Here is a 70895-nt window from a genome sequence, read left to right on the forward strand (position 1 = left end):
ATTTAAATTCACTCCTTTGAGGAGTCAGAATGGGGTTGGGGGTGAAAAGGTGAGGACTGAAATGGAGGAACAGGCAATCCCTGCCTCCAATCTCTCTCCTCTTCAGGAAAAACTCCATTATGCTGCATGAATCATTTTTATGGTATTTGTACTACATACCCAGGCCCTCTAAATGCTGGGGTATATATAATCTGATCGAGTTGGACACAGTCCACATCCTAGTTCGTAGTCTTAATTCCCAGGTGAGGAAACTGAGGCCCAGAGAAGTGACTTGCCCATGGTACTTGCCAAAAAATGATACTTGGCAAATTTATAATGTTGGTATTTGTTAAGCGCTTACTATGTGCCGAGCACTGTTCTAAGCGCTGGGGTAGACACAGGGGAATCAGGTTGTCCCACGTGGGGCTCACAGTCTTAATCCCCATTTTACAGATGAGGGAACTGAGGCACAGAGAAGTTAAGTGACTTGCCCACAGTCACACAGCTGACAAGTGGCAGAGTTGGGATTCGAACTCATGAGCCCTGACTCCAGGGCCCATGGTCTTTCCACTGAGCCACGCTGCTTCTCCAAAATTTCCAAGACCAGCATACCCTCTGGAAAGCTGTCTAACAGAATGAGGCGGCATCAGGCTCAATCAATCAATCAGGAGTATTTACAGAACGCTTACATGTGCAGAGCACTGTACTAAGCGCTCAAGAGTACAATATAACAGAGTAGCTAGGCACTTGCGGTGCTCTCCGACCTTCTCTACAGCTGGGACATTCAGTGCTCCCCACTGACTTCATGCTGAGCTCTTTGAAAAGCTGCATCAGCATCACTTACGGACTCTACTCAACAACAAATGGCAGCACAGGTTCACAAACGATAAAACCCTGGAACAGCGCAGTACTGAAGTTCGTTCACCCCAACACAGCTGTGCTAGCGGGCCCCGGACGGAGGAGGATGGATGGCAGCAGGATACCGAAACAGCTGCTGTAAGATGAGCTGAAACTGGAAAGCAAAGCAAGGGGGGCAGAGGAAACGATCCGGGGGTGCAAATGAAACCAAGCCTTAGAACAATGCTGCATTTCAGCTGAAAGCTGGGCGGCCAAATCCCAGAGAGATCAGCCTGGTGCCCTCCAATCGATAGAGCAGAGGCTCCTTTCAGGCAGAAATCTTTATAAGATCACGGGATAAAGAAGCAGAAGTATAAATAGCATCAGGTGCTGCACAAGATAAACATCATCAAAGGACTGTCTTTGTGTGTGGCTGGGGCCGTCTGGATTGTGGATCCAAACTGACTTTTTCAGTCCCGTATGTATTGTTAGGAGAATTTCAATGTCAGGGGCGTCTTCTTCAAGCATGAAAGACATTCGCTATTCACAGATGCATCGACAACTAGTGTTCTATCTGTGTTTCAGTCCACTCAGTTCTTGCAACGAATGCAGGGAGGGGCCGATTCTTCCGGAGCTTCTTCCAGGAAGCCTCTAAAGGAGCGGCAGGACGCAGCTCCTTCGAGCAGTCAATGGCATTTATTGAGCGCTACGTACAGATCGCTGAACTAAACCCTTGGGAGAGAACCCAACAATATAACAGACACATCCCCCGCCGACAACGAGCTTACCGTCCCTCCGTTTCCAACCATGACAGAGTCTCTCCTGCCCTAAGGAACCCTTCTCTCCACTCCACCGTACCACGCTGCTCTCAACCTATATCTTCCTCTTATTCCTGTCCAAACGTCTTAAATGAATGATTTACACCTACTTCCTCTCCACCAACTCCCTCTTTGACCCTCTTCAATCCAGCTTCTACTTTCTCCACTCCGCTAAAATGGCTCTTTCCATTGCTGCTGAAGTCGTACCTCCTCCTCACCAAATCTGATCCCCTTAACTCTATCCCATTCTTCTTCGACCTCTCGGCAATTGACACTCTCGACCACCCCCTTCTCTTAGAAGCAGATGGAACTTTGGTTTCACTGATCCGGTCCTTTCTTGGTTCTCCTCCTGTCCTTCTGGCCGCTCCTTCTTGGCTTTTTTGCTGGCCCTTCCTTTGCCGTGGGTGCTCCTCAAAGCGCAGTCCTGGATCTGCTTCTACTGGGCAGTTCATCCACTCTTCCAGCTTCGACTACCCTCCTCTGTGTGGATGACTCCCAAATCAACCTCGCTAACCCCAAACTCTCTCTTTTTCTGCCCGGAACTCCTTTCCCTGTCACATCTGAGAGAATCAATCAATGGGATTTATTGAATGCTTACGGTACGCAGAGAACTGTACTAAGCACTTAGAGATCGCCGCAACAGAGTTGGTAGACGCATCCCTTGCCCACAAGGAGCTTACGGTCTAGAGGACACTGTGCTCACCATCTGAAAACACATCTCCTACAGGAATTTTTCTCCAACTAATCAGCCATCTCCCCATTCTTTTTTCCCTCCATTCTGCATCAATTTGCACTTGAGTCCGTATCCTCTCAGCTTTCAGGAACTCACTCTTTGCTTCAGCACCTAAGTACAAATACTTATCAATCGATTAATTGGTCTATCAGTGGTGGGTATTGAGCATTTACTGTGGAGAACACTGTACTACGTGCTTGGGAGATGAGGGAACTGAGGCACAGAGAAGTTAAGTGACTTGCCCACAGTCACACAGCCGACAAGTGGCAGAGTTGGGATTCGAACTCATGAGCCCTGACTCCAAAGCCCACAGTCTTAATCCCCATTTTACAGATGAGGGAACTGAGGCACCGAGAAGTGAAGTGACTTGCCCAAAGTCACACAGCTGACAAGTGGCCGAGCGGGGATTCGAACCCATGACCTCTGACTCCAAAGCCCGTGCTCTTTCCACTGAGCCACGCTGCTTCTCTGTTCAGTACTCTATCCATAGTAATCACTTAAATTTCCCCACACTTCGACCTGTGACCTTTGGACATTTGATTTCATCCCTCCCACAATGCCCTCAGCACTTGCGTACATCCCTTTAAATTACCTATTAGAAATTATTTATTTATATTAATGTCCATCTCCCCCTCTAGACTCGTTACGGGCAGGGAACGTGTCTGCTAATTCTGTTATATTCTACTCTCCCACGTGCTTAGCCCAGTGGTCTGCACATAGTAAGTGCTCAATAAATACGACTGATTGATTAAAATATACTATCGATTGATTGATGACAGCTCCCAAATATGTCTCTTACTGAAACGAATGGAGGGTGAATGACCAATGGTCTCTATTAAAAATGGAGTTAAACCTGGGTTGAGGGAAGAGTATGGAAAGCTCTGAAATATCTGGGAATAGATTACAGTTCCTGGTCCAAAAATAGGGCCGAGTGTGAGCCTCACGTGGGACAACCTGATTACCCTGTTAAGCGCTTAATAAATACCAACATTATTATTATTATCCTTACTGTAGCTTTGTTTAGCATTTCTCACGCCTTCCTCGGGTTACAGCACAAGGTGGGGATGTCTCGACAATTCTGTTAGTCTGCTGAGTGATGACTTCTGGGCAGCCCCTCTGTACCGGCCAGGCTGGGCCTCTGGAACCTGGACCCCCTCTGGCCTTCAACAGATTCAGACTTTTGAGGAAACACTCTCTGACTGTCCTCGATTCCAAGGGTCTAGTTTATTTTCTGAAAAAAACTAGAGGAAGTTCAGGCATGCCACCTCTGATTTCCTCAATTCCGCTCTTTTCTGGGTTAGTCACACATTTTTCACCTTTTGAAAATGCACGATAGGATGTTGATACGAGATCAACACCGATTCTTTCTCAGTTTTCCCCGGATCTTGACAATTCCTTGACCCATCTAATGTCTGTGGCTGAATGAGACTCAGGCAATCTACGGATGCCATCTCACGGGAGCTGTAATGAGAAGCCTGGGAATCAGAGGACCTGGGTTCTGATCCTGGTTCCGCCATCTGTCTGCTGTGTGATCTTGGGAAAGTCACTTAACTTCTCTATGCCTCGGTTCCCTCAAGTACTGGGAATTCGATACTTATCTTACCCCCTACTCAGACTGTGAGCCCCATATGGGACCTGATTAGCTTGTATCTGCCTCAGTGCTTGACATATAGGAAGCGCTTAACAAATATCACAATTATTATTATGATGGAAAAGGGGGTACGAGATCAGCGGAGGGACAGGGGAGCGAGGGAGCAGAGTTGAGACTGTGGTTTTGGGCATCAAGGGAAGGTAGGTTGGGTATGGAAACCAAATAGGGCATGATGACTTTGGAAAATTGGAGCGGGTCCAGAGATTGTAGGTCTCTATGGAGGAACAAGACGGATCAGCGGGAGGGTCTATGTGGGAGAGAAGGCAAGTGAGGAGGTTATGGGAGGAGAATGGGATGTCAGAATCGGTGACGTTGGAGCTCGTACAGTGGCTAGAGATGACGAAATTAAGAGTGCGGCCAAGTTAGTGAGTGGGTGAAGCGGGGTGCAGCTGAAGGCCGACGGGATTGAGGAGTGAGATGAAGTGGGCAACTGGAAGATCATCTGGAACACAGAGAAGCAGCATGGCCTATTGGATAAGAACATGGGCCTGGGAGTCAGAAGGTCCTGGATTCTAATCCTGGCTCTTGCACCTGTCTGCTGTGTGACCTTGGGAAAGTTATTTAACTTCTCTGTGTCTGTTATCTCATCTGCAAAATGGGGAGTAAGACTGTGACCCCATGTGGGACATGGACCGTGTCCAACCTGATTAGCCTGCATCTCCCCTAGCACTTAATACAGTTCCTGTCACAAAGTAAGAGCTTAACAAATTCATTTATTAAAAATCATGTAATGATTATGATGGTATTTGTTAAGCGGTTCCCATGTGCCAAGCACTGTTCTAAGCGCTGGGGTAGATACAGGTTATCAGGTTGTCCCACGTGGGGCTTACAGTCTTAGTCCCCATTTTACCGAAGAGGCAACTGAGGCACAGAGAAGTGAAGTAACTTGCCCAAAGTCACACAGCTGACGAGAGACAGAGCCAGGATTTGAACCCATGACCTCTGACTCCCAAGCCCGGGTTCTTTCCACTAAGCCACGCTGTTTCTCAATATCTCAGTATGTAGATATTGAAGTCCCTGAGGATCAATATGGGGATGGACTGTGAGAAAGGGATCAAAATGGTTCAGGAAGTCGGAGGTGGGGCCTGGGTGAATAACAGTGATCAGTCACTGAAATGGGTGGTAGAATCGGATGGTGTGGGCTTCTGAGGAAAGGGAAGAGAGGGATGGGGGAGACAGAGATGGTATGCAAGTGGCACTGGGGCCAAGAATTAGGGAAGCAGTGTGGCTTAGTAGAAAGAACAAAGGCCTGGGAGTCAGAGGACCTGGGTTCTATTGTCATCTCTGCCACTCTTCTGTTGTGTGTCTCTGGGCAAGTCATTTAACTTCTCTGTGCCTCAGTTACCTCACCTGTAAAGTGGCGATTAAGACCTACTCCCTCTGACTTGGATTGGGAGCCCCACGTGGGACAGGGACTGCGTCCCACCTGTTTATCTTGAATCCACTCCAGCATTTAATACCGTGCCTGATATAGAGGAAGCCCTTAACAAAAGAAGGGAGCCAACCCATCTCCCTTTCTCGGTGAGATTGGGAAGTGGAGAGAAGATGAGCCACCCTTGGAAGAGAGCAACAGGGGAGACGGTGTCATCTGGGGAGGACCAGGTTTCAGTGACCGCCAGGTCAAAGAGGGGACTGCACAAGGGTTGAGGAGGGGATAGATGGGACAGGCCTCGGGGGAAGGGGATGTGGGGTGGCCACGGGAAAGGATGGGGTGATTAGAAGGAAGGGATTGATGGGACGTGTTGAGCAGTTTAAGAGAGAATGTTCTGAGCGGTAGCACCTTAATCTGGAATTTACAGCAATTGATTGCAGATTCTTGCGGGTGGTGGGAAAGGAGACAGCCAGCTGGTTCTCAACTCACCACCCCACGTCTCTGCTTTCATTCCTGTTTTTGGTTTGACAAAGATTTCAGCAACACCCCAAACTGGATTTTATCATACTCATAAAGGATCATTTGACCTACTCCGTGTTGGACGAATACCAGCCCGTTTTGCTCCAGGATATCTTTCTGGAGACAGTTTGTGGCTGCTGCATTCTAGCCTTTGCTCCACCCTGCATCTTCTAGTACCCCCCTACCCTCCCTCTTTAACCACCATTCACCTGGCCTGGGATTCAATGTATGCAAAATCCACTCCCTAGCAAGGAAATCACTTTCCAGAATGGGGGAGGGAGCGGTGACACTTCTTCTTTCAAGCTCTCCCCTGCAGAGTTCTTCAGGGAGGTTCTTTGTTTAGGGGTGAGTGAAAATTCTTTCCTGAGAAGTTCCTTGATGTGTTAATCTCATGATCCTGCGAGCTCACAGCCTTGGTGGGGAGGACTAGATATTTCCAGCAGTTTGGGGAGGGTGCCTGACTATCAAATATCCCTCCCAAGTCTGAAAGGTGGGGCTCCCGCAACAGTTCTCAGCAGGTTTTACCCGAGGACAGCTCTGCAAAGAGCAGGAGTAGGAGGAAGCTGAATCTGAAGAGTACATGAATCAGAAGCTGCCCAAATGGAGATCTGATGACTGGAAAACTTCTTATCCTCTCCACAGCAGAGGGGAAACTTTAGCGGTGAAAGAGGTAAGATCAGAGTCTCGCTAGCCTCTTTCTTTTGAAATGCGGTGTTAGAGAAGGTTTTGGAGAATACCCTGGACTGCCCCAAAGACAAACACGTGGATTTTAGAGCAAATTAAACTAAAGTGGTCTTTGGAAGTCTGCCTCGACTTAGATTAGCATATTTTGAACACATAATCAAGAGGACTAATTCTCTAGAGAAGACACTAATGCTAGGAAAAGTCCAGGGAAAACTTAGAAGAGGCAGACCGGCAGCTCGATGGATAGAGAACATAACGATAACGGAAGAACCATTAGAAAGGTTGCAGATTATGGCAGAGGACAGGACGTTCTGCAGAAAGTATACCCATGGAATCACTATGAATCGGAAACGACTCGACGACACCTAATAATAATAAGCCTCTTTCCAGTAGAGGAAATTTGATTTAGGGTGCCTACTGTTTGTACTGTGGCGAGAGACGGCATATAGAGAGAAAAAAAGAGAAGCAGCACGGCCTGGTGAATAGAGCACGGGCCTGGAAGTCAGAGGACCTGCGGTCTAATCCCAGCTCTGCCACTTGTCTGCTGTGTGACCTCGGGCAAGTCGCTTAACTTCTCTGTGTCTGTTACCTCACACGCAAAATGGGGATTCGGACTGTGAGCCTTATGAGGGACAGGGACCATGTCCAACACAGTCATGTATCTAGCACAGCGCTTAGTATAGTGTAAGGCACATAGTAAGTGCTTAACAAATACCATAAAATGTATATTACTTAAACAAATATACATATATATATATATATATATATATGAACCTTTTAAAGTTCCTAAACTTCCAGCAGCTTCTCTTCCTCCTGGATTCAGGAAGTTAAATACATGGGGTTAAGGAATAATAATAATACTAATCGTGGTATTAAAGTGCTTACTATATGCTATACACTACACTAAATGCTGGGATAGATACGAGTTAACCAAGCCAGCAAAGTCCCTGTCCCATGTGGCTCAGTGGAAAGAGCACAGGCTTGGGAGTCTGAGGTCATGGGTTCTAATCCTGGCTCAGCCGCTTCTCAGCTGTGTGACTTTGGGCAAGTCACAACTTCTCTGGGCCTCAGTTTCCTCATCTGTAAAATGGGGATGAAGACTGTGACCCCCATGTGGGACAACCTGATCACCTTGTATCCTCCCCAGCGCTTAGAACAGTGCTTTGCACATAGTAAGCATTTAAATACCAACATTATTATTATTAAAGAAGCAATCTTGCTCTGCTGTTGCTGCTTATGTAATTTATATATTATACATTATTTATTTTATTAATGTCTGGCTCACCCTCTAAACTGTAAACTCACTCTGGGTAGGGAACGTGTCTGCTAACTCTGTTGTACTGTAATCTCCCAAGTGCTTAGTACAACGCTCTGCACATAGTACGGATTCATTCATTCAATAGTATTTATTAAGCGCTTACTTTGTGCCGAGCACTGTACTAAGCACTTGGAATGGACAATTCGGCAACAGATTCAATAAATACCATTGACTGAGTCCTCCTCCCTCAGGTGGTGGACTGGGGTTTCTTAATGACTTGCCCCCAGAGCAACAGTAACTACTGAGACGGGACCACCTCAAAAGCCATCATAAGGGGCACCAGAGAAGGCCTCTCCTAGAGTAATAATAATAATAGTATTTTTAAAGTGCCTACTCTACGCCAATCAATGTTCCAACCACTGGAGTCCATGCAACATAATCAGGTTGGACACAGTACCTGTTTCACCGGGGGCCCCCAGGCTTAAGGCAGAGGGAAAACAGGTATTTAATCCCCATTTTTACAGCTAGAGAAATTGAGGCTTACAGAAGTGAAGTGACTAACGCAAGGTCACACCGCAGGCAATTGGTGGAGCTGGGATTAGAACCCGGGTTTAGGCTGTAAACTTCACGTGGGCAGGGAGATCAGCTCTGGGATATTTTCCTCCACCACGGGCTTAAGTATTCTGCACACGGTAAATGCTCATTAAGTTCCACTGATTGACCGATTTATCGGGTCTCCTGACTTCTAAGCCCTTTCCACTACGCCATGCTCTACATTTTGGGGAATGAGGGAGTGAGAGATGGAGGTTGGGAGGGAGGAGGCCAATGTTTGTCGCAGTGCCAGCTATCCCGGTTTATCCAGATCCCTCTCTGACAACGAGCTCAGCCCCGGGACCCAACTTCCTAGAATGTTTCTGTGATTTCTTCCCTTCTCCCGCTCCCCTCTTGGCCTCCCTAGAAGCCCTGGCGGGGGGAGAGGACACCAGGAATGTGCTGAAGCCATACAGGCTGGGATCCAGACAGAGTGGCCTGTCTCTCTCTCTCCCAGTTGGTTTACAAAGGATGAGCAGGTCCTCAATCTTGCCATCTGCCCTGGACTCCTGAATGCGGCAGATGCCTCAGATGGGTCGGTATTCGACACACAATAAGCACTTAACGAACACCACCACAGTGAATTAATTATTAGTACAATGCTCGGCAAACAGTATGTAGTCAATAAATAATACTGATTGGTTCTTTTTGAGGGAGGAGTGAAGATGTCATTTCAAGACAAATGCTCGTAACATCCAAGAGAATTTTTCTTTTATTTTTACCTAGTGGCAGATCCCTACAGATGTGCAGAATATGTTAACAAAGGGTAAGGGTTAGTGACCCGGTGTTTCTGGTTTCTGTTCAGCATTCCAGGGATAACTAAGCTTTCCTACTAGCCCAGCAGGCCTTTTGGATGAGTAGCAGATATGAAGCAAGTTTATTTGGTTGTTCTCACTTCTTGTCATTCTCCCCGTCGGAAGAGGATTAAAGCAGGCGAAGTCCTCTCCAGAGCAGAAGGGAAATTTAAACTCCACTGGGTTTTTCAAATAAAGTGAGAAGCAGCATGGACGAGCGGATAGAGCACAGGTCTGGGAGTCAGGTGGACCTGAGGTCTAATCTCGGCTCCAACACTTGTCTGCTGTGTATCACATGGGCAAATCGCTTTACTTCTCTGGATCTCAGATACCTCAACTGTAAAATGGGGATTAAGAATGAGAGGCATGTGGACATGGACTGTGTCCAACCTGATTTGCTTGTATCTACCCCAGTGTTTAGTACAGTGCCTGGAACACAAATACCATGAAAAGAAACGGAATCAACGATGGGCCTAAGACCAGGCTTCTAGATTTTAGGGGCTACCAGGAGTCGCACTAATGACCTAGCTTTACTTCCTCTTTCTTGAAGAATATTTGTTCCCCAAAGTTTGAAATGTTTGGTGGTCCCCTGCAGACTAAATGTTTCACACTCCTGACAAGCTTATTGATCAAGCTAGTGAGGAACAGTAACTGTAAGTAATATTTCTTAATACTGCTTGGAACCATAAGCTCTTTCTTGGAGACACTAAAACAACAGCATGAGCATCAAAAAGGGAACAAGTTCAAGGTAGTTCATTTAGGGGAAAAACCACCTCCCAATACAGGATGGGCGAAGACTGGCAGATGCCCAACCTAAGAAACCTAGGGGTCAATATCAAGGGCAAGGAGAATAAATGAGCAATGTATCATTAAAAAAAAACCAAAACCCAAACCAAACCAAAAAACCTCAATAGGATACTGGGATGAATGAACTCATATGAGCTACCAACCAATCGATCCATATTATTTATTGAATACCTACTGATTGCAGAGCACTGTACTAAATCAGTTCACTGTAATATGGTATTTATTAAGCACTTATTCTCTGTCACGCACTGTATAATAATGTTGGTATTTGTTAAGCGCTTACTATGTGCCGAGCACTGTTCTAAGCGCTGGGATAGACATAGGGGAATCAGGTTGTCCCACGTGGGGCTCACAGTCTTAATCCCCATTTTACAGATGAGGGAACTGAGGCACAGTGAAGTTAAGTGACTTGCCCACAGTCACACAGCCGACAAGTGGCAGAGCTGGGATTCGAACTCATGAGCCCTGACTCCAAAGCCCATGCTCTTTCCACTGTGCCACGCTGTATAGGACACTGGGTTAGAGTTAATAGAAAGGGATTGAACACAGTCCCTGTTTCTCACTGGGCTCACAGTCTGGAGGGGTAGGGGGGGAACAAGCATCATCACCATTTTTATAAATGAGGAAACTGAGGCAAGGAGAAATTAAGCAACTTGGCACAGGTCACAGAGCAGACCAAGTGGCAGAGCTGGGATCAGAACCCAGATCTGCTGACTCCCAAGATATAAGAGATGGAAAATACATTTCTTTCTGGAAGATTGAATTGGGAGGTCCAGAAGAGCTGATTGGTCAATTTCTTACTCTTACTTCTGGGCTTGGCTCCTCCACAGTTCTGTCTGTTCAGTTAAAACAGTGATAAGAAGGAGAGGCCCTCAACACTTTTCCAGAAAGAGAAAAGAAAGACTTTGTCCTGAGAGCCAACCAGAGCTCTAGCTGAAAGTTCTCTTATTTTCTCACTGGTCAAAATTGAGCTGCCAAGGAAGTGCTGAGCAATTCATGGGGGGAAAACTACAGTTCTTTCCTAATTAAAATAACCTCCAACCAAACCGTCACCACCCTGATCTTCCCGCCTTGACGAATGCATCAGCTTCCCTGCTGATTCCCCTGCCTCCGGTCTCTCCCTTCTGTTTCATACTTTGCTGCCCTGGGTCATTTTTTTAAAAAAACAAAAAACTACCATTCAGTTCACATCTCCCCACTCCTCAAAAACCTCCAATAGTTGTCCATCCACCTCCATCTCAAACAGAAATTCCTTACCATCGCCTTTACACACTCAATCAGCTATGCCCCTCTTATCTTTCTTCCCTGTTCTTCTACCACAACCCAGCCCCCTGACTTTGCTCCTCTAATGGCAACCTACTCACTGCACTTCGATCCCCTGTGTCTCACGCCAACCCTTTGCCCATATCCTCCCTCTGGGCTTGAACTCCCTCATCCTTTTTCATGTCAGTCTTCCTCTCCCCACCTTCAAAGCCCTCTTAATTTCTCTTCCAAGAAACTTTCTCTGACTAAAACTTCATCTCCCCCATCAGCCTTCCCCTCTGCACTCTGATCTTTACCATATAAGCATTCGATAGTCATCCCGCATGATTTATGTACATATCCTTACACTCTACCTTTCTGTAATTTATTTTAATGTCTGTCTCCCCCGAAGCCCGTAAACTCCTTGTAGGCAGGAAAGTTCCCTCCCAAGCACTCACTACAGTGCTCTCAGCACAGAAAGTGCTCAATAAATACCATCAATTGCTGAGCACTGTGCTATGAGCTAGGGGATAATAATGATAATTGTGGTATTATTAAGCAGTTATGTGCCAGGCACTGTACTAAGCCCTGGAGTAGATAGAAGGTAATCGGGTGGGACACAGTCCCTGTATCGCACCGGGCTCATGGTCTTAATCCCCATTTTACAGATGCGGTAACTGAGGCACAGAGAAGTTACGTGACTTGCCCAAGGTCACAAAGCAGACAAGTGGCAGAGCCGGGTTAGAAGATTCAAGGCAGTCAGGCGTAATCCCTGTCTCACATGGACCACAAGGTCTAAGGGCTGTGTTCTTTCCACTAGGCCATGCTGCTTCTCTGTTTAGAGGAGAAAGCGTCCCAGATCAGGATACTATTATTAATCCATCAAGCACTCTGTGCCAAGCATTGTTCTAAGCACTGGAGGTAGACGAAAGTTAATAGGGTCGGACACAGTCCCTGTCCCACGTGAGGCTCACAGTTTAAGTAGGACGAAGAAAATTGCCCAAAATTCTTTAGATTTAAGCCATCCCAGGGGAGGAAAGGATCGTGCGGGATTCACGGAGAGATCCGAAAGGATGTACTGGCTTGCTCTTCGTCAGCTGCCTTACAGAACTGGGAGGTTCCCCAGAAGCTGGGAAATGAGGAATGAGGTGGGAGTGGGGGAAACAGAAGCCCCGCTTTAGCGGAGCTCCATTCTCACCCTTCCTAGCTAGGGCTGGCTAGACACAATGGAGAATCGAGTCTTTCCAAGTCACACGCCGGGCTAGGAGCAAGCAACTTTCTTCCGTGTCCCCCGCAGCTGAGGTCTGAAGGCAAATGATGGCTAACAGTCATTAGGGAGTAAGGTCATGGAGACCAGATCCAAACAAGGGGAAATATTTGGCTTGAAGCCAGTAGCTGTTGGCAGGTGAGTCAGTGGATGCCGTGTTGGAGAGAATGGATTCCGAGTCCCGGACAGGGAAGTGGGATCAACGGTTCTGCTTTGTGGAACACCTGTGAGAGCTGCTGCTCCCCCCGGATAGAGGGAAGTCCGGCCGGGCCCTGGTCCTGACTCTTTCCCAAGCTCTGAGCCTGATAGGTTGACATCATTTTAAATTACAGTCAGTCAACGATTAACCACCACACCTTAGTCTTTTTCCCTCTTCCTCTTTCACCTTGTTTTTTCTGTCTTCCCCATCCTCACTTCCAATTTTACCCTGGTGAGAGGTTTTTAGTTCTTATTTTTCTTACTCCCAGGTGAGCTGTCTTCATCTCCTGCCCACTGACCCCTGGCAGCCCCAATCAGTCCACGGGGAAAACTCTGGTCCACTGTCAGTTGGGCTCAGATTCGGAAGAGTCGGCCCCTTCGACTTTACTGAACCTACTAGGATGGAACTCCAAATGGCTAGAAGGTGCCCTCCATCACTGGGTCGCACCTGGAGAGTTTCCAGTACTCTATCAGTCTTGACTACGGGAGGAAGAGTCAAGCTGAGGCACATTCGTTCCATTCCTAGCTTGGGAAGTGGCTACAGAGTGGAAGGCAATCTGGTGCTAACCTTCTCACTGTGCCTCGTTCTCGCCGCTGGCCGGGTCCTACCTCTAGCCTGGAACACCCTCCCTCCTCAAATCTGCCAATCACACCTCCCCCCCTTCAAAGTCTTACTGAAAGCTCACCTCCTCCAAGAGGCCTTCCCAGACTAAGCCCCCCTTTTCCTCAGCTCCCCTCCCCTCCGTGTCACCCCAACTCACTCCTTTTGCTCTATCTCTCCTCCCCGCCCCACAGCACTTGTGTATATGTCTAATTCCATTTATTTATATTGATGCCTGTTTACTTGTTTTGGTGTCTGTTCCCCCATTCTAGACTAAGCCCAGTGTGGGCAGGGATTGTCTCTATCTCTGAATTGTACTTTCCAAGTGCTTGGTACAGTGCTCTGCATTAAGCGCTCGATAAATACGATTGAATGAATGAATGCTACAAGTCAAAATTCACCTGTGCTGGGCAGCAGCGACCTGGGAGAGAATGGGGGCGGAGACTCGAGTTTTCCGTGCGGAAGGAGGCAATTCATTCATTCGATAGTATTGGTAAACCACTTTCGGATTGTCACTGAGAAAACTCTCTGGATCGACTACCAGAACGACTGCAGATGGAGGTGGGGCGTTCTGGGAGAGATGGGTACATGGCGTTGCTATGGGTTGGAGACAACTTGACAGCATAAGATAAGAAGGCCCAATAGTACCCTCACTACTCTCGTTATTCATGCTTGCTCCTCTACAAACCAGCCCGCACACTTCGCTCTAGTGCTAACCTTCTTACCGTGCCTCGTTCTCACCCGTCTCGCTGCCGACCCGTAGCCCACCTCCCGCCTCCGGCCTGGAAAGCCCTCCCTCCTCAAATCCGACAATTACTCCTCCCCACCCTACCTATCTTCAAAGCCTTATTAAAGGCAAATCTCTTCCAAGAGGGCTTCTGTTTATTGTTATATTGTACTCTCACAAATGCTTAGCACAGTGATCTGCACACAGTAAGCGCTCAATATGATTGAATGAATGACTGGGGATTCCCAGCCCCAGAGCATTTATGTACATATCTGTAATTTATTTATATTAATGTCCGTCTCCCCTTCTAGTCTGTAAGCTCCCTGCGGGCAGTGAATGTGTCTGCTATAGTGTTGTACTCTCCCAAGCCTTTAGTTCAGTGCTCCTCAACATGGTAAGTGCTCAACAAATAGGACTGACTGACTGGGGATGATGGAAGAAGAACAGGAGTGTGAAGAGGGGTGGGACAGGGCATGGGAGGGGGTGAAAAACAGGGACTATTTTGGGCGGGAGTGGGGAAGAGGGAGGAAGGGGCACGGAGGACTAGGAGTAGGCACTGGGGGGAAAAACCAGTGATGGGGGGGACATTGGGAACAGCCTCGATGTGGGTGCGATAACAGGGACAGCCTCAGTTTGCGGCAAGGGGGGCGGATATTGGGAACAGTTTGGGTATGTATGGGAGGGTGGGTACCAGGGACTGCCTTGGCACAGGGAAAGGGGGAGCCAGAGTTGGCCTTGATTAAGGCTTTGTGACATTTTAGCAGTTGTGAAAGTCGGGGGGAAGCAGAGAGACTTGATGGATCCTTATTGCTCTGAATGCCATCGTTTCTTGGTTCACAGCACAGAAGAGAGGGAGGCTTATCCAGGAGAGAGATATTATGGGGTGGAAGGGAAGGTTTACTCTCTGGAACAAGAGAAGTAACATGGCCTAGTGGATGGAGCATGGGCATGGGAGTCAGAAGGACCTCGGTTCTAATCCCAGCTCCGCCACATGCCTGCTGTGTGACCTTGGGCAAGTCACGTCACCTCCCTGTGCCACAGTTACCTCATCGTGCCGGTTACCTCATCTGTAAAATGGGGATTAAGATTGAGTCCTGGTGGGACAGGGACTGTGTCCAACCTGATTAGCTTGTATCTACCCCAGCGTTTAGTACAGTGCCTGATGTAGCCTCACTCTAGGCTTCAAGGCCCTACATCTCCTTGCCCCTTCCTACCTCTCCTCCCTTCTCTCTTTCTACTGCCCACCCCGCACGCTCCGCTCCTCCGCCGCCCACCTCCTCGCCGTCCCTCGGTCTCGCCCATCCCGCCGTCGACCCCTGGGCCACGTCCTCCCGCGGTCCTGGAACGCCCTCCCTCCTCACCTCCACCAAACTGATTCTCTTCCCCTCTTCAAAACCCTACTTAAAACTCACCTCCTCCAAGAGGCCTTCCCAGACTGAGCTCGTCTTCTCCCTCTACTCCCTCTACCACCCCCCCTTTACCTCTCCGCAGCTAAACTTCTATTCCCCTTTCCCTCTGCTCCTCCACCTCTCCCTTCCCATCCCCACAGCACTGTACTCGTCCGCTCAACTGTATATATTTCCATTACCCTATTTATTTTGTTAATGAATTGTACATCGCCTTGATTCTATTTAGTTGCCATTGTTTTTACGAGATGTTCTTCCCCTCGACTCTATTTATCGCCATCGTTCTCGTCTGTCCGTCTCCCCCGATTAGACCGTACGCCCGTCAAACGGCAGGGACTGTCTCTATCTGTTGCCGACTTGTTCATTCCAAGCGCTTAGTACAGTGCTCTGCACATAGTAAGCGCTCAATAAATACTATTGAAATACCATTTTTTTTTAAAGCCGCTAGCTGAGAATGTGCAGATGCAGAATCCTATCCTTCTAGTGAAGCAAGAGGAGAGTTGAGAGGGAGCTGTGGCAAATCAGAGACATAGTGGGATCTTCCCTGTCAATTCACGGCCTACGCCGTCATCGTCGTCGTCGTCAATAGAATCTACTGAGCTCTTACTAGGTGCAGAGCACTGTACTAAGCGCTTGGGAGAGTACAATATGAGAGAGTTGGCAGATACGCTCCCTGCCCACAACGAGCTTAACGTCTAGAGGGGGAGACAGACACTAGTATAAATCACAGAGTCAGAGCCTTCCTGATTACAATGGCTGTCTTGCAATAGGCCCCTTGAACCCCAGTGGGGATAGTCTCCTCGTCCTTGTCCTAGAGAGGGGAGCATCGAAAGGAGATTGGGGGAGGGGACAGTTGACCCCGGGTCCAACGGGCGGCCACAGAAATCTGTCGCCACCACATCCCCTTCTCGCTGAGGATGCTGCTGCAGTATGTAGGACAGCGGCTGGTAGAGGAAGCACTGGGGAGTGAAGGGGCACAATGCTGGAGGAAGGAGGAATGCTGCCAATCGGGGCTGGGCAATGGGTATAAAAATATATACCCATTATATACGGAGGGGCTTTGGTTGCCCGGGGCAAAAAAAGAGGGCGCTAATTCCGTAGTCCGACTCTCCTTGTGTCTCCTCTAGGTTCTCCACCCCAGCCCCGACCATGCTACCGAAGAGGATGGTGAAGATGCTGCTGGTCGTCGTGGCGTTCCAGTTCGCTGCCATCACCCTCTTCTTCCAGCTGCAGATCCAACGCCGAGGCCCCTGCTCCGGGGAGGAGACCGGGACCCGCGTGCACGTGCTGATCCTGTCCTCGTGGCGCTCGGGCTCCTCCTTCGTGGGGCAGCTCTTCAGCCAGCACCCGGACGTCTTCTACCTGATGGAGCCCGCCTGGCACGTGTGGGAAGCCCTGTCTCAGGGCAGGGCCACCGTGCTCCACATGGCCGTGCGGGACCTGGTGCGTTCCGTCTTCCTCTGCGACATGGACGTCTTCGATGCCTACATGGGCCCCGGCTCCAGGAAACAGTCCAGCCTCTTCCAGTGGCCGGTCAGCCGGGCCCTCTGCTCCCCGCCGGCCTGTGGCCTTTTCCAGCGGGATGACATCATCGGTCAGACCGACTGCAATACCGTGTGCGGACAAGAGCCCTTCACGGTGGTGGCGGAGGCCTGCCGCTCCTACAGCCACGTGGTGGTCAAGGAGGTGCGCTTCTTCAACTTGCAGGTTCTCTACCCGCTGCTGACCGACCCCTCCCTCGACCTGCACGTCGTCCATCTGGTGCGCGACCCCCGGGCCGTGTTCCACTCCCGAGAGGCCACCGGCAGTTACCTGACGCGGGACACACGGATCGTACTGGGGCAGCAGTGGGAGAGCAGCAAGGAGGAGGACCGACCCTACCGCTTCATGGAGGCCATCTGCCAGAGCCACAGGGAGATCTTCGAGGCCGCGCGGGCCCTGCCCGCCTCCCTGCGGAGCCGTTACCTGCTGCTGCGCTACGAGGACCTGGCCCGGGCCCCGCTGGCCCAGGTCTCCCGGCTGTACAACTTCACGGGGCTCCACTTCCTGCCTCGCCTTCAGCAGTGGGTGCACAACGTGACCCGCGGCCGGGGCCTGGGGCAGCACCCGTTCCACACGAACGCCCGGAGCGCCCTCAACGTCTCCCAGGCCTGGCGCTGGTCCCTGCCTTACGAGAAGGTGGCCCGCCTGCAGGACATCTGCAAGGAGGCCATGGCCCTGCTGGGCTACCGGCCCGTCCTTTCTGAGCGGGAGCAGGGGGACCGGTCACTGGACCTGCTGACCACCATGAGGCCCTTGCAGCCGAGCGGCCCGGGGCCCTGAGCTGAAGCTCCGTTCTGCCCGGCAATCCAACCTCGGCAAAGGGCACCGGGAACTTTCCGATCCTGGACCTAACCGCCCTCTCTGGGTTCAGAGATGCTGTGGATGTGTTTAGCTACACACGCCTATTCAGAGACGGTTTGAAGTGTTTCTCCTAGGTCCCTAAATATTTTGCCATTTTGCTTCGGTGGCAAACGAAACCAACACAGAAGATCGAAAAAGAAAGAGAGAGATACAGGAGAGCAGCGGAAAAAAGAAGGAACAAATAAAGTTGTTTTTGTTTTTTTTTTAAAGAAAGCCCTCGTAGGATCATAAAGACAGGGACAGGGGAAAACCAAAGCAGTGTGAATTCAAAGGTCTGAGGTCTGGCCTGTCCTCACCATCTTCCCCTTCTTCCCAACAACCATTCGACGAGGGATTAGCTGTTCCACAGAGCACAGAACTCAAGTTGCTATCCATCCTTCTCTTGGTAGCATACATAACACTTGAACCCTACTTGAAGCCAACAGAGAATTCAAATATCTCCCACTGAGGGATTAGCTGTACCACAGAGCACAAAACTCAAATCGTCACTCTCGGTAGGACAGATCACTTTAACCTTACTTGAAACCAACACCATCAGGGAGAGCTGGCTGCCACTCCACACCAGGACTCCCCTTTTTACAGGTCTGCATCCCCCTTCACAACCCTAAGTCTGAAAGTCTGAGACGCAGCCTGACCTAATGGATACAACCTGGGCCTGGCAGTCGGAAGGACCTGGGTTCTAATCCCTACTCCCCCATACATCTCTCTGTGTGACCTCGGGCAAGTCACTTCACTGTGCCTCAGTTCCCTCATCTGCAGAATGGGGATTCAATACTCGTTCTCTCTCCTACTTAGACTGTGAGCTCTATGTGGGACCTGATTATTACATACCAGTTGTTAGTTCAGTCCTTGGCACATAGTCATTCATTCATCCATCCAATAGTATTTACTGAGCACTTTGTGTACAGAGCACTGTACTAAGCGCTTGGGAAAGTACAATAAACAGTGACACTCCCTGCCCACAGTGAACTTCCAGTCTACAGCGGGGGAGACCGACATCAATACAAATAAAATTACAGATACGTACGTAAGTATAGTGGGGCTGGGAGGGGGAAAAGCAAAGGAAGCAAGTCAGGGCAACTCAGAAGTGAGTGGGAGATAAGGAAAAGTGGGGCCTAGTCTGGGAAGGCCTCTGGGAAGAGATGCACATTCAATAAGGCTTTGAATGGGTAGAGAGTAATTGTCTGGCAGATTTGAGGAGGGAGGGCATTCCAGGCCAGGGGCCTAGATGTGAGCCAGGGGTCGGCAGCGAGACAGGCAAGATAGAGGCACAGTGGAGTTAGCACTAGAGGAGCAAAGTGGGCGGGCTGGGTTGTAGAAGGAGAGAAGCGAGGTGAGGTAGGAGGGGGTAAGGTTTAAAGCCAATGGTGAGGAGTTTGTTTTTTTTTAAGGAGGTGGATGGGCAGCCACTGGAGTTTTCCGAGGCGGGGTGTGACATGTCCTGAACGTTTTTGTAGAAAAATGATCTGGGCAGCAGAGTGAAGTATGGGCTGGAGTGGGGAGAGAGAGGAGGCTGGGAGGTCAGCAAGAAGGCCGATGCAGTAATTCAGGTGGGATAGGATGAGTGATAGTTTGAATGGAGGAAAGGACAGATTTTAGTGATGTTGGGAAGGTGGGTCCAACAGGATCTGGTGACAAATTGAATATGTGGGTTGAATGACAGACAGGAGTCAGATAACGCCAAGGTTACGGGCTTGTGAGACAGGAAGGATGGGATGGGAAAGTCTACAGTGATGGAAAGTCAGGGGGAGGACAGGACCTAGGTGGGAAGATAAGGAGCTCTGTTTTGGATGCGAAGTTTGAGGTGACAGGAGGACATCCAAGTAGAGATATCTTGAAGGCAGGAGGAGTTCTGCAAGACAAAGATCAGGGCTGGAGATGTAGATTTGGGTATCATCTGCATAGAGGGGGTAGTTGAAGCCATGGGAGCGAATGAGTTCTCCAAGTAGAGGGTGCAGATGAAGAATAGAAGGGGACTCAGAACTGAACTTTGAGGGACCTCCCCAGTTAGGGGTTGGGAGGCAAAGGAGGAGCCCGTGAAAGAGCCTGAGAATGAACGGCCAGAGAGATGAGAGGAGAACCAGGAGAGGTCAGAGTCAATGAAGCCAAGGTTGGATAACCTTTCCAGGAGAAGGGGGTGGTCCACAGTATCAAAGGCAGCTGAGAGGTCGAGGAAGATTAGGATGGAGTAGAGGGAGCTCACTGGTGACCTTTGAGAGGATGGTTTCTGTGGAGTGAAGGGGAAGGAAACCAGATTGAGGTGATTAAGGAGGGAACTGGAGGAGAGGAATTGGAGGAGAGGAATTTGAGACAGCGGGGGTCGGCGACTCGCTCAAAGAGTTTGGAGAGGAATGCTAGGAGGGAGATGGGATGATAACTGGGAGCCGTGAGGTCGAGGGAAGGTTTTTTTTATGACAGGGGAGACATGGGCATGTTTGAAAGCATCGGGGGAGAAGCCACTGGAAACCGAATGGTTGAAGATGGCTGTTAGGGAGGGAAGAAGGGAGGGGGAACGAGAGTTTTGATAAGTTGCGAAGGAATAGGGTCCAAGACACATGTGGAGGGGGTGGCTTTTGAGAGGAGGCAGGAGATCTCCTCTAAAAATTCTGCTGGGAAGGATGGGAGAGTTGAAGAGGGGGCCGGAAGGAGGAGGGACTGAGGGGCAGGAGTGGTTTTAGGGAGCTCACACCTGATGATGTCAATTTTCTTAATAAAGCAGGTGGCCAGGTCACTGGGGGCAGGGGGACATGGGGCCTGCGAAGGGAGTTAAGCATCTGGAACTGGTGAGGGCGATGGACACTGGTGTCATTAAGGTTACAGAAATAGTTTAGCAGGTCGAGGAAAGGGCAGAGTTAAAGGATGCAGGGATAAACCTGAAGTGGACAAAATTGGCCTGATATTTAGATTTCTACCAGCAGGGCTCTGTGGCTCGGGTACAAGAGCGAAGGAGGCGAACTGAGCCGGTGATCCAGGGCTGTGAGTTAGTGGTATGGGATCGATAAAGGGATAGGGGAATGAGTGAGTTTAGTTCAGTAGAGAGGGTAGTGTTGAGAATGTCCATTGGGTCATCAGGGATGGGTAATCTGGGTACGGACGCTAAATGGAGCATGACGACTTGAGAAAATTGGATGGGGTCCAGGGATCGGAGGTCTCCGAGAAGGAACAGTACAGATTTACAGGGTGGTGGTGTATGGGAGAGGAGGCAAATGAGGAGGCTGTGGTCAGATGGAGGGATTTCAGATTTGGTGAGGGTAGAGATGTGCCATGGACAGAGATGATGAGATCGAGTGTGTGTCCAACTTGGTGAGTGGACAAGGTGGGGTGGAGCAGGTCGTCAGCGGAGTTGAAGAGTGATAGAAGGCGGGCAGCAGAAGGGTCATCGGGAACATCTATGTGGATATTGAAGTTCCCAAGATCAAAGTGGGCCCGGAGAGTGGGTGGTAGAGGTGGCTGATATGGGCTTCGAAGGAAGGGAAAGAAAGGGATGGGGGAGGTGGAATGCTTCAAAAATGACACTGGGGCATGAGAATGAAGCCAACACCTCCTTTCCCAGTGAGTCTGGGGGAGTGGGAGAAGATGAGTCCGCTTCTGGAGAGAGCAGCAGGGGAGACCGTGTCAGCCGGGGAGAGATTTCAGTGGTGGGGAGGAGGAGGAGTGACTGAGACAGGAATAGGTCAAGGATGAAGGGGAGCTTCCCCATGATGGAGCGGCGGGTTCCACAGGCCACACTTGGCAGCAGCTGTGGAGGGGGTGGCGGGGGAGGGGACAGCGCGAGGGCTGGGGAGGATTTGGATGGGAGTGAGTCGATAAGGGGGAGCTGATGTGGGGGAAGGGGATGAGGGATGGAGAGGTTGGGGTTGGGGAATGAGGGGTGGCGCTGGGACACAGCGATTCCAGGGATGGGGCAGGGAGGAGGGGTGGGGGCGGCGCAAGAGGAAGGGGAGGGGAGGTGGGAGAAGAGGACCGGGATGGGCAGAAAGAAGGGGGTTTGAAGGGTCACAGAGGTAAATAACAGCAATTACAATTTAATAAACGACAGCCATAACTTAATCCGGTAATACCCCGGCGTAAGTACTTATCAAAAACCATTATTACCGTTTGCAGCTCCCACGATTCAAACACCTGCCCTGCTTCCCCTCCGACCAAGTCAGATAGAAAAAGAAGCACTAAAGAGGCAGAAAGCCAGAAACATAAAGAGACAGTCAAAGTATTAGTAAAGGTAGTTGTTGAGAGCCTGCCGAGGGCAGTGCACGGTACTAAGAAGTCCAACAGAAGCCCACGACGTGATCTCTGCCCACGAGAGGCTTCCAGAAAGAAGCAGACCCACGTGAGCGGAGGGACAAAAGCAGAAAAAGAGAGACTGAGGCGGGCATCATCGTGGACACGGATAAACATGCCACCTATTGTCTGGATGGGAATTTTTGTAGACTTAGGCTTCAGGATGAGCAGAGTGGTAAGGGAGGAGTGGTAGGCAGGGTGACCAGATCACCAGTGAAGCTGACAGTGGTGACATGATAATTACCTTACCATTGGCTTTAAAGCACTCAATCAACTTGGCCCATCCTACCTCACCTCACTGACGTCCTACTACGGCCGGGCCCGCCCACTCCACTCTAGTGGCAGCTTACTCACTGTGTCCCGATCTCATTTATCTCACCGTCGACCCCTTTCCCATGTCCTCCCCCTAACCTGGACTCCCTCCTCCTCCATAAATGCCAGACCACCAGGCTCTCCACCTTCAAAACTCAGCTCACATCTACTCCAACAAGCCTTCCCCAATTAAGCCTTCTCTTCCTCCGCACGCTCTCCCTTCTGCATCGTCTATGCACTTCAATCTGTGCACTACAAATTGATGTATACGCCCACCCACAAGCCTTACAGCACTTATGCACATTTTTAAATTATATATTACAAATCACCTATTTATTCATATTAATGTCTGTCTGTCTCCTCAGACTGTAAGCATGTTATGGAGAGGGAATGTACCTAATTCTGTTGTACTCTCCCAAGCGCTTAAGAGAGTGTACACAGTTAGCACCAAATATGACTGATTGATAATAATAATTACGGTATTTAAGCGCTTACTTTGTGTCGAGCACCGTCCTAAGCGCTTGGGTAGATACAGAGGGGGAGAGGGACATTAATATAAAAAAAATTATGGATACGGACTTGAGTGTCGTGGGGCTGAGGGAGGAGTGAATAAGAGGTGCAAATCCAGGTGCAGGGGAGATGCACAAGGAAGTGGGAGAAGAGGAAATGAGGGCTCGGTCAGGGAAGGCCTCTTGGAGGTGATGAATAATTATCACCCTAGAGGAGAAATGAGCTGAGTGCTGGGTGAAGGGAAGGCTACTGGCAGGGCAGCCCAGGAGGCCGAATGAAGTCCTCTTCTTTGTTCTTGTTAAAAATATCTCCCCTTCCTCTGCCGCTCCTTGCCTACCCCCCGAAGATGGGAGGGCTGTTTAATTCTACGTTCGCTACAAGCGGGCCAAGGGTGAGAATTGGTCTCTTGAATTGAGTGCTCCTCCCCATGAGGGCTGGCCTTGGACACCGGATATACCCCGGTGGGAGCAGGCGTGGGGGGCAGAATTCATGTGGAAGGGCTTGGGGTGCCTAGTGGCTCAATCAATCAATGGAATTTATTGAGCACTGTACAGAATGCTTGGGAGAGTACAGCACAACAATAACAGACCCCTTCCCTCCCCACAAAGTGTTCACAGTCTGCACCGTGACACGAAAATTAAAATAAAATTACAGATACATACATCAGTGCTGTGGCAGTGAGGGTGGGGTAAGAAACAACCTGGCCTGGTGGAAAGAGCCCTGCCTGGAAGTCAGAGGATCTGGGTTCTAATCCCAGCTCCACCATTTGTCTGCCGTGTGTCCTTGGGCAAATCCCTTCACTTCTCTGTGCCTCTGTTACCTCATCTGTAAAATGGAGATTAAGATGGCGAGCTCCGACGTGGGACATGGATGGTGACCAACCTGATTCGCTTGAATCTACCCCAGTGCTTAGTACAGTGCCTGGCACACAGTAAGCACTTAAATGCCATTAAAAACAAAAAATGGAGTGTTTAAGGGGTTTAAACCAAGCAAATAGGTGACTCAGGAGGGAGAGAGAGTAGGGGAAACTAGGGCTGATGTTTCTTTGCTCAGCCACACTGCTCTAATAGGCGCCGAGTTGAGGAGTTGAATGGAGAAGAGGAGAGGCAGATCCTTGGAAAGGATCCAACTCGGGGAAGGGCTTGTACCCTGCTCCACCTGCAACTCCAATACTTTTTTTAAAACATAGTATTTGTTATATTTAACAAGTATATAGTTTATAAATATAGAAATATATTTATAAATACATAAATATAAATTTATAGTATTTGTTATAAGGTAATTAGGTTGGACACAGTCCCTGTCCCTCATGGGGCTCACAGTCTAGGTAGGTAGGTAGAACAGGTATTGAATCCTCATTTAAGGAAACTGAGGCACAGAGAATAATCGTAATAATCACGACGATGGTATGTGTTAAGCGCTTAACTATGTGCCAGGCACTGTACTAAGAGCTGAAGTTAAGTGGCTTCTCAAGGTAATACAGCAAGAGAGTGGCAAAGCCTGAGATTAGAAACCAAGTCCTCAGACGTCCCGGCCCCTGCTCTGCCCACCAAGGCCACGCTGCTTCACGGTTCATGGTAGGAGGGAGCCGTTAAGTCTAGGAAAGAAGTTGCTGCATCTTGCCCCCTCCGAACATGTCCAAGTTACCAACCAAGGACCTGTCCTAGAGAACCGAGAACTAAAAATAGCCCTGGGAGTGAGGGATGTGGTACTGGAGGTAGGGCGGTGGCATCCCAGAGGGCCAAGGACAGATTGCGCTAGCTACAAGCCCAACCAAACCTGACTCTAAGGCTCCCTGGGCTCCAGGTTTAGAAGCGGCCGGCACGCCCATGATTTATTGAGCGCTTCTGTGTGCAGAGCACTGTACTAAGCACTTGGGAGGAGCGGCAGTCAGTCTCAGCTATTCCCGGTAGAGGCTTTGGCCTCTCTGTAATTGCAGAGTTGAAAGAGTTTGGCTACTGGGGAGAAAGATTATATATTTGGAGAGGATGTGACTCTCGGTTAATGAATGTCCAAGGACAGTGGAACCAAACAGAGGAGTAGGTTAAAAGTCTTCAGTTGCTACTGTCAATAGGGAAACAGACTATAAGGGAGCAACCAGCATAAACTCTGAAAACCTCTGAGCTTCTTCTTTCAACGAAAAAAATCCTTACAATGTACAGGGGGAAGTTGAAGACCTCAATCCACTGTTCTTACTCCTCCGCAGCTGAATCAGAAAATCTCCCGCTCTTTTCATCACCCCTTCCCCCATTTCCCAAATCTCCCATATCTCCAGCCTCCAAAGACATACACACTTTGCTCTCATTTGCAAGGCTATCAATTAATGGTATTTATTCAGCGCTCACTATGTGCAGAGCACTATTCCAAGGGCTTGGAAGAGTAATAATAATAATAATAATGTTGGTATTTGTTAAGCACTTACTATGTGCAGAGCACTGTTCTAAGCGCTGGGGTAGACACAGGGGAATCAGGTTGACCCACGTGGGGCTCACAGTCTTAATCCCCATTTTACAGATGAGGGAACTGAGGCACTGAGAAGTTAAGTGACTTGCCCACAGTCACACAGCTGACAAGTGGCAGAGCTGGGATTCAAACTCATGACCTCTGACTCTAAAGCCCGTGCTCTTTCCACTGAGCCATGCTGCTTCTCTACAATACAAGAGAATTAGCAGACACGTTCCCGGCCCCGTAGCGAGCTTACAGTAAATTCTCCCTGCCTTCAACTCTTTGCCTGGCTCTAGGGAGCCATTAGTTTTAATAATAATAATGAATAATTGTGGTTATGCTAAGCACTTACTATGTGCCAAGTACTGGACTAAGCTCTGGGTAGATATGAGAAAATCAGAAGTACACAGATGGGGCTCATAGTCTAAGTAGGAGGGAGAACAGGGACTGAGCCCCCATTCTGCAGATGAGGGAAATGAGGCACAGAGTTGAGTGACTCGCCCGATGTACCCAGCAGGCAAGTGGCAGAGCCAAGATTAGAATCCAGGTCCTCCGACTCCCAGGCCGGTGCTCTTTCCACTAGGCCACCTAGGCTTCTCAACTACTTGTCTACTAGTAGTAGTGATAATACTTATTGAGTGCCCATTTATTGAATAGTATTTATTGGCCACAACACCTTACGTTCAGCAGATGGGGAAAAGCACCAGAAAGAGGCAAAAGACCTGTTCTCTGCTTATAAGGAGCTTATACTCTTCCTGGAGATTCTAGTTTGATTTTTCTCATTAACTCCTAATGGAATGTGGGAGTCCAGGGAAGAGCTCAGTTAGTTCTTTTTTTAACTTTTTACCATTCTCTAGATTCTGAGCTTGTGCATAATAATAATAACAATAATGGCATTTAAGCACTTACTATGTTCCAAGCACTGTTCTAAGTGCTGGGGGGGGGGGCATACAAGGTAATCAGGTTGTCCCACATGGGGCTCACAGTCTTCATCCCCATTTTACAGATGAGGTCACTGAGGCACAGAGAAGTGAAGTGACTTGCCCAAAGTCATGCAGCTGACAAGTGGCGGAGACAGGATTAGAACCCATGACCTCTGACTCCCAAGCCCAGGCTCTTTCCACTGAGCCATGCTACGTGTCTACCAACTCTGATGTACTGTTCTTTCCCAGGCACTTAATACAGTGCTCTGCACACAGTAAGTGCTCAATAATTCCAGTTGATTGATGGATTTTGCATCACTTATCTATATGTACACAGTAACACTTTCAAAAGCTTGCTTTTAGCTCATCTTGTAAAATGGAGATTAAGATTGTGAGCCTCATGTGGGACATGGACTGTGTCCAAACCGATCAGCTTGCGTCTACCTCAGTGCTTAGTACGGTGCAGGCCGGCCTAAATGTAAACCCCCTTTTGAACAGTCTTCAGTTCTTAAAACCTGGTCTCAGAGTCAATACTTCTAATGTCCCTTTGTTGTCTACCTTCCTTCTCTTTTCCCTTTCTCTTCTACACAATCCTTCTTTCTTTCACCTGTCACTCCTATTTCTTTTTTTCCTCCTTTGATTCTTTCTTCAAAGTGTTAGCCCCACATGGGACAGAGATTATTTCTAATCTGTTTCATTTACCTGGTATTTACCATAGTGCTCATAGCACAGTGTTTCTCACCTAAGAGTTTAATAAATGCCATTCTTGCCACTACTTTTTGTTCAATTTTTCATTAAAATAAACTTTCTTCTGTTTCCCTACTATAACCTACAATTTAGAACTAAAACTCTTGATTATTCATATAAACCTTTGTGGTTCTCTAGTCTATTCCCGACTGGCTACCCAATAACGCATTCTTCAAATGCTATTTCAAATGAATCTCTTAGTTCAACACAAAACTTTCCTCGGTGAACTAGCTTTTTCTGAAGTGCACATGCCTACCATATATCAAGATAGTGACATTAAATCTATAAAAAGCTAGTTTTTATTTTTTAAAGGCATTTGTTAAGTACTTACTATAAGCCAGGCACTGTACTAAGCACTGGGGTAGACAGAAGCCAATCAGGTTGGACACAGTGTACGTCCCACATGGGGCTCACGGTCTTCATTCGCATTTTACAGCTGAGGGAACTGAGGGACAGAGAATTTAAGTGACTTGTGCAAGGTCACATAGCAGACAAGTGCATAGCCAGGATCGGACCCAGGTCCTTCTGACTTCCAGGCCTGTGCTCTATCCCCTAGGCCACGCTACTTCCCCGACCTTAAGAGCAAGGAACTTCCATGAAGTTCCGAAAGCAACATAAAGCATGGCTATAACCCTAACTAGCATTACTGAGATCCCCTTATCCCTCTCCACTCTGTGCCTACTTGCTGGATAATAATAATACCTTCTTACAAAATAATAGCAATGACATTTGCTCAGTGCTTATTGTGTGCCAGGCACTGGACTAAACGCTGGGGAAGATACAAGATAATCGCATTGGACACAGTCCCTTTCCCACACAGAGCTCACAGTCTTAATCCCCATTTTACAGATGAGGGAACTGCCCAGGGTCACCAGCAGAGAAGTGGCAGAGCCAGGATTAGAACCCAAGTCATCTGATTCCCAGGCTTGTGCTGGGATGCTGCTTCCCTCGTGGAAACAGCCCGGTCTTGGGAGTCAGAGGTTGTGGGTTTTAATCCCAGCTCCACCACTTGTCTGCTGTGTGACCTTGGGCAAGTCACTTAACTTCTCTGTGCCTCAGTTACCTCATCTGTAAAAAAAAGGGGATTAAAAAAAAAATGTGAGCCCCATGAGGGGCAATCTGATTACCCTGTATCTACCCCAGCGCTTATAACAGTGCTCTGCACATAGGAAGCGCTTAACAAATACCATAATTATTATTTCCTAATCTCTTCCACTCCTCTCTTTACCCAAAGTGTTTTTTCCTTTGTTACTGCTATTCTCTTTCCAGGGCCGGATGGAGCTGGGGAGGAGGCTAGGGAGGGATCCATTCCCACCTCCCCCCATCTCTATCCCGGGTGGGTTAGTTGTGGTCTCCTCCCTGTGTCTTTCAATCCCACCCATGCTGTCACACTCAACTCCCTTCTTCCCAATCCCTCTATCAATCTCACGCCACCACACCCCAGTGCTAATTCACCCGCGCAATTCTCCGCTCCTCTGCTCGTGTCGAGGAACGGAGCTTGGTCGGTGGAAAACCAGGCACTAAGCCAAATTTGGGCCGCTTAAAATTCATCCTTTACTTGCAAAAACAGAAGAGAAAGAGCATCGATTCTTTTGAAATGTGGTATTGGAGAAGGCTTTTGCAAATACCGTGGACTGCCCAAAAAACATATAAATGAATTCTGGAACAAATTAAGCCAAAGTGGTCTTTGGAAGGCCAAATGACTCGACAGATTAACATATGTTGGACACATAATCAGGAGGACTAATTCTCTGAAGAAGACCCTAATGCTAGGAAAAGTCCAAGGAAAATGGGGAAGAGGTAGACTAGCATCTAGATGGATAGAGACCATACCAGCAGTAACGCAAGAATCGTTAGAACGCTTACGGATTATAGCAGAAGACAGGATGTTCTTGAGAAAATATATCCACAGATTCCCTATGAATCAGAAAGGATTTGATGGCACTTGATAATATTTGCAATTCAATAACTAAACCCTTTTTTCCCTTTTGATCAGCTCTCTCCCTTCTTATCCACTCTCATTCATTTAATCGTATTTACTGAGCGCTTTCAGTGTGCAGACCCCTGTACTAAGTGCTTGGAAAGTAGAATACAGCAAATAAAGGGAAACATTTCCTGCCTATAACGGGCTCACAGTCTAGGGGCGGTGGGAGATAGACATCAATCCAAGTAAACAGGCATCAATATAAGTAAATAGAATTCTAGATATATACATATGTACCTAAGTGCTGTGCTCTCTTTTCCCACTACACTCTTCTCTCAGGCTAGCCTACACACTGGGCCTCATTCTGGTCTCTTGATCACACCCTCCCCATTGCTTGGAACTCTCTACCCCTTCCTGACAGTTTACTGTTCTCCCCATCTTCAAAGCCTTTCAAATGCCCATCACTTCCAGGAGACCCTCTCCAATTAATTTTAATCTCCCTAACCTAGATCCTTTAACCTCTGCGTCACACTTTCACATCAGCACTTTTGCACCAACACTTTTGTACCACTAAAACACCTACGTATTCAAATTCCTCTGGCATTTATCCATCAATCAATGGTATTTATTGAGTACGTACTGCATGCAGACCACTGTACTAAGCACTTGGGAAAACACAACAAAACTGCCTTCTCTTGCCTTCTCTCAGAATCGACCCCTCCACCTCGGCATCCAACCCCATCATTTCGCACCTTGTCAAAGCCCTTGCTCCCTCTCTTCTTCCCTCCCTGACTGGGATCTTCAGCTTCACTCTCCAATGGCTTCTTCCCCATTGTTTTCAAACATGCCCAAGTCTCCCCTATCTTAAAATATCCTCTGACCCCACAGGTACCTCCTACCATTCCTCTCCAAACTCCTTAAGTTGTCTACACCTGCTCTCTCAAAATTGCTCTCCTCCAGTTCTGTCCTTGATCCTCTGATATGGCTTCCATCCCCTTCACTCCACAGAAACTGCCCTCTAAAAGATCACAAATGATCTCCATCTTGCCAAATCCAACGGCCTCTACTCCATTCTGCTCCTCCTCGACCTCTCAGCTGCCTTTGATACTGTCGACCACCCCCTTCTCCTGGAAGCATTACCCAGCCTTGGCTTCACTGACACTATCCTCTCCTGGTTCTTCTCCTATCTCTCCGGCCTCTCGCAATCCCTTTCCCGGACTCCTCCTCTGCCTTTCACCATCTAAGAGTGGGAGTCCCTCACGGTTCAGTTCTGGATCCTCTAACCCCTTTTATTCTCCATTTACACCCACTCCCTTTGCACCGCAGTGAAGACCTTGATCTTTCTCCCCCTTTACAGTATCGCATTTCCTCCTGCCTTCAAGACATGTCTACTTGGATGACCTTCTGTCACCTCAAACTTAATATACCCAAAACAGAACTCCTTATCAACCCACCCAAATCCTGTCTTCCCCTATCACCAATTTTCCCATCACTGTAGAGAGCTCCACCATCCTTCCTGTCTCACAAGCCCGTAACCTTGGTGTTATCCTTGACTCAACTCTCTCAGTCGACCCACATATACAATCTATCACTAAATCCTCAACCTTCACAGTATCACTGAAATCTACCCTTTTCTCTCCATCCACACTAATCCAAGCACTTATCCTATCCCACCTTGATTACTGCATCTGCCTTCCTGCTGATCACCCTGCCTCCTGTCTCTCCCCACTCCAGTCCAGGCTTCACTCCATTGCTGCTGCCATGTTTCCCCACTCCTCAAGGAACTCCAGTGGTTGCCCATCCACCTCCTCATTAAAAAGAAACTCCTTGCCATTGGCTTTAAAGCACTCAATCACCTCACCCCCTCCTACCTTGCCTCACTGCTCTCGGACTACAACCCAATTCGTACACTTGGCCCCTCTAATGCCAACCTACTCAATGTACCTTGATCTCTTCTATCTCCCCACCAACCTCTCGCACACGTCTTCCCTCTGGCCTGGAACACCTCCTCTCTTCATATCCGATAGACAAATCAAAGCTTTATTGTAGGCACATCTCCTCCAAGAAGCCTTCCCTGACTAAACCTTCATTTCCTTTTCTTCCACTTCCTTCTGCGTCGCTCCGATTTGCTTCCTTTATTCACCCCCACCTCAGCCCCAAAGTACTCATGTACTTATCTGGAATTTGTTTATATTGATTTCTGTCTAGCTCTCTAGAATGTCAGCTTGCTGTGGGCAGGGAATTTGTCTTTCAAGTCTGTTATTTTGTTCTCTCGCAAATGCTTAGTAAAATGTTCTCCACACTGTAAGTGCTCGGTAAATACGCTTGATTGACTGGCTATATTAAAAGCTATATGGACAACTACCATGAGCCTCTTGCCTCATTTTTAGCTCGAAACAGTCACCAGAGCCACTGACCTCTGTTGTGCCAGCTGGTAACACTTTATCTAATCCAGGAACCTGTTTTACAAGGCACCTTGATGTCTTCTCATTGTCAATGGGGCTCATCATTTCTTCCTCCAATCATGAGAGGTGGAGTCATCCTGTCTAGTGGAAATTGTCGTAATGAGCATATTATTGCAGACTTTGAGAAGGAAAGGGAAGGAGCACAGAGGCAAAAACAGGAGGATGAGAGCCCAGGTGATTCCAGCAAGAATGTGACTTCCAAGATCCCTGGGAAGGGTCCCTCTCTCAACCCTTCCGGAAGCAGAACTAGGGACCAAGGTAAGCACAGAAGCTCCACTCTCTTGGTGAGCCTATTTTGAATTTAAAAAATTTTAATACCAGAGCTGGCGTACTGTAGATTCCTGAATTAATATATTGCACGGGTACCAGAGCTGGGAGGGCTGAGAGCTTAAAACCTCTCAAGAAGATCCAGCTTCTTTATTTTCCTGCGGCACCCCTAACTCTCAGATGGAAGAGAGCTGGAAGGCTTTAAGCAAAGAAAATTGCTACTGTTTTTTCCTTTAGGTGGGACAAAGATTTCAGGTAGAATTCCTGTCATAAGGAGCTTTAACCTGGATGAGTCTTTGTCCTTAATCAGTGGTATTAATTATTGGTATTGAGGACTTGGGCAGTACAATGCAAAAGACCTGGTAGGTACATTCTCTATTTCCAGAAGGAATTTACAGTCCAGAGGAGGATGAAGAATCGCTAAGAACTCATATCCCTCAACAATCTCGCCAAGATTCTGTGAATTAGGTCAGCAAAGTATTAGATGCTTCCCAAGTTGGAATATTTAGGCGATGGGAGGAGATGACTTGCTCAAGGTTGCACAGTGAGTCAGCAGCAGAACTAGTAAGTGAACCCAGGTCATCTGACCTTGAACTCTGAGTTGGCCCCTGTTACATTTATTATTATCATTGTTACTAATAAGCATTACTGTATTTGTTAAGCTCTTACTCTGTGTCAAGCACTGTCCTAGGCACTGGGGTAGATAAAAGTTGGTCAGATTGGACTGTCTCCCTGCCCCACAGTGGGGCTCACAGTTTAAGTAGGAAGGAGAACAGGTGTTTAAGCCCCATTTTACTGTTGAGGAAATTAAGGCACAGAAAAGTTAAATATGTTGCCCAAGGTAACATAGCAGACAAGTGGCAGAGTCAGGATTAGAACCCAGCTCTTCCGACTCCCAGGTCCGTGCTCTTTCCACTGGGCAAGAGTGCTTCTTAAAGAGCCATGAATATGTCTGTTTGTTGTACTCTCCCAAGCGCTTAGTCAAGTACTTTGCATACATAAATGCTCAGTAAATACAACTGACTGAATGGTCACTCCTTTTCCAATATGTCCATGCTGTTGTGAAGGGGGGGAGATAGAAAAAGAAATCACATGTGCATTATGAAGGGTCCAGAGTAAGCAAAACACTATACTAAACCCCCATCTATACATCTGCAGCCTTTGCTCTCCACCTTCTCTCTTTTTGACCTCTCAATCAGGTTTTCAGTCCTTTCACTCTACTGAAAACTGCACTCTCCAAAGTTCGCAACGGCCTCCTCGTAACCAAGTCCAACGGATCCTATTCTGACCCAATGCCCTGTGACCCCTGCAGACCATTCCCTCCTCTTTGAGATGCTTTCAGACCTTAGTTTCATCATAATAATAATAATTATGGTATTTGTTAATGCTTACTATGTGCCAAGCCCTGTTCTAAGCACTGGGGTAGATACAAGGTACTCAGGTTGTCCCACGCGGGGCTCAAAGTCTTAATCCCCATTTTACAGACGAGGTGACTGAGGCACAGAGAAGTTAGGTGGCTGACCCAAGGTCCCACAGCAGACAATAATAATAATAATAATGTTGGTATTTGTTAAGCGCTTACTATGTGCCGAGCACTGTTCTAAGCGCTGGGGTAGACATAGGGGAATCAGGTTGTCCCACGTGGGGCTCACAGTCTTAATCCCCATTTTACAGATGAGGGAACTGAGGCACAGAGAAGTTAAGTGACTTGCCCAGAGTCACACAGCCGACAAGTGGCAGAGCTGGGATTCGAACTCATGAGCCCTGACTCCAAAGCCCGTGCTCTTTCCACTGAGCCACGCTGCTTCTCCTGTAACGAGTGGCGAGACGAGTGGCGGAGCCAGAATTAGAACTCATATCCTCTGACTTCCAAGCCTGTGCTCTTGCCGCTAAGCCACACTGCTTCTCTAGCAGTTTCATCAACATGAAATTCACCTGGTTCTCCTACTAAACCTCTAAACCCCTTCTCAGTTGCACTCGACTCCTCTCCCATCTCTCAATCACTCAATAAACGGTATTTGTTGAGCGCTTACGGGGTGCCAAGCACTGAACTAGGTGCTTGGAAGAGAACAACAGAGTAGAGTTGATAAACATGATGATTCCTGACCCACAAGGAGTTTAGAGTTTAAGAGGGGGAGATTGACACTATAATAATTTACAGACAGGAGAAGGAAGAAGGAAAACGGGATATGTACAAGTAATAAAATATGTAGTAATATATGGATGCAAGTTTTATGGGAAATTTTTTTTAGTACTTGTTAAACACTTACTATGTTTTAAGTGCTTGGGTAGATACAAACTAATCCAGTTTGACCCAGTCCACGTCTCATGGTCTTAATCCCCACTATACATATGAGGTAACTGAGGCACAGAGAAGTTAGATGACTCGCCCAAGATCACACAACAGACAAGTGGTGGACCTGGGATTAGAACCCAAGTCTTTCTGACTCCGAGGCCCAGGCTCTACCCACTAGGCCACGCTGCTTCCATTTAGAGATTGTGAGTTTATCTCTGGTTAGGTAGTGCAGAAGTGCTTCAGTGGTGATTGGGTGATGAGGAGAAGCAACTTGGCCTAGGGGAAAGAGTAAGGATGAGTGTAGAGCAGCGTGGCTCGGCGGAAAGATCCCGGTTTGGGGAGGCAGAGGTCATGGGTTCGAATCCCGGCTCTGCCACTTGTCAGCTGTTGTGACTGTGGGCAAGTCACAACTTCTCTGTGCCTCAGTTCCCTCATCTGTAAAATGGGGATGAAGACTATGAGCCTCAGGTGGGACAACCTGATTACCCTGGATCTACCCCAGCGCTTAGAACAGTGCTCTGCCCATAATAAGCACTTAAATACCAACCTTATTATTATTAAACTGAGAAAAGTAGGGAACGCAGCACTGAGCTTTGTTGGACACCCACAGTCTACAGGTGAGAAGAGTAAGAACCACCAAGAAAAGAAACTGAGAAGGAACAGTTGGAAAGAAATGTTGGAAAGTCACTCCGAGTCAAAGTGGGGAGGGAGAATAGGTACTGAGTCCTCATTTAACAGATGAGGAGACTCAGGCACACAGAAGTGCCCAAGATCACACAGCAGACAAGTGGGAGAGCCAGAATTAGAACCCAGGGCCTCAGACTACCCGCCATGTGAACCTTCCACTGGGCCACGCAGCTTTAATAGAATGAAAAGGATGAAATTCAGACTGCAGAAGAGTGGGTAAAGAAAAAGTAGAAGCAGTGGATATATATCAACCGGTGGCAGTTACTGAATATTTACTGTGTGCAGAGCATTCCTTCATTCAGTGGTATTTCCTGAGAGCTTACTGTGTGCAAAGCACTGTACTACACATTTGGGAGAGTACAATACAACAACAGATACACTGTACTAAGTGCTTGGGAAAATACAACAGAGTTGGTAGACACAGTCCCTGCCCACAGTGCTCATCTGGGGCATTTAGACAAGAACTGGAGAGAGGACATGGGTGGTAGTTCCCAAAAACTTATTTTTAAACTTCCAACATAGTTAAGATCTAGAGGCACCTCTCCTGGGGTCTCTCTCTCCTCTCTATTTCATTCAATATTATTTATTGAATGCTTACTATGTGCAGAGCACTGTACTAAGCGCTTGGAATGGACAATTCAGCAACAGAGACCATCCCTGCCCAGTGACGGGCTCACGGTCTAAATGGGGGAGACAGCAAAACAGAACAAAATAGAATCAAGAAGATATTCACCTTATTAACAAAATAAATAGGGTAATAAATAATATATACAAATGAGCAGCACAGTGTTGCGGGGAGGGGAAGGGGGAAGAGCAGAGGGTGGGGGGAAGGGGGGCAGAGGGAAAGGGGGACTCAGTCTGGGAAGGCTGATGTTTGTTAAATGTTTACTAAGAGAAGCAACGTGGCTCAGTGGAAAGATCCCGGGCTTGGGAGTCAGAGGTCATGGGTTCGAATTCCAGCTCTGCCACATATCAGCTGTGAGACTTTGGGTAAGTCACTTCACTTCTCTTTGTCTCAGTTACCTCACCTGTCAAATGGAGATTAAGACTGTGAGTCCCACGTAGGACCTGATCACCTTGTAGCCCCCCCCCCCCCAGCACTTAGAACAGTGCTTTGCACATAGTAAGCACTTAACAAATACTAAAGTATAATAAGCACTTATTATTATTATTATGTGCCAGGCACGGTTTTAAGCACAGGGGTAGATCCAAGCTAATCAGGTTGGGCACATCCGTGTCCCATGTGGGGCTTACAGTTTTAATCTTCATTCATTCAGTCAATAGTATTTATTGAGCACTTAGTACGTGCAGAGCACTGTACTAAGCGCTTGGAATGGACAATTCGGCAACAGATAGAGACGACCTCCATTTCACAGATGAGGTGATGGGCACAGAGAAGTGAGGTGACTTGAACAAGGTCACCCCGCAGACAAGTGGCAGAGCCGGAATTAGAACCCATATCTTTTGACTTCCCAAGCCCGTGCTCTTTCCACTGGACCACAGTGCTTCTCGAGAAGCCCTTTGGGGTCAGAAACTTTCTTCCATGAGTAATAATGGAAATAAAAGGAAGCACGGTCTCACTAGAGCACGGGCCTGGGAGTCAGAGGACCTGGAGCCAGTTGTCTGTTTTGTGACCTCGGGCAAATCACTTAACTGCTCTGTGACTCACTTCCTTACTCTATAGAATGGGGATTATATCCTGACTCAGTTTCTTACCCGTAGAATGGGGGTTATATCCTCCTCCCAGGAAACTGAGCCCCATGTGGGACATGGATTGCATCCGACCTGATTATCTTATATAATAATAATAATGTTGGTATTTGTTAAGCGCTTACTATGTGCAGAGCACTGTTCTAAGCGCTGGGGTAGATACAGGGTCATCAGGTTGTCCCATGTGAGGCTCACAGTCTTCATCCCCATTTTGCAGATGAGGTCACTGAGGCCCGGATAAGTGAAGTGACTTGCCCACAGTCACACTGCTGACAAGTGGCAGAGGTGAGATCCGAACGCATGACCTCTGACTCCCAAGCTCGGGCTCTTTCCACTGAGCCATGCTGCTTCTCTGTATCTACCCCGGGAGCTCAGGTCAGTGGAAAGAGCCCGGGTTTAGGAGCCAGAGGTCATGGGTTCAAATCCCTGCTCTGCCACTTGTCAGCTGTGTGACTTTGGGCAAGTCAAGTGACTTTTAGCATGATAAAATGTGCAATCTGACCTAGGATAGAAGAGAACAGAGAGAAATCTTTACAATAGGCCGATAGCCAGGAGGTGATAAGAGGAAAGATGGAGAGGTGTGGCGGATCCAAGAGACACTACAGAGGAAGAACCAGCCGAATATAGGAGATAAATATAGAAGTCAAGTGACTTCTCGGTGCCTCAGTGACCCCGTTTGTAAAACGGGGATGAAGCCTGTGAACCTCACACGGGACAACCTGATTGCCCTGTATCTCCCCCAGCGCTCAGAACAGTGCTTGGCACATAGTAAGCGCTTAAATACCAACATTATTATTATTCCTGGCACAGAGAAAGTGCTTAATCCTGTATCTCCCCCAGCGCTTAGAACAGTGTTCTGCATATAGTAAGCGCTTAACAAATACCAACATTATTATTAACAAATATAAGATGCATTGTGGCTCAATGGAAAGAGCCCAGGCTTGGGAGTCAGAGGTCACGGGGTTGAATCCCGGCTCTGCCCCTTGTCAGCTGCATGACTGTGGACAAGTCACTTAACTTCTCTGTGCCTGAGTAACCTCATCTGTAAAATAGGGATGAAGACTGTGAGCCCCACAGGGGACAACCTGATTACCCTGTATCTCCTCCAGTGCTTAGAACAGTGCTCTGCACATAGTAAGCGCTTAACAAATACCAACATTATTATTATCCTGTATCTCCCCCAGTAATCAGAACAGTGCTTGGCACATAGTAAGCGCTTAACAAATATCAACATTATTATTATTCTTCCTGGCACAGAGAAAGTGCTTAACCCTGTATCCCCCCAGCGCTTAGAACAGTGCTCTGCATATAGTAAGCACTTAATACCAACATTATTATTATTAACAAATATAACAACGATGGACCCCAGCGCTTGGAACAGTGTTTGGCACATAGGAAGCACTTAAATATCAACATTATTATTACTGGCACAGAGAAAGTCCTTAACCCTGTATCTCCCCTAGCATTTAAAACTGTGCTCTGCATATAGTAAGCACTTAAATACCAACATTATTAACAAATATAACAACGATGGACCCCAGTGCTTGGAACAGTGTTTGGCACATAAGCAGCACTTAATAAACACCATCATTATTAGTATTCTCATAGCTGTTAAGTGCTTTCTCCCTGGCAAACACAGTGGTGTTTCCCTCCTAAGCTCCAGTGCCCACATGACAAGGTCCAAGATGGCGCCTGGGCCCTGACAGGGCCTGGAAAGAAAACAGCGATGGCGTGGGAGGGCTGAGGAGGGGCAGCCCCTCGGGGACCCCACACAAAAGGGGAAGGCTCCCCGATCCTCCCCAAACCTGCAGGGGTGAGGAGGGCAGCGCCATTAGGACGGTACCCCGAGCCCTCCCGCCCTTCCCCTCAGGCCAGGCCACACGAGGCCCAAGATGGCAGCCTGGTCCCATGCCAAGAGCCCAGGCTTGGGAGTCAGAGGAAGGGGGTTCTAATCCCCACTCTCCCTCCCTTGTCTGCTCTGTGACCTTGGGCGAGTCCCATCACTGGGCCTCAGTGACTTCATCTGTAGAAGGGGCATTCAGACTGTGAGCCCCAGATTACCTTGTATCCCAGTGCCTAGAACAGTTAACAAATGCCATTATTATTATTATCCACCCCAGCGCTTAGAACAGTGCTGGGCACATAGTAAGCGCTTAACAAATACCATCACCATTATTATTATTATTATCCACCCCAGAGCTTAGAACAGTGCTAGGCACATAGTAGGCACTTAACAAGTGCCCTCATTATTATTATTACCATTATTACTATAATCATTATTATCCACCCAGCGCTTAGAACAGTGCTAGGCACATAGTAGGTGCTCAACAGTGCCCTCATTATTATTACATTACTATCATTATTATCCACCCCAGCGCTTAGAACAGTGCTAGGCACATAGTAAGCGCTTAACAAGTGCCCTCATTATTATTACCATTATTACTATTATCATTATTATCCACCCAGCACTTAGAACAGTGCTAGGCACATAGCAAGTGCTTAACAAGTGCATTATTATTGTTATTATTACCATTATTACTATTATTATTATCCACCCCAGCGCTTGGAACAGTGCTAGGCACATAGTAAGCGTTTAACAAATGCCCTCATTATTATCATTATCATTATTACTATCATTATTATCCACTCCAGCGCTTAGAAGAGTGCTAGGCACATAGTAAGCGCTTAACAAATGCCCTCATTATCATTATTATCCACCCCAGCGCTTAGAAGAGTGCTAGGCACATAGTAAGCGTTTAACAAATGCCCTCATTATTATCATTATTACTGTCATTATCCACTCCAGCGCTTAGAAGAGTGCTAGGCACATAGTAAGCGTTCAACAAATGCCCTCATTATTATCATTATTACTATCGTTATCCACTCCAGCGCTTAGAAGAGTGCTAGGCACATAGTAAGCACTTAACAAGTGCCCTCATTATCATCATTATCCACCCCAGCGCTTAGAACAGTGCTAGGCACATAGTAAGCGCTTAACAAACGCCCTCATTATTATTATCATTATTATCCACCCCAGCGCTTAGAACAGTGCTAGGCACATAGTAAGCGCTTAACAAATGCCCTCATTATTACTATTATCATTATTATTATTCACCCCAGCGCTCAGAACAATGCTAGGCATATAGTAAGCGCTTAATAAATACCATTATTATTATTATGGCTCCAGAGAGAAGGCCTCCCCGCCACCACTCGGCAAATCGGGGGGCCAAAAACTGAATGGAGGGGAAGGAGTCCAGCCCCGCGGGGGCCCTGGATCATTCCGGAGGAAAGGGACGCCGAGCCCTCCTCCTCCTCTTCCTCCTCCTTTTCTTCCTCCTCCTAATCCCGGCTCTGCCACTTGTCTGCTGTGTGACCTTTGGGCAAGCCGCTGAACTTCTCTGGGCCTCAGTTCCCTCCTCTGTAAAGTGGGCATTAAAAGTGTGAGCCCCACGTGGGACAACCTGATTACCTGGATCTGCCCCAGCGCTTAGAACAGTGCTCGGCACATAGTAAGCGCTTAACAAATGCCTTGATGATGATTATTACAATTCAGCAATGCTGGGTGGCCTTGGAGCAGTCACTTCACTTCTCTGGGCCTCCCTTCCCTCAACCGTAAAATGGGGATGGAGACCGTGAGCCCCACGTGGGACGGGGCCTGTGTCCCACCCGATTTCCTTGGATCCACCCCAGCGCTTAGTACAGTGTCCGGCCCATAGTAAGCACTTAACATATGCCTTGATGATTTACAATTCAGCAATGCTGGGTGGCCTTGGAGCAGTCACTTCACTTCTCTGGGCCTCCCTTCCCTCAACCGTAAAATGGGGATGGAGACCGTGAGCCCCACGTGGGACGGGGCCTGTGTCCCACCCGATTTCCTTGGATCCACCCCAGCGCTTAGTACAGTGTCCGGCCCATAGTAAGCGCTTAACAAATGCCTTGATGATTATGATTACAATTCAGCAATTTGCCCACTGGGAAAACCGCGGGTTAAAAACAAAAAAACCCCACTGAGACGAGGGGAGAAGGGACTCCCAACCCCATCGCGCCCACAGGGGTGCCAGGGGCGTCTCCCCCACTCCACCCCCATTCCCAGCCCCGTCCACCGGAGCTGCCCACAGGGTAGAGACCCCTGCCCCCTTCCCCCCTTGCACCGCGTCCCCCTCCCTCCATCCGTCAGTCACCTGTATTGAGCGCCTACGCTGTACCAGCACTGTACTAAGCGCTTGAGAGAGTATAATATGGCGTAGTGACCACAGCACGGGCCCAGGAGTCACAAGGTCATGAGTTCTAATCCCGACTCCCCCGCTGGTCTGCTGGGTGGCCTTGGGCAAGTCACTTCATTCATTTAATCGTATTGATTGAGCGCTTACTCTGTGCAGAGCACTGTACTAAAGGCTTGGAAATAGACCAACAAACAGGGACAATCCCTGCCCGCGATGCGCTCGCAGTCTAGAAGGGGGGAGACGGACATCAAAACACGTAAACGGGAATCCATAGCATCAACATAAAGAGAATTATAGATACATACACAATAATAAAACGGAATAATAAATACGTACCTGTATACACGAGTGCTGTGGGGCGGGGAGGCGGGAAGAGCAAAGGGAGCGAGGGGGGGCGGAGGAGGGGTAGAGGGGGGCTTCACTTCTCTGGGCCTCAGTTACCCCATCTGCAAAATGAGGATTAAGACTGTAAGCCTCAAGAGGTACAGGGACTGTGTCCAACTACTCTGTCTGTACCCACTATACTGTGTCCAAGTACTACAATTATTATTATAGCTATATAATAGACACAATCCACCCGTCCACCGAGGATTTAATCTGCTCTAGGAAGGCATCACTCAAGTGCCAACCCCTCCACACGGCAGGCCTCAACCCCCCGCCAAAAAAAAAAGGAGGACGGCGACTCATTACGGAGATAACGTGTCAACAATCACCCCTCAACCACTAACGACTTGATAGCCCTCGCCCATTCACTCCGGACAGTTGCTTTAATGACTCACTAATCGCAGCTCAGAATTTGTGGATTTCTCCCAGCTGGGAGCCGCTAAATCGCCCTCTGCTAGAGGGATTTGCCACTGGGCCTAGCCCCGCCGTGTGCCTTCAATCTCTTCCCTCCTCAGTGCACTCCTCTCCAACCCCTCCCCACCCCTGTCATCCTGACCCAAGGTCGCCCCTCATCCCCCTCCCCCCACCAGCTCACCCCCCATTCAACCCCTTCCTAATAATAATAATGTTGGTATCTGTTAAGCGCTTACTATGTGCAGAGCACCGTTCTAAGCGCTGGGGTAGATACAGGGTCATCAGGTTGTCCCACATGAGGCTCCCAGTCTTCATCTCCATTTTGCAGATGAGGTCACTGAGGCCCGGAGAAGTGAAGTGACTTGCCCACAGTCACACAGCTGCCAAGTGGAAGATGCGGGATTGGAACCCACCACCTCTGACTCCCAAGCCCGGGCTCTTTCCACTGAGCCACGCTGCTTCTCTACTCCTCGCATCCTTCCCACAGCCTCAGTCATACGTGGCTCCATCATGGGGAAGCTTCCCTTTACTACTGATCCAGTCAGCTCCTCCTTGCCATCCCCGAAATCTGGAAATCTGTGTAATAGGGAGTCAATACTTCTTCTTCTTCTTCCTACTTAGACTGTGAGCCCCATGAGAGACAAGGCCTCTGTTCCTCCTGGTTATCTATCCAATGCTTAGTACCGTGATTAAGACATAGTAAACCATAGTAAGACATAGAGAAGCAGCGTGGCTCAGTGGAAAGAGCATGGATTTAGGAGTCAGAGGTCAGGGGTTCTAATCCTTGCTCCGCCACTTGTCAGCTGTGTGACTGTGGGCAAGTCACTCCCCTAGAAGCAGCGTGGCTCAGTGGAAAGAGCACGGGCTTTGGAGTCAGGGCTCATGAGTTCGAATCCCAGCTCTGCCACTTGTCAGCTGTGTGACTGTGGGCGAGTCACTTAACTTCTCTGTGCCTCAGTTCCCTCATCTGTAAAATGGGGATTAAGATTGTGAGCCCCACGTGGGACAACCTCATTCCCCTGTGTCTACCCCAGCGCTTAGAACAGTGCTTGGCACATAGTAAGCGCTTAACAAATACCAAAACAAATACCAATACCAAGTCACTTAACTTCTCTGTGCCCCATCTGTAAAATGGGGATAAAGACTGTGAGCCTCACGTGGGACAACCTGATTACCCTGTATCTCCCCCAGCGCTTAGAACAGTGCTCAGCACATAGTAAACGCTTAACAAATACCGACATTATTATTATTGTTATTAAGCGCTTAACAAATGTCACCATTATTAGAAGAGTGATCGCAGTGTCTTCTATCAGTCATTGGTATTTACTGAGCGTTTACTGTGTGCCGAGCATTGTATTAAGCACTTGGGAGAGCGCAGTACAAACGAGTTGGTAGCCGGTTCCCTGCCCACCATGAGGTTACAGTCTAGGGAGACCCTCTGCGGCAGAAGTCGGGTGTATTCTCCACACGAAAGCCAGAACGCATAAACCTCTGTGGTTTCCTCCACATATCCCCTAGAGTCTGGCTGGGAGAAGGATGGGAAAAGAATATCACATTCCTCCCTGGGTGGGAATAAGGCACGTGGTTGTGATATCTCTTAGAGCCTGGAGTGAGATTGAGTGAGTCACTTATCTCCAAAGCGCTTCAGGTTCCTCCTCTGTAAAGGGGGGAAGCAGCGTGGCTCAGTGGAAGGAGTCCGGGCTTGGAAGTCAGAGGTCATGGGTTCCAATTCCGCATCTTCCACTTGGCAGCTGTGTGACTGTGGCCAAGTCACTTCACTTCTCTGGGCCTCAGTGACCTCATCTGCAAAATGAGGATTAACTGCGAGGCTCACGTAGGACAACCTGATGACCCTGTATCTACCCCAGCATTTAGAACAGTGCTCTGCACATAGTAAGTGCTTAACAAATACCAACATTATTATTATTATTACTATTAATACCTATTCTTCCTTCTACTTAGGCTGGGAGTCCCATGCAGGGCAGGGATTGTGTCTAACTCGATTGTCCCATATCTACCCCAGTGCTTAGTACAATGCTGGGCATATAGTAACAATACCATATCTTTAGAATTATTATCATTATTACAGCAGGACACCTGCCACACATTTTGTGTCCCGGGGCCATTGTGAGATCTGCCCTTCTAGAGTAGTTGAATTTGCATCCACCTGAACATATTTCTCTATGTGGCCTCAGTGCAGAACTTCTACAGGGAGATCAGAGTGCCTGGGGCAGAGAGAGGAATGCAGGCAAGTGCCAACTGGTAAAGAGAGAAGAATAATATAATAATAATAATGATGATGATGGCATTTGTTAAGCGCTTACTCTGTGCCCAGCTCTGTTCTAAGCGCTGGGGGAGATACAAGCTCATCAGGTTGTCCCACATGGGGCTCACAGTCTTCATCCCCATTTGACAGATGAGGTAACTGAGGCACAGAGAAGTGAAGTGACTTGCCCAAAGTCACACAGCAGACAAGTGGGGGAGGGGGATTAAAACTCATGACCTCTGACTCCCAAGCCCGGGGTCTTTCCAACTGAGCCACGCTGCTTCTGTCAGTTGTCTCTTCCATCCATGATCCTTGTGCAATATATCAATCTGTATGGGGCATGACAACTTCCTCCTTCACTGAGACAGAGTTTTACCATACAGAGAAATAATGTTGGTATTTGTTAAGCGCTGACTATGTGCAGAGCACTGTTCTAAGCGCTGGGGAAGATACGGGGTAATGAGGTTGTCCTACGTGAGGCTCACAGTTAATCCCTATTTTACAGATTAGGTCACTGAGGCCCAGAGAAGTAAAGTGACTTGCCCAAGGTCACACAGCTGACAAGTGGCAGAGCTGGGATTTGAACCCATGACCTCTGACTCCCCAGCCCGGGATCTTTCCACTGAGCCACGCTGCTTCTCTGTCTTACCATCCCTTGCTCTGTAGCGGTCCCTTAATTGTGATATTTGTTAAGTGCTTACTATGTGCCAGGCACTATACTCAGCGCTGGGGTGGATACAGACAAATCGGGTTGGACACAATCCCCGCCCCAAAGGGGGCTCAGAGTCTCAATCCCCATTTTACAGATGAGGTAACTGAGGCCCAGAGAAATCAAGTGACTTGCCCAAGGTCACACAGCAGACCAGTGGCCGCACCAGGATTAGAACCTTCTGACTCCCAAGCCCCTGCTCTAGTCGCTCCACCATGCTACTCCCTCCATGATTCATGCGCGCAGACAAAAGGAAGAGGGAATAGCTCTCTGATGGTCTTATAAATAAGGAAGCAGAGGGAAGAAACCCGGACTATTGTGCCCTGGAAGAAGGGAGAGGAACAGATTCCATCGAACCAGAGCGTTCAGGGAACAAGGAGATACTTTCCCAGGTCTCAGGCGGGGCCTTGCCGAGAAGTCACAGGGAGAGAGAACCGTGAGACGAAAACTGCAGATGGGTCGAGCAATCCCCGGGGTCTGCTATGGAGAGAAGAAGGATCTGGATGTCACGGGGCATAATCGATCAATCTGTGGTATTTATTGAGCACTAACAGTGTGCAGAGCACTGTACTAAGCGCTTAGGGGGATGTGGGCAGGGAATGTGTTTGTTTATTGTTGTATTGTACTCCATTGTACTTATTACTGTATTGTACAGTAAGTGCTCAATAAAAACGATCGAATGTAGGAATATGACAATATAACATTCACTCGATTCATTCAGTCGTATTTCTTGAATGCTTACCGTGTGAAAAGCACTCTCATTCACCCCACACATCCAATCCGTCACCAAGGCCTGCCGGTCTCACCTTTACAATATCACCAAGTTCAGCCCTTTCCTCTCTACCCAAACGGCTATTTTACTGGTACAGGCTCTCATAATATCCTGGCTGGATTATTGTGTCAGCCTTCTCTCTGATCTCCCTTCCTCCTCTCTCTCCCCGCTCCAGTCTATTCTTCACTCCGCTGCCCGGCTCATCTTCCTGCAGAAACGCTCTGGGCCTGTCACTCCCCTCCTCAAAAACCTCCAGTGGTTGCCTATCAACCTCCACATGAAACAAAAACTTCTCACTCTAGGCTTCGAGGCTCTCCATCACCTTGCCCCATCCTACCTCTCCTCCCTTCTCACTTTCTACTACCCACCCCGCATGCTCCTCTCCTCTGCTGCCCACCTCCTCACCGTCCCCTCTTCTCGCCTCTCCCGCCGTCGATCCCCGGGCCACGTCCTCCCGCTGTCCTGGTATGCCCTCCCTCCTCACCTGCGCCAAACTACCTCTCTTCCCTTCTTCAAAGCCCTACTGAGAGCTCACCTCCTCCAAGAGGCCTTCCCAGACTGAGCTTCCCCTTTTCCCTCTGCTCCCCCTGCCCCTCCTTCACCTCCCCTCAGCTAAGTCCCCTTTCCCCCCTTTCCCTCTGCTCCTCCTCCTCTCCCTTCCCCTCCCCTCAGCACTGTGCTCATTTGTTTATATTTTTATTACCCTATTAATTCTGTTAATGAGGTGTACATCCCCTTCATTCTATTTATTGCTATTAAGTTGTCTGGTTTCTGTCCGTCTGTCTCCCCCGATTAGACTGTGAGCCCGTCAATGGGCAGGGATTGTCTCTATCTGTTACCGAACTGTACATTCCAAGCACTTTGTACAGTGCTCTGCACATAGTAAGTGCTCAATAAATACGAATGACTGAATGAATGAATGAATGAATACTAAGTACTTGGGAGAGTACAGTGTAAAAATAAATGGACACGTTCCCTGTCCACAGTGAGCTTACAGTCTAGAGAACATACAGTCTAGAGGACAGTCTAATATCAGAGCTGGTAGATGCGTCCCCTGCTCACGAGGAGCCGTAAAGAGGAAAATGAATTCATCAGCCTGACCCGGAGATCCCCACTCTGTTCCCTCCAGGCTCCCCACCCCCGCCCCCACCATGCTACAGAAGAGCAAGGTGAAAGTGCTGCTGGTCGTCGTGGCGGTCCAGTTCGCTGTCATCGTCCTCTTCTTCCAGCTGCAGAGCCACCGCCAAAGCCCCTCCGCGGAAGAGGAGCCGGAGGCCCGCCTGCACGTGCTGGTCCTGTCCTCGTGGCGCTCGGGCTCCTCCTTCGTGGGGCAGCTCTTCAGCCAGCACCCGGACGTCTTCTACCTGATGGAGCCCGCCTGGCACGTGTGGGAAGCCCTGTCTCAGGGCAGCGCCGCCGTGCTCCACATGGCCGTGCGGGACCTGGTGCGTTCCGTCTTCCTCTGCGACATGGACGTCTTCGACGCCTACATGGGCCCCGGCTCCAGGAAACAGTCCATCCTCTTCCAGTGGCCGGTCAGCCGGGCCCTCTGCTCCCCGCCGGCCTGCGGGGCCTTCCAGCGGGACGACATCATCGACGAGGACGCCTGCAGGTCCTCGTGCAACCAAGAGCCCTTCGCGGAGGTGGCGGAGGCCTGCCGCTCCTACAGCCACGTGGCGGTCAAGGAGGTGCGCTTCTTCAACCTGCGGGTCCTCTACCCGCTGCTGACCGACCCCTCCCTCGACCTGCGCGTCGTCCACCTGGTGCGCGACCCCCGGGCCGTGTTCCGCTCCCGAGAGGGCACCATCGGTGATTTGATGAGGGACACCCGGATCGTGCTGGGGCAGCAGTGGGAGAGCAGCAAGGAGCAGGACCGACACTACCGGCTCATGGAGGCCGTCTGCCAGAGCCACAGGGAGATCTTCGAGGCCGCGCAGGCCCTGCCCGCCTCCCTGCGGAGCCGTTACCTGCTGCTGCGCTACGAGGACCTGGCCCGGGCCCCGCTGGCCCAGGTCTCCCGGCTGTACAACTTCACGGGGCTCCACTTCCTGCCTCGCCTTCAGCAGTGGGTGCACAACGTGACCCGCGGCCGGGGCCTGGGGCAGCACCCGTTCCACACGAACGCCCGGAGCGCCCTCAACGTCTCCCAGGCCTGGCGCTGGTCCCTGCCTTACGAGAAGGTGGCCCGCCTGCAGGACATCTGCAAGGAGGCCATGGCCCTGCTGGGCTACCGGCCCGTCCTGTCTGAGCGGGAGCAGGGGAACCGGTCACTGGACCTGCTGACCACCATGAGGCCCTTGCAGCCGAGCGGCCCGGGGCCCTGAATTGGGCCCCACTCTGCCCAGCCACCTCATCTCAGCGTAGAGCACCGGGAACTTTCCGATCCTGGACATAAACACCCTCTCTGGGCACAAAAAGACTGTTTTCGTGGGACTACACATGCCTATGCAAAAAGGTTTCCTTACCTAGGCTGAAAAGACCTGCGTTCCAATCCCCGCTCTGCCTCTCGTTCGATGTTTGACCTTGGGCAAGTCAATTCACTTCTTTGTGCCTTAATTACTTCACCTGTAAAGTGGGGATTAAGACCGTGAGCCCCAGGTGGCACATGGACCGTGTCCAACCTGATTAGCGTGTATCTTTCAGGGTACTTAGGTCATGCTTGGCACATTGTAAGCACTTAAAAATGCCATAAAAAAATTATAAAACCATATTGTGTTTTGTGGTGAGCCTGGCCATCTAGAACAACTGGCCACGTCGTCACTGATGGTCGCGACAAGTTCCAGCAGAGGAGTGGGTAAAGGAATGGAGTTGGGAGAGGGAGGAACCGGAACAGCAGTACTTTCCCAAACACTCGGTACCGTGTTCTGCACACAGTAAGCACTCAAAAAAATGCTACTGATTGATTAAGGAGAGGCGGGGAATAGAAGAACGACAGCAGGTGGTGCAAGGTCAAGGGAGGGAGGAAGAGTCACAGCAAGGAGAAACCCCATTTAGCTTCACAAATATTCTGTCACCTCATTTTTGAATGATGCTCATCATACTCCATATAACACCCCATCATCATATTCGCCATCATGAACGAAAATGGAATCTACTGAGAGCTTACTATGTGCAGAGCACCGTACTAAGCTCTGGGGAGAGTAAGATACTACAAATTCGACGGAAACGTTCCCTGCCCACCACAACTTTACAGCGTAGATGGGGAAACCGATATTAATGTAAGTAAATAACTTACGTAATTTGAAGATATGTACTTATGATCCCCTATCTGACCTAATCCGCCTGTTCCCATCCCGTACTCACAAGGCTAATTTAGTCGCCTGGACTTACCCGCACACAACATGGCTGTTCGTGACTGAAGAGAGATGGGTAAACTGAGGTGCCCAGGTCTCTACAGGAGGACAGATGCCTATGAACCATCTCCTTAATTCCTTTTCCCAGCAGGAAATCAGCCCCCTCTTTCCCTGCCACCCTCCCCCTTAAGGTGGAGTGATGCAGGTCTGAACCAAGATAGGAGGGGCCAGCTGGTTTCGGGACAGAAGCGCTGAGTACAGTGCTCTGTACGCAGTAAGTGCTCAATAAATATAATTGAATGAAAGCAGGAGGAAGGAGGAGGAAAAAATGGGGGAAGGGCAGAAAGGGGTGCAGCACAGATCAGGGCCAAAGCTCCGCCAATCAGGCATTCGGACGGCAGTGGTAGTGGGACGGGTACTCTCGTTCGTCCATTCCAAGAAGCAGAACGTACCTGCAATTTTCCAGTGTGGACCACCAGGATGAAGTGGTAAGGTTATATGGATTTGTAAGTGTCTACCTCAAACCAAATGATCTGAGCCACTACTGGCCCTAAAGAGAAGCAGCATGGTCTAGCGGATAGAGCGACCGGCCAGGGAGCCCGAAGAACCTGGGTTCTAATTCCGGCTCTGCTGCTTGTTGGCTGTGTGACCTTGGGGAAGTAATTTCGCTTCTCTGTGCCTCCGTTACCTCATCTGTACAATAGGGATTAAGACTATGAACCCCATGTGGGGCACAGACTACATCCAACCTGATTACTTTGTATCTACCCTGGTGCTTAGAACAGTGTCTGGCACATAGTGAGTAACAAATACCATTAAAAAAAAGGCTAATAAACAGGGATTCAGAGTTGGAGGTTCGAACAGATAGAGAGGATACAATGTTTAAAACCAAAAACTGCGGTTAAAACGTGCACTTGGAATCCCCATTTTATGGGAAAGTCAGAATGTGGAGTTGGATACGGGTAGATCTGAGGGTGAGTGTGAGGATTCGAAGAGGGCAGTGGGGGGAAATAGAAGATAGGGAAATGAGTGAAGGCTGTACTGGGCTATTTTCAGGTAACTTTCTAATGGGATGTATCAAAGAGAGAAAAACCTCATGTTGTTACATAGGAGAGGTGACTAAAGGGATTGTTGCTGCTGATTCAGAGCAGAATCCTTTCCCTTTGAGACAGTACCCCTTTGCTGTTTCAGATTCCCACTGGGTCAAGCCTTCTTTCCCAGATCAATTTGACTCCATTCCCATGATTGATTTGGTGGGCGCATTCAAGAGAAGGCACCTAAAAGGTGAAGAATGTAGTAGGGAACTGGAGGGAGGACCTGAAAAGTCCCGAGAAGGAAATAGCGTGTAAGGAGGGGTGGGGTATTGTGGGCTCCTCCCTTAAGGGGCACATGGCGGGGGTTGTAGGGAAAGGAGCAGCCTAAGAGAGGATCTCAAATGATGCGGGGAGGAAGATGAACCCATCCATAGGTCACCCCTCAAACTCACTCTTAGAGTTGGTGGAAATTTAGGGAGCACCAGTAGGGCCAAGTCGAAAGCGTATGGACTTGGGAATCAGAGGATCTGGCTTCCAATCCCAGCTCTGCCAATTGCTTGCTGTGTTACCTTGGGCAAGTCACTTAATTTCTCCGACTCAGTTGTTGTTGTGTCGAGTCGTGTCCCACCCAAACCGAGGCCACAGACACATCTCTCTCAGAAGGCCCCACCTCAATCTGCAATCGTTCCGGTAGTGTATCCATAGAGTTTTCTTGGTAAAAATTCGGAAGTGGTTTACCGCTGCCTCCTTCTGCTCAGAAAATGAGTCTTTGCCCTCGACTCTCTGCCCAGCACAGGGGAGTTTTGACTTGTAGCCGATTGCCTCCCACTCGCTAGCCACTGCCCAAGCTAGGAATGGAATGGGCAGGCCTCTGCTTGACTCTCCCTCTTGTAGCCGTGACTGGTAGAGGACTGGAAGCCCTCCAGGTGCGACCCTGAGAGGGGGACTCAGTTGCCTCCCTGTAAAGTGGGGATTCAATGCCTGTTCTCTCACCTACTTAGACTGTGAGCCCACGTGGGACAGGGAGTGTGTTCAACCTGATAAATTTTAATCTATCCCGGCACTTAGAACAATGATCAACACATAGTAAGCGCTCTACAAATACCAGAAAAAAATTGCATTTGTTCTTATGTAAGACACCGAGAAATCCTGGGGCTCCAAAATGAGCTACTAGTAAACTGTCAGCTCAGACCCCTGGGGAGTGGGTGGGTGGGGAAGGGGAGGGGGCTTGGAGGCTAAGGCGGGCTGAGCAGAGCTTCTGCATATTTCTCTTGCCTCCTTGCTGGCTTGAACTCCTGGGATAGAATAATTTGCCTTCCCCAAAGAGGATGTTCCCCTGGAGATCCCTTACTCTTAGACCCAGCCTGAGTGGAATCAATCAGTGGTATTTATTGAACGTTTACTGTGTGCAGTGTACCGTACTAAACGCTTAGGAGAGTACATACAACAGAGTTGGTAGACATGTTCCCTGCCCACATGAATGCACAGTTTAGAGGAGTGGAATCTCTCTATCTCCCCCAACAGAGGAGGCAAACACCACACGGAGCAGGTTCTTTGTAACATTTATTTAAAAAAAAAACAAAAGAAAACCCCATACAATAATTTATGCCCTTTGCCGCACGAAGGGTCCGGTCAGTATAAATGCTTTTTAGATAACATATGAAAAGGTGATAATATAATATACATATAATATATAATATATAATATAATATATAATAAATCAAGATTCGAGTTACAACAAGAGTGATTGTGAAATACAGGTCAGGGTATCCTTCGCCACTTCACCAGAGTGGTCCCACAGGCCTCTGAGGCTCCTTAAAGCCCGTTTTGGCAGTTGTGAGGCAGGGCCGGAGCTGAGCTTTAAATGTGACCATGGTGAGAAACTTCTTGAAGAGCTAGGGGGGAGCTAATCGTCTTAACCGATTGTTTTCTCTCCCCGAGACTCTCCTTATGCCCTTTCCCCTCTTATTTGCTTCCTGAGAAATCAGAAACCGCCTCAGAACTGGTCAGCATTTTGACTCGTGAGGTGCCTGAGAATGGAGAGAGGCGAGGAACTGGGGGAGTGAGTCAGGTTCGCTCAACACGAGGAGACTCTGTAATGGCCGAAAGAGTGTGTGTAGGGTTGAGGAACAGAGGAGGAGTTTCTAAAAGGGTGAGGGTACGGTGGCCACTCCCCACTGGGGCTCAGTTTCATTGAGGAGCTGGGGGGCACTGCCCAGCCCAGCCAAAGAGGGACCCCCAAACAGGGCGAGGGGCCTGTCTGGTCCCGTCTGCCTATTTGTCACATTCGAGGTCCTGGGTCCCTTCGCCGCCCTGGTAGTGCCTCTCACAGAATTCCTGAATCCGACTGCACGCTTCCAGCATCATCACCTCAGGGACTGTGATTACCACTCGAAAGAAGTTGGGGTACTCGAAGCACTGCAAAAGGGAGAGACCCATTAGCTTTGTGAGTAGGTGAGCTGAGACAGGACCATCCCAAGGCAGTTGGGGAGCCTGTTGGTCTTACTCGGGGGCAGGGTGAACCGTTGAATTACTGCTCAATCAATCGACCAGGGGTATTTATTGAGCTCTCACTGTGTGCAGACCGGTGTACTGAGTTTTTAGGAGAGTACCACTCAACAGAGTTCATAGAGACGATCCCTGCCTTCAGGAGCTTACAACAGCAACAACAGGCAGAAATGCTGTAACCAGGGGTGTCGTTACCACCACCTCCTGAGCAAAGACTCCTGGGAAATAGCGAGGCCTGTAGATCCGGGTCAGAAGGGTTTTTTAGGATGGGGTGTACCTGATGGGCGTGGAGTACAAGGAGAGAACTGAATCTCATCCAGGACTATCTAAAAGCACTTGAGCGAGGAGAGTGGTTTAGGAGTGAATCTAGCTAGGGGATGGGACTGGCCCCAAGACTTTCCGGACAGAGATACTCACTGTGGCTGGAAGGCAGAAGACAGACTGCTCGGCAATTAACCGCTCGGTGAACTCCACGTCATTCTCAAACTCTGGAAAATGCTCCATCTCAATCCCAACCTGTCTCGGAGGAGGAAAGAGGAGAAACATGAGAGAGGCCTTGCTCAGTTAGGCTGAGCCTCATTGGAGGGGTTGGATTCATCCACGGCGTTAACAGATTGTGGGGTTTGGGGGCACGTTGGGGCAGGCCTATTCAGATGGGAGGGGTGAAGTCACTAACCATTAGGCCTGGTAGTCCCAGGGGAGCCCAGTAAATTGGGGCTGGCTGATAAGTTACAGTGTAGAAGAGAGGGGCTCTTCCTGAACAATCCAACCCTGGGTACTGTGGCCTCTCCCCAGTGGGTATCGCTTTCAGCGAGGAACTGGGGGGCACTGCCCAGCTCAGCCCCAAAGACAACCCTACCCCGAGAATGCAAGAACTAGAACCCCTTCGTTTCTTTCCTGTCTCAGAGCAGCTAAGGCTTCTCCTTTGGAGCTTCACAGAGGAGAAGCAAGCTAATGGAGAAATAACAGTCACCAAAGAGCCTTTTGAACACTGAAGTGGAGTCAAAGCAAGGGGGAAATATCTGGGCAGCCTCCTCCCTGAACCAAGAGTAACCGTGGCCCGGACTCGCAGCTGGTGTAGGCAAGCTTACCATGAGATACATGGCTCCGGAGGGCCGGACTGGCCGAAGTCCAGGAACGGCAGCCAAGGCCCCATAGCAAAGGTCAGCGTTGGACTGAGAGAAGTAGAGAGGATGGAGATGGGGTCAAAATTCAAGGAAAAGGAAAAGCGAACCATTCCCGGCGCCACCAGGGCAGCTCTCTATGTACAGAGGAGTTGCAAGGACAAAAATGATGTAACTTGCGGCCTTGAACAGCGAGAACCGAATGGACACGTGAGGGCCGCTGCTCATGCGCTGCCCCTGCCCAGCCAGGGAGAAATTGTAATGCTGTCCCTTCTGACTTGTGGAGATGCTTCCGAATTCTCCCACAATGCTCTCCAGAACCACCCAAAACTGGGGTACGTTTGCGGGGCTGAGGGAGAGAGCCTCAGAATTTTCCCAGGGCCCCTTGGGAGCTTGGAGATGGGAACACCTCTGGGAGGCCCTTACCTTGAGGAAGCTGAGGGTGTTGTGATAGAACTCTTGAGGAGTTCGACGCATGATGCTTTTGAGAGCCCCCTGGACAATGGTACAGGGTCCCAGGATCCTCTGGGTCAGTTTCACCAGCCCATCCCGGATCTATAACATGATCAGAAACAACAGCCGGCTTGTCAGAAACCTTCCCCGCCTGGAGGTCGTGCTCGAAAAAAAGCTTTCCGCCAGATTTGTTTGCTCTCCCCCTCACTCCTGACCCCCCCCCCCATTCCCTCTCTCTCTAGTTTGGTTAAGAGGGGCGGCGGGCGGCTCTTCTGGCACTCCAGATTCCCATCCTGAGCAGTAGCAAGAAAAAGGTTCTATTTCCTCAGCTGCGCAAGTCAGGGAGACGGGGCGGCTGTGACTGTGGGTGTTGGCCCTTGTGCCGGATAAAAGCGGGTGGTTTCGACTGTTGCTAAGGACCGGGAGACGCCGCTCCAGTGAACTGCTCTCACCTCGTTGCCGAAGATGTCTCGACGGTCGTGAATGAGGATCCAGCCAAGCCTCCAGCCGGGGACCAACCAGCGCTTGGCCAGCCCCCCGCAGGACAGGATGGGGACGTTGGTGCTGAGGGTGGCGAGCGGCTCGTATTTGCAGTCAGCGAACTCCTGGGGAAGAAAAGAGGCTCATCGGACCGGAACCCTCGCTCCCAGCCCCGCTCCTTCCAAGACCTGGGGCCGCCGACAGGTCGCAGATTAGCTAACTCATCTCCAACGCCCCTCTCTCAACCCGCAGTGGAATGCAGAACGGCGGCTGAAAATAACAGAAGAGCCGTTGGGATTCCAGGGGTTGGGAAAAGGACGACGGATCTGGCCAGAGGCGGCCAGCTGCTTATCTGATCTTGATAACCGGAGGCCCGAGAAGAAACTCACGGTGAGTCTGGCTGCTGCTCAGAAACCCTACCGGGCTCCCGTTTTTGTATATGGGATCTACCTGGGACAGAGGGCTGTTGCCGGCAGGAAAGATCCTGCTGAAGATTAGGCGTAAAGGAAGTCTTGGAGGGTAGCCCCCCCATCAGGCTTGGGCTCATGGAGAGCCTGCTCAAGGCTAGCCGCTTTCCCGGTCATCACCTCAGAGCCAACTAGACCGTGAGCAGGGAATGGGTCTACAACTCTTCTACCAACTCTGTTACATTGTACTCTCCCAAGAGCTTAGTACAGTGCTCTGCACCCAGTAAGTGATCAATAAATACCACTGATTGATCGATTAACTAGAGTTGAAATGGCTGTTAAGAACATCTTCTATTCAGGACTCACCATGTCTCCATAGATCTCATCAGCCAGAATGGGAACGCACTGTCTTGCGGCCACTGAGGAGGAAAAGAAAGATGCGCGAATGAAAAGAGGATGTGGAAATGAGGTCAGCGAAGTGAAAAGGCTCTGGAAAAATGAGAACTTTCAACTTTCAAAAGTCTCTTGTTATTATTATTATTAACCGATTGACAATAATAACGATGATGGTGACAAAAAAGAAGAATAACAGAGGGATTTGATTCCCCTCTGGTTCCTTCCCCTTGGCAGTTCATTCATTTGTATAAGTCTCAGGTTTCCTCAGTCCAGAACCTGGAGGTCACTCTTCCCCTCCCGGCTTCTGAAGCCAGGCTGGAAACCTTAACCTCCCATGGAGAAAGGAGCTCATCTGCACCTAATCCAAGGTGTGGAGTTCCCCAACTCACCAGCCAAGATCTTCTGGAGGTGGCTCCTGCTGAACACTGAACCACAGGGGTTTGATGGGTTGTTCACAATGAAACAGGCTGTCTTGTCATCGATTAGGGACTCCAAATGCTTCAGGTCAATTTCCCAAGACCTTTCCGGCTAGGGAGATGGAAGAGGTAGCAGTGAGGTGGAGTTGGCTGTGGGCTTCAGAGAACTAACACCGTTCTCTGAGCTTCGAAAATGGGCTGATCGCATTAGTAGTCCCTCCTCTTGAAGCCTGGGGTCAGGTGTGCCATCAATAGACCGTGACAGCAACTTGAGGGCCGGGATCATGTCTACCAACTGTAAGGAACTCTCACAAGTGCTCAGTACAGTGCTCTGCACAGAGTAAGTGTTCAGTAAATACCACTGATTGATTGATTGATCTGGATGGCTGGTGGGCTGATGATCCTGAGACATACACATGCAAATGTTTTATGGCTAGACTCTGGGGAAACAGACTGTGGAAGTTCAGCAGAGGAAGAGACCTGGGGATTGGACATAAGAAGGGGATGAGGAAGCTTCAGGCAGTCCCGGGGAGTAAGAACTGGGCTGGGAAGGTCAGAAGGAGACGAGAAACTGGTGGGACGGAAGGAGGGAAGTCTCCAAAACGGCATGACCGAGCGGCAAGAACCCGGGCCCGGGAGTCAGAGGACCTGGGTTCTAATCCCAGCTCTGTCAATTGCTTGCTGTGTGACCTTAGGCAAGTCCTTTAACTTTTCTGTGTCTCATTCCTCCTGTTCTCCCTCCTACTTAGATTGTGAGCCCCATCCGGGGCAGGGTCTGTGTCTAACCTAATTTACTTGTATCTACCCCAGTGCTTAGAACAGTGTTTGGCACACAGTAAGTGCTGAACAAATACCATAAAACAAACAACTAGAGCACTGCAGTTCCCCTAATTCTCTCACTTGCCTTGACAGCTAGAACCCACCAAACCGAGCCTGAGGAGAATGAAGAAATCCTCGGCCCTCCAAGGGAGGGTGCTCAAGTCAGTGGGCACCCCCCACCCCAACTCTGCTCTTTGGTTACTCACCAACAAGTTGTAGAGTTTGACTTCAATGCCCATGGACTCGGCCAGAGTCTTGTAGAGAGAGAAGCCAGGTCTGGGGACCAGGATGTTCTGCCCTGGGTTGGCCAGCACGGCTAAGCAAAGTTCAATGGCCTGGCTGCAGCCGCTCGTCAAAATGACATCCTACGCAGAACGCAAAGGATGGGTGCCAAGTTAGCCTCCTGGGCAGCTGGAATTTGGGGCCCGGCCATCCAGCCGGGAAAGAGCTATGATGGGTCAGGTTTGGGTGTGGTGGATAATAAACTACCAGGGAGTGCTAGTAAAAAAACACTTGGTTTGTCCCAAGCCAAGATTCTCAGCAAGTACACCTGCTCCTGCCCAGAGTGTCACTGTGTCCTCTTACTTGCTCCTTCTACCCCACGCCTGGCTCTTCCACCGAAGCTGAAAACGTAGCCAGGAGGAAGGAAATTCTTCATTCAGTACCTGCACCTGACACCGACTCACTAATATCGGCGGCCGAAAGGTTCTATCCCCTTGGGAAGATGTAAGAATTTGAATGATCAAAACGGTGGCATTCTACTTAAAACAGGCCTAGCCGTTGAAAAAGGAATCTACCAAGTGCTGTGACCTCCTTGGAGCTGGGGGGCCACATACGTGCATGGTGCCACCTGTAATGTCTATCACAGTGACTGCCCCGTCGCTATAAGGAGGGCCGGTATTGAATAGACCATTCTGAACCAAGTGCCCTGGAACTGTCTGATACTTTGAGACCGGAGGTGGGTGGGGTAAAGAGACATCCCCCCAAGGGGCATCATTCCGGAGCTGCTATCCCGGAAACAGCCTCAGAGCCGGCTCTCCTTCCTCTCATTACATCGTGGAACCTAACGGGAGCAGATGCCCTCATTACCTTAGCTTCCAGGGGGGCTTCTGAACAGTGGTAATAGGAAGCGATGTCTTCCCGGCTGGAGAGGTAGCCTGCAAAGAACGAGTCAGGAGGATAAGTGACTTCTGGACAGATGGAGAATCACCAGCAAGAATGAGGGTTTGGCCCTCCTTGCAGGGGCAACAGTATTTAAATTCTCCTTCCTGCAGGCCCCTTCCTGTCTGCTCTTCCACACAGAAGCAGTGTGGCCTAGTGAATAGAGCACGGGGTAGGAGTCAGAAGGACCTGGGTTCCAATCCCAGCTCCGCCACTTGTCCGCTGCGTGACCTTGGGCAAGTCACTTGACTTCTCTGTGCCTCAGTAACCTCATCTGTAGAATGGGGATTAAGACTGTGAGCCCTAGGTGGGACGTAGACTGTGTCCAACCTGATTACCTTGTATCTACCCCAGTGCTTAGCATAGTGTCTGGCACTTAGCAAGCACTTGACAAATGCCATTTAAAAAAACACACAAAAAACCCAAAAAACCCTTACCCCGCATCATTCAGCTCTCAGCCTCTGTGGCTGCCTTTGAGTAGGCTAACCCCAGGATCAAAGAATCCTTCTGGTTCTTCCTTAATAATTCCATGACTGCCTCTGCGGTCTCCATTCTAGATCCAATTTATAGTCACACTCCATTCACAACTGGGACCCCAATTCAGGAGAAGTAAGGCTGGAACAAAGAAGGAGTCCCTTTCCCATCCCCAGTCTTAAAAGGGGCAGCCAGTCAGGTCCAGTAACCTCCTCTCGGAACCAGGAGTGATTGGAAAGGAAAATCATGGGTGTGAGGAGGAGCCTAAGGCAGTAGCTCCTAAGGCACGGTGAAGTGCCTGGAGGTGGGGGGACAAGTATTTATCAGAAGGCAGTCAGAGTTATAGGCTTGATTTTCGTGGCTTCTGCTAGGATCCCCCTGTGGCCTCCTTTACACATCTCTTCATCTCATTTCTCCTTCTCTCGTGAACACCACCCTGGGCGTGAGTAGAAACAACATAAAGATAAGGACAACGAAAAGGAGCCTAGGAAATTGTCAGATACCCAAATGTCCAAAATGATTGACACCAAATTAGAAAATCCGGCATCATATGGCAACAAGAAGCAGTGTGGCCAAATGGAAAGCACAAGGGCCTGAGAGTCAGGAGACCTGGGTTCTAATCCTAATTTAGGCCACTCGCCTGCTGTGAGACTTTGGGCAGTCACTTCCTTCTCTGTGTCTCGGTTTCCTCATTGGTAAAATTGGGGAATACCTCTCCTCTCCTCCCCTTAGACTGTGAGCCCCACGCGGGACAGGGACTGTGTCTGATATGCTTACGTGATATCTACCCCAGGGTTTAGTACTGTGCTTTGTGCAAAGTAAGTGTTTCACGAATATCACAGTTGTTATTAATATGTAGATATTCTCTTGTTCTCTCTCGGCCGAGGCAGGAAGCACTTACCAATGGATGGGGCATAGCCATTGTACTTCCCGGAATCCAGGGCGTCTTTCATGGCCTGGGTAACTTCGGGATCCGTAGGAAGGTTTCCAAACACGGTTGGGTCCCCTTTTCGGGAAAAAGGCGAGAGTCCACCAAGTGGTTAATATCCCCCTTTTCCCATCTTGTCTTCCGCTCCCTCTCCCACCCAAAGTCTTCAGCCAGCCCAAAGAGGACAGGGCCAATCACCTTTGCCCCAGCCAAGTGCCCAGGACTCACCAATGGACAAGGCGATCATGGGCTTGTCCGGGTTTGGCTCCACTTTCATGCTGTCCACGATGGTTCGGATGGGGTTGAAAGTTTTCTTTGACATTTCGGAGGCCCTCACTGCCCACCTGGCCTTTCGGCCTTTCATTTTCCCCAAGGCTGTGTTTTTCCCATTGATGTTCACATGGACGTCCAGGACTGAGGAGAGGTCTCCATTACAGTTCATCCGGATCACGTAAGGGTCCATGGCGCGAGGTGTCTGTGGGGAGAAAAGAGACCCACTGTGAGTTAGATTACAGTTCTTGGGTTCTGTGTCTGAATGCGAATTCAGGGAAGAAGCCACACACTCCCTTCCCCTCTCTTTCCCTCTCTCCGCACCCGCTCCCTCGTCCTTCCTGAATGTTCCCAAGAGGGGCAAAAAGAGAGATGGCAGTTGGACCATTCAGATGGCTCCTGGCACTTGACATGAGCATCACCCTGTCCTTGGCTCTGTCTCTCTCACTTCCCACAGTGCCGCTTGAACCTCCCTAACATCCTTCTTGCTTGGGCTGAACTTATTTCGGGGGGAAAATCAGGGTTTAAGGATCCAGACTGTCAAATTCTCAAGGGTGGGAGAGGCTGAGAGAGCGATTCCAGAGCTTGGGCTCCTGGGGGCAGTCAGACCCCGCCGGCATATATCCGACACAAAGTCACCCCACAAGCCGAGCAGAAAGGTTCTCCCCTTATCCATTTTTCCACAGCTCCTCTTTCTTTGCAGAGGTTGTGTCACCCTGAATCCAGGCCCTGAGAGACTCCCTACAAGCCTTCATGACTCGACCCCAGGTTCACATTCGGCACGACACTTCCTCCATCTACAGCCCAACCTGGGGGTGCCACCTCCCAAGTTTGAGGAGCACCACCCTGCTCTGCGATCAGCAGAGCTGGGAAAGTGCCCCCGGACAGGTAGACACCAAGTTCCGAGGAATCCGCGTGCCCCGGGACGGGCTCACCTCCTCCTCGCTGGGGGAAGGCAAGTCACAAGAGCAAAGATGAAACTTGGGCAACATGGGTGGGGTCCCCGGAACCCCAGGCGGAGTGGAGCAGCCCTGGGACGTTACCTTTCAAATGGTGAAGTTGAAGTCTTGAAAGCGTTGGAGCTGAGTGGGCTCTGGCTCCCCTCTTGACTATTCGCCAGCGATAGTGAACCCAATGGCAAATTCCAGCTCTTGAAATAGTCCTCCCAAATGGGCGTTGGGCCCCAAGTCCTTTCACCATTGGTTGAGTATGAGGGCTGTGCCCTCCCCTTTTGCCCCCTCCCCCCAGCATTATGGATTTGTTCTCACGTCAAACATCTGGAATCCTCTAGGTTAACTCTTTCCAGGAGCAAGCTGGGGCCGGTGGGCTTGTGGGGGTGGGGAGTGGTAACGGATGCTGAGTTTGTGCAGTCGGGACTGCTGATCTAAGGAGTCTAGCCATGTTCCCTCCAACACCCACTCCCCAACCTTCCCAGGAACAAAGGGAAATCAAGGAGGCAGCACTTCATTGACTTCTGTTCCCAGTTTACTTGGTTGACTGCTCCTGAGTTACTGTAGGTCAAGAGGTTTTCTTATCAATTGGTGACACTTTGCTCCAGCTTGAGCAGTCTCTGGCCAGAGACCTAAACATCCTCGTGCCCCCGAATGCCTAGAAGACACAGTTCTTTGAGATTTAAGAGAGGCTATGAGTTTGAGGTGGTTTTTTTTTTTTTGGTGTGGTTTTGACCAATCATCCCGTTTATTATTTATTTAATTACAGAACTGAGAGAAGTTATGTAAGTCTATTTTTTCTTCAGTACTGCCAGGAGCTTCTGGGGGACCCAACACCTTGTTATTTTCCAGAGCCTTTATTTCTCTGACACTTTACAGAACATTTTCTTCTCCTTCTTCGCCTTCCGTCCACTCTCCCTGTACCTCCCTCCCGCCCCCCCTCCACGAATTACACAAGTCTTTTCCATCCCACTCTTTCAAATGGTAAAACTGAGGCAGCAAGGAGGGAAGTGACATGCTTGACTTGAATACAAGTGCTGCTACTGAGGAGAGATTCTTTTAACTTCTATTCCCAGACTCTTTTCATCAGCCCCCTGAGCAGACAATAGCAAATTCAGAATGAAGCAGTGTGGCCCAGTGGAAGGAGCGTGAGGGGAGATGTCATCCCAGCCATGGCCTGCTGCGTGACCAAGTCGTTTCACCTCTCTACTCTTTGGCTGCCTCACCCGTTAAATGGACAGACAATACCAGCTCTCCCTTCCCCTCAGACTGTGAACTCCATGTAGGGCAGGGACCGTGTCCAACCTGATTATCTCGATTCTATCGCAATGCTTAGCAGAATACTTTGTCACCTGGTAAGCACTTACTGAGTCCCTGAACTATAATTACAGTGCACTCTGTTGATCAGGGCTCCTCTTAGCAGAGAGACTCTAATATAGAGAGGCAGCAAAGCTGCAGCTCTTTGTCACGTGCTGGTCAGGTCCTTGGGAAAAAGCTAGGTAACATGGGCTTTATTGTATATTATTTTGCTGTCGCTGCTGTGGCAAAGGGCTGCTGAGTGCTCTTCTGGAGGCAACCCTTTCTGCTCCAGGCCTTCCTGCAGTGGTAACTGCTCCCCCAACATGGGCCAAGGCCACCTGCTCCCCCATTTCTTTCCCCAGTTGCCACCCGCTGGCCCCCTTTCCGGGATCACCTGCTCTCTGTCGTTTGCCATAATCCCCCTCTTCCCCAAGAAAGGCAGAACGACCCAGTGGAAAGAGCACCGGCCTGGGAGTCAGAGGACCTTCGAAGCACTTCAAAGCACTACTATGGTCACATCTCCTCCGAAAGGCCTTCCCCGATTAAGCTTTTTCCCTAGCTTGCTCTCCTTTCTGCATCATCTATGACATCTCCTCCAAGAGGCCTTCCCCGATGAAGCCCTCTTTTCCCAAGTTCGCTCTCCCATCTGCATCCCTTATGCACTTCGACCTGTCCCCCTTTGGACATCTGATCTTCGCCCCACTCCCAACCCCACAGCACTTATGTACAAATCTTTAAATTATACATTCTAAATTACTTATTGATTCATACTGATGTCTGTCTTCCCCTCTAGACTGTACACTCGCCATGGGACGGGAGCGTTTCTGCTAATTCTGTCGCATTTTACTCTCCCACTCGCTTGATACAGTGCTCTGCACATAGTAAGCACTCAATAAATACAATTGATTGATTAACCTGAATTCTAATCCCAGATCTGCCACTTGTCTCCTCTGTGACCTTGGGCAAGTCACTTAAATTCTCTGTACCTCATTTATCTCACCTATAAAGTGGGGATTAAATTCTCCTTCCTCTGATTTAGACTGTGACCCCTACATGGGACAGAGAATGTATCCAATCTGATTATCTTGCATCTACCCCAGCACTTAATAAGTGCCTAGTTAGTAGTGTTACATGCACAAAAAAAAAGGTAAACATTTCTCACCATCCAATTCAAGGAATTTTTTTTTGGTCTGTGGCTCTCAGCCACATTATTTTCTTGGTTTGTGGCAATTTGGTCCATGAGACTTGGCCCGCCCTTACTCTGTTACCTGGGATGTTGTCATGTTCCCCAGAGTGGGTTCACCTGGGGAGGGAGAGAGTTGGCACGACCACTCCCCTTTCTCAAGAGTAACTCCGGAGTAATGATATTCTGGCCACCAGCCTTCTCCGCCTCAACCCAACTGGCCCATGCTTGGGGTCGCGGAAGCCAGCAGCAACAGTAGCTCCTGGGCTCAGGATTTTGGCAAATTGTTCTGCAAACAAGGAATTGACGTAGGAGCCTCAGGACAGAAGGGCTGTGCGGAAAAAGGGGAGGGGGTGTATGGGGGGTAGGAGCCACCCTATCGGACAGGTTGTCATCGTCACTGACCCTCTCTGTTTTCAGCTCCGGGGGAGGATGGTTGAATTTGGAGACAGAGAGAAAAACAGACAAAACAAACAGGCCGATATCTAGCGCCTCCTCCCTCTGCCCCTTCCCCTCCTCTGGGCTTATGATTCGGCTTCGCAAAACAGGCCAGAGAGGAAGAGGAGGCATCGTAGGTTTAACCCTCACCGCTCTGCTCGAGGACGGATATGTGGCTACGTAGATGATGCTAGAGCAGTTAGGGCTGAGCCCTACGGGGTTCCGCACCATGGAAGCTCTCTCAAGTGGGAACGTCAACCTCAGGCAGCATCTCTCACCCCCGGCCCCTGCTTCCCCTGCCTCACCTGGATCGGTCCTTCCAACACCCCAAACTCTGCCCTCACCCATTCGCTGGAAATTCGCCAGGCTCCCAGACCAGCCACCGAAAGGTCCTATTCCTTTTAGAGAAATCTCCCTTTGTAAATGCAGCCCTGGACACTTCCGGCCTCCGACTGTCAACCCGCCCTCTCCTCCCCGAAGCAGACATGGTGTACGCCTGCCACAGGAAACAGTCAGGGTGTTGGCAGAGCAAGACCCTAACAGAATCCTCTGTCAAGATGATCCCAGACGTTTTGCAGGTGAATCTTCCAGGGCAGTAAGGTATCATGGGAGCTGAAGGATGAAATAGCTCAAAATGGAGTCAGATATGCTTCCAGATCACTTCAGTCTCCCATCGACATCATCATCATCATCATCATCATGAGGAACTCAGTATCTGGCACGCGGGAGTAGTCACTGAAAGTAGAGGTCTCTGCCCTCGGGAAGCTTACAAATCTAATGGGCTCTAAAATGAGGATAATAATACCTTGCCTTGTGTCCTTACCTCGCAGGGGTGCTGTGAGGGTTGAAATGAACTAATTAATGTGAGAGCGCTTTGGTAATTAAAGCGCTATAGTAAGTCAAGGTATTAAGTGCTCACTTCAGTGCTCTGCACACAGTAAGCAGTCAATAAATACGATTGAAAGAATTGAATAAATCCCATGTCAGCAGTTGATGAAAAGACAAACTTGGGCCCTGCCTTAAACCATTCCTTCAAAACGATGAACGTGGCTCTGTGTGTAGCATCTGAAATGATCAGCTTGTATCTGCTCCAGCGCTTAGAACAGTGCTTGACACATAGTAAGTGCTTAACAGATACCGTAATTACCTGTGTTACACTCTGTGGGCGAAACAACAATCATAGGGGCCCAAGAGTGTGGGGTGGGTATGTGCAAATAAATAGAGAAGGAACCTTTGACCATTGGAAGGAAAGGGGATTTGGTGGAGATTTGATGTGAGCAAGACCCAAAGATCCTTGCCTGACCCATGGTGAACATGAGAAGCGGACTGTTTGTGAGTTGTTGGGTAGCCCAAGTGGCAAAGCAAGAGGCAGGGGTTCCCAAAGGGAGTCTGAAGGACGTGGGTTCTAATCCTGGCTTCGCCACTTGCCTGCTATGTGACCTTAGGCGAGCCACTTCACTTCTCTGTGCCTCAGTTCCCTCATCTGTAAAATGGGGATTAAGACTGTGAGCCCTAAGTGGGACAAAGACTGTGTCCAACTCGATTAACCTGTACCTACCTCAGAACTCAGTACAGTTCCTGGCACATAGTAAGAGCTTAACAAATACCACCTGGACTCAAGGGACCCCCAAAGTCTTGTCTGGAGAGCTGGCTGTCGGGCTGACTGGCTGGAAGGCTAGCTTCACCCACTGAACACGATGCAGGAAGCAGAGTTGGAGGCTTCCGAGCCTGAGAACCGTGGAGGGTCTAGTTGGCAAGATCGGGCTGGGCATCCGTGCCCCCAAGAGCCCTGGAGACTGGGGGCTGGAGTGGGGGGAGGGCTATTGACTTCTGGGCCAGGGAGTGGGGCCACGTGGCAGTGGGGGCGGGAGGGCGCGGCCGAAAGGAGTGTTTGGGTTGGAAGTTTGACGTCAGAGTCAGGTGACCCCTCTGGAGTGCTCAATGGGTTAAAAAAAACAAAACTCACCTGTTTGCTGATTCGGGTGCCTTCTGGCCATCTTTCCCATAGGCCTCAGCAAATAACGGCCACTCTATTTGCTTTGGGTTTTACATAACGGCCTAAACCTCCCCCATTACTCAGCCCTTCTCAACGGGGACATGGTGTTCCTGGACACTTGCTAACGGGCAGCTCTCCCCAACTCCACCCCGGTGGCTAGAGCGGCACAAGCATCGAGGAGAAGCGTCATTTGCCCAAAAAGAGGAGTTTCCGAACAGCCGAGCTGGCTTGCTGGGCCGTAGCCTCGGGCTCGGGCCCATCCTCTTTCGCCTCTTGACCTCCAGACACGCTAAAGCCACCAGGGCCTGACATCTCCACCTGTTTTCCTGGCTTCTAATCTCCTGGAGCCTTCTCAACTACTGGTGACAAAACACCCGACTCTCGGTGTCCCAGTGTCCTCAGCATGCTATACTTTTTCTATCTTCCCAGGCTCCTTTACATCCTGAGCCTTTGCCCCTGAGGATCCAATGCCACAGAGGGTCGGGACTAGGGCAGAGGCTAGACGTCAATAATTGTGGTGCCTGTTAATAATAACAATAATAATAATAATAGAGTATTTAAGCACTTTTTATGTACCAAACACTGTTCTAAGAGCTGGGGTGGATACAAGGTAATCAGGTTGTCCCACGTAGGGCTCACAGTCTTAATCTCCATTTTACAGATGAAGTAACTGTACCGGAAATTTAAGTGACTTGCCAAAGGTCACACAACAGACAAGTGGCGGAGCAGGGATTAGAACCCACTTCCTCCGACTCCCAAGCCTGTACTATTTCCACTAAGCCATGCTGCTTTTAAGCACTTACTCTGTGCCAAGCACTGGGGTAGATACAAGTTAATCATTTTGGACATGATCCTGGTCCCATATGGGGCTCACAATCGAATTAGGAGGAAGTAGGATTGAATTTCCATTTTTAGCTGAGGTACAGAGAAGTTAAGTGACTCACCCAAGGTCACACAGAAGATACATGGCAGAACTGGGATTAGAACCCAGGACCTCTGACTCCCAGGACTGTGTGCTTTTCACTAGGCTATGCTGCTACTCTATATTGGCCCTACGGCCTTAGCTTTTTCTCTGGAGGTGGCATAAATCCAAAACACTTTGCCACAAAAATCCCAACCTGGGTTCCTAACCTAGGTCATTGGAACACAGCATGATAGAGATGGAACAGAGCTTAGGAAGTTACAATAATAAAAATTGCAGTACGTGTTGAGTATTTACTATGTGCCAAGCACTGTACTAAGCACTGGGGTAGATACAACATAAACAGATCAGACACAGTCTTTGTCCCACATGGGGCTCACAGTCTAAGAGGAAAGGAGAAGAGGTATTTAATCCCCATTTTACAACTGAGGTAACTGAGGAACAGAGAATCTAAGTGACTTGCCCAAGGTAACACAGCATTTAGTTCATCCCTCTGCCCAAAGGGAGAAAGACCCCTATCTCATCACAGATCATTCCAATTCCTCACTCTCCTGCTGGGGATATTTTGCTGTAGCTCCCATCCTCAATCCCCCTTGCCGCTGCTTCCTCTCGTTCGGTCCTCAGTGGACATAGAAATCAGCCGGCCAGCACCTTTCTTCCAGCCACTTTCATACAAATCCTATTAAGCTGACGCTCACCCTTCCCTTCGCCTGGCTGGGCAGTTCCAGTGCTGGGGACACGGCCAACCTGATTAGTTTGTATCTAACTCTAGTGCTTACAACAGTGCCTGGCACAAAGTAAGAGTTTAACAAATACCCTTAAAAAACAAAAAAAACAAGTTAATAGTCTACAGGGGAGCATACCATCTACAGCTGAGACAGTCTATGGTCTAGATTTTGCTAATATTTCACCCTGGGTCCTTGTCGTGCCGGGCCCGGATCTCCTTCAGCCCGGAGCGCGGCCCAGCAGAGCGCCTGGCCTTGAGGCAGAGAAATGGATCACCTGGAAACCCCATTATCTACATCCTCCCAATCCTGACTCCAGCTCCGGCTGCACCCGTGGGCCAGAAGCAGCGGGGCTTAGCGGGTGGAGCACAGCTCTGGGAGTCGGGAGATCTGGGTTCTAATCCCAGCTGCACCTGTTGTCTGCCGAGTCACCTTGGGCAAGGTGCTTAATTTACGTCTCAGTTTCCTCATCATCTGTAAAATGGGGATTCAATACCTGCTCTCCCTCTTAAGACCGTGAGCCCCATGTGGGACAGGGACTGTTATCTGTCCCAGTGTTTGCCACACAGTAAGCACTTAGTAAATACCACTATTATCGTTTTACCACAGTGTCTCCAGGCAACCTGAAGCTGATTCACATCCCCTCTCTGGGCCTCGGGTTGCTCTCTTGCTACGCGGACCCTTCTTGCCTCAGAGGGACGAAGAAAGGAAATTCGGGTAGCGTCACCACCCAGGCTCCGGGACTAGTGGTGCTCCCGAAAATGCTGAGTGGGCTAGAAGAACTTGACCGTTTTTCCCGGAAACATTCAGCTGGGAATCTCTGAAAGACGTGGGGACTTAAGGGCGTTCCTCCTGTCCCCTTCTCCTAACTCAAGGTCACTTCCTCCCTATTTTGCCTCGCAACAAATGCGAAAGGATGATGCAACTCTGCAAACTTTACCCAGGCCGGGTCGTGCGGTCCGGCCAAGCACAGAGAAGGCCAGTGATGCCCGAGAAGACTGGCTAGAGCCGATGCCAGTGTTCGGAGGTTGGGAACATCCAGAGGGTCAGGGAGAAAACTGAGCCGGGGGGATCTCTGGGGTGAGTGTAAAACGGCTCTTCTTGGAATCCCTCACCCAGGAAACCAAAGGCATCCGCAGCGACGACAGAGATGAGAAGCAGTGTGGCCTAGTGGATAGAACACGGGTCTGGGAGTTAGAAGGATTTAAATTCTAATCCCAGCTCTGCCACTTGTCTGCCGTGTCACTTTGGGCAAGTCACTTAGATTCCCTGTGCCTCAGTTACCTCCTCTGTAAAATAGGTATTAAAATTGTGAGCCCCATGTAGATGATGGACTGTGTACAACCTGATTAGAAGCAGTGTAGCTCAGTGGAAAGAGCATGGGCTTGGGAGTCAGAGGTCACGGGTTCGAATGCCGCTCTGCCACTTGTCAGCTGTGGGACTGTGGGCAAGTCACTTCACTTCCTCTGTGCCTCAGTTACCTCATCTGTAAAACGGGGATTAAAACTGTGAGCCCCACGTGGGACAACCTAATCACGCTGTATCTACCCCAGCACTTAGAACAGTGCTCTGCACATAGTAAGCGCTTAACAAATACCATCATTATTATTATTATTCTTAGCTTACCCCAGCACTTAGCAGAGTGCATAGCACATAATAAGGGCTCAATCAATAAATACCATTCATTGATTAACAAATTCCAGTTAAAAAAAAAAACCAAAATGGGAGGACACAGCCTGGTTCGGAGAGGGTTAGATGGGGCTCCCGTCTGCCGCTTTCATATTCATTCAATCGTATTTATTGAGCACTTACTGTAGGCAAAGCACTGTACTGAGCGCTTGGGGGAGTACAATATAACAATACGCAGACACGTTCCCTGCCCACAGCGCGCTTCTAGAGATGTGTCACCAGGAAGTAGCCACGCAGAGCAAGGGAGCAGGGCTCTTTGGAAGCACTTGGTTACAGGGGATGGGGTGAAGGGGGTCTGGGAGCTCTGGGGCTGACGCTCTGGAGTCTTGGGGTCCGGGAGTCTGGGGAACCCCAGAAAGGCTGCCACTCTTCATGCCCACTCCTTTCCTCCTCACGAGCAAGTAGGGAAGAACTCACTCCTCCCCATTCTGTTCCCGAAGCTCACTCGCCATGGGACCTGGACGAGGGGAGGGTTCTGCTTGGATTTATGGAGCACTTACGGTGTTCAGAGCATCTACTAAGGGCTTGGAGAAGTAGAATACAACAGAGTCGCTGGATACATTCCCTGCCCATAAGGAGCTTACAGCCCGGAGGACCAACTCCTGCTACAACCCAGCACGCACACTTCGCTCCTCTAATGTTAACCTTCTAACTGTACCTCGATCTCGTTTATCTCGCCGCCGACCTCTCGCCCACATCCTGCCTCTGACCTGGAACGTCCTCCCTCCTCAAATCCCACAGACAATGACTCTCCCTGCCTTCAAAGCCTTATTGAAAGCCCATCTCCTCCAAGAGGCCTTCCCTGACTAAGCCCTCCTTTCCTCTTCTCCCACTCACTTATACATCACCCTGACCTGCTCCTTTTATTCCTCTCCCCCTCCCAGCCCCACAGCATTATGAACATATCTGTAATTTATTTATTCATAGTAATATCCATCTCCCCTTCCAGACTGTAAGCTGTGTGTCTGGGTGTGTTTACTCTTGTACCGTATTCTCCCAAGCACTTAATACAGTGCTTTGCACACAGTAAGTGCTCAATAAATACGGTTGACTGAATGAGTGAATGAATGAAAAGCAGTGGGTTAGACTGCCCCGATTTCATTCTGAGTCTCTCAGGTTCAAATGAAAATCCCACCCGGTTGTCTGGTTTAAGAAGAGTGGCAAATCTTCAGGGGACAAGATAGTGCTGGGAGGCTTCAGAGAGTAGCACCTAGTTGGACCTTGGTCTGGGTCTTTATTTGACCAAGGAAGGGAGATGGAGAGAGGGACTCAGACGTGACCTGGAACCTCCCTACTTGGCTCTCAGGAGTCCTAAAGTCATGAGCCCCAGCAGCAAGCCCCCAGCACTTTCCACAGGTTCAGGGGAAGTGAAGAGTCGGTGAAGGACAGCCGTGGCCCCACGCCTCAGGAGTGTCCTAGGCCTGGAGAAAAGAGATAATAAAAATAATGTGGGTATTTGTTAAGCACTTACTATATGCAGAGCACTGTTCTAAGTGCTGGGGTAGATACAAGGTGATCAGGTTGTACCACGTGAGGCTCACAGTTAATCCCCATTTTACAGATGAGGGACTGAAGTACAGAGAAGTGAAGTGACTTGCCCACAGTCACACAGCTGACAAGAGGCAGAGTTGGGATTTGAACTCATCACCTCTGACTCCCCAGCCCGGGCTCTTTCCACTGAGCCATCACAGCAGGACAGCTGCTGGCCGTTTCCCTGGCTGGGAAAGCGAGGATCACATGGCCGGAAGGCTTCGAGCGCTCCAGGAGAATGGTGCAGGTATTTATCGGAGAGGTGGGTAACAGTTGGGAGACTGAGGCATCTCCCACCCACCACGGGCACGATGGAGGGTCAGATCTCCTCCTCAGGCCTCTCTGGGACAAACCGCGTTCCTAGACTGAGATGGCTGGGGTGATGGTGCTCTCCCCGCACCCTGGCTGCTCAACTCCTGGCTAAAGTTGAAAAGCACTGTGGCCTAGTTTCCACTAGAGCACGGCCCGGGATTCAGGGCACCTGGCTTCTCATCCCGGCTCCGCCGCTTGTCAGCTGTGTGACTTCGGGCCAGTCACTTCACTCCTCTGGGCCTCAGTTCCCTCATCTGGAAAAGGGGGATGAAGACGGTGAGCCCCACATGGGACAACCTGATCACCTTGTATCCCCCAGTGCTTAGAACAGTGCTCGGCACATAGTAAGCGCTTAATAAATACCATCATCATCATTATTACTATCCTACTCCCTCCTACTGAGACTGTAAGTCCTATGTGGGACAGGGACTGTGTCCAGCCTGATGGTCTTGTATCTATCCCAGGGCTTAGGATAACGTTTGGCACATAGTGAGCACCTAATAAGCACTATATTATTATTATCATTAGGATAGTTGTAGTGGTAATATTTCCAGTATATCTACCCCAATGTTTAATTCAGTGCTTGGCACATGGTAAGCAACTAACAGCACAATAATTATTTTTATCATTATTAGTCATCATCATTATCATCATTAGTAATGATAGAAATGTTTCCGTCCATATCATGTGGCGACCCCCAAAAAGGGGTCACGAGTGACACTTCCCCAGCCCCTCTCTTTTGAGATCAGCCGCCCCACCCAAAGCGGAGAAGCAGCACGGTCTAGTGGATAGAGCGCGGGCCAGGGAGTCGGAAGGTCATGGGTTCTAATCCCAGATCTGGCGCTTGTCTGCTGTGTGACCTTAGGCAA

The 70895-nt window shown here is 49.4% G+C and overlaps 3 protein-coding genes and 1 non-coding gene across 4 annotated transcripts; 2 read left to right on the top strand and 2 right to left on the bottom strand.

Moving 5' to 3' along the window:
- The first annotated feature begins 16617 nt into the window (after positions 1-16617).
- LOC100088641 (carbohydrate sulfotransferase 4-like) lies at positions 16618-18601 on the top strand. The gene has a single exon (XM_029075797.2). It carries the CDS (start codon positions 16634-16636, stop codon positions 17804-17806), a length of 1173 nt encoding a protein of 390 aa, XP_028931630.1. The 5' UTR covers positions 16618-16633; the 3' UTR covers positions 17807-18601.
- Positions 18602-46370: 27769 nt separating this feature from the next.
- On the top strand, positions 46371-47543 carry LOC100077651 (carbohydrate sulfotransferase 4). Its single transcript, XM_001508783.2, has one exon. The coding sequence runs from the start codon at positions 46371-46373 to the stop codon at positions 47541-47543; it is 1173 nt and encodes a 390-aa protein (XP_001508833.2).
- Positions 47544-50352: 2809 nt separating this feature from the next.
- Positions 50353-50490, bottom strand: LOC114815293. The gene has a single exon (XR_003763057.1). It is a non-coding gene; the product is annotated as a small nucleolar RNA SNORA7 (small nucleolar RNA).
- A 601-nt stretch (positions 50491-51091) lies between these two features.
- Positions 51092-60126, bottom strand: TAT (tyrosine aminotransferase). The gene is made up of 12 exons (XM_001509170.4): positions 60026-60126; positions 58941-59187; positions 58686-58790; positions 57239-57306; positions 56356-56514; positions 55304-55442; positions 54885-54937; positions 54084-54236; positions 53605-53733; positions 53146-53229; positions 52472-52570; positions 51092-51964 (listed from the first exon to the last, which is right to left on the bottom strand). The coding sequence occupies exons 2-12, from the start codon at positions 59173-59175 to the stop codon at positions 51821-51823; spliced, it is 1368 nt and encodes a 455-aa protein (XP_001509220.1). The 5' UTR covers positions 59176-59187; positions 60026-60126; the 3' UTR covers positions 51092-51820.
- Between the last annotated feature and the right edge of the window lie 10769 nt (positions 60127-70895).

Source organism: Ornithorhynchus anatinus, chromosome 11 (assembly GCF_004115215.2).
Source record: "Ornithorhynchus anatinus isolate Pmale09 chromosome 11, mOrnAna1.pri.v4, whole genome shotgun sequence".
Classification (NCBI taxonomy): Eukaryota; Metazoa; Chordata; class Mammalia; order Monotremata; family Ornithorhynchidae; genus Ornithorhynchus; species Ornithorhynchus anatinus.

Coding starts and splice junctions, on each gene's coding strand:
- TAT (XM_001509170.4), bottom strand. CDS start 59,175: ATGGACCCTTACGTGATCCGGATGAACTGTAATGGAGACCTCTCCTCA. Junction 54,938..55,303: donor CCTCCAGAAGATCTTGGCTG/GTGAGTTGGGGA, acceptor TTTCCTCCTCAG/TGGCCGCAAGACAGTGCGTT. Junction 51,965..52,471: donor TCTTCTGCCTTCCAGCCACA/GTGAGTATCTCT, acceptor TCCCTTTTGCAG/TGCTTCGAGTACCCCAACTT.
- LOC100088641 (XM_029075797.2), top strand. CDS start 16,634: ATGCTACCGAAGAGGATGGTGAAGATGCTGCTGGTCGTCGTGGCGTTC.
- LOC100077651 (XM_001508783.2), top strand. CDS start 46,371: ATGCTACAGAAGAGCAAGGTGAAAGTGCTGCTGGTCGTCGTGGCGGTC.